The sequence below is a fragment of the Solea solea genome, chromosome 1 (assembly GCF_958295425.1).
Source record: "Solea solea chromosome 1, fSolSol10.1, whole genome shotgun sequence".
Classification (NCBI taxonomy): Eukaryota; Metazoa; Chordata; class Actinopteri; order Pleuronectiformes; family Soleidae; genus Solea; species Solea solea.
In genome coordinates this window covers 10,297,113-10,365,707 of record NC_081134.1, presented here as the reverse complement: position 1 = coordinate 10,365,707, position 68,595 = coordinate 10,297,113, and the positions used below count along the sequence as shown (strand labels likewise).

At 41.9% G+C, this 68,595-nt stretch overlaps 2 protein-coding genes, 1 long non-coding RNA gene and 1 other non-coding gene across 5 annotated transcripts; 2 read left to right on the top strand and 2 right to left on the bottom strand.

Moving 5' to 3' along the window:
- The first annotated feature begins 3,263 nt into the window (after positions 1–3,263).
- Positions 3,264–10,596, top strand: LOC131469488 (uncharacterized). The gene is made up of 3 exons (XR_009241807.1): positions 3,264–3,385; positions 7,493–7,562; positions 10,107–10,596. It is a non-coding gene; the product is annotated as an uncharacterized LOC131469488 (long non-coding RNA).
- trnaw-cca (transfer RNA tryptophan (anticodon CCA)) lies at positions 6,075–6,146 on the bottom strand. The gene has a single exon. It is a non-coding gene; the product is annotated as a tRNA-Trp (tRNA).
- Positions 10,597–15,408: 4,812 nt separating the features above from the next.
- LOC131463498 (leucine-rich repeat and immunoglobulin-like domain-containing nogo receptor-interacting protein 3) lies at positions 15,409–47,598 on the top strand. Its single transcript, XM_058635243.1, has 5 exons — positions 15,409–15,461; positions 16,363–16,959; positions 38,510–39,119; positions 39,263–40,006; positions 40,098–47,598. Exons 3-5 carry the CDS (start codon positions 38,565–38,567, stop codon positions 40,665–40,667), a joined length of 1,869 nt encoding a protein of 622 aa, XP_058491226.1. The 5' UTR covers positions 15,409–15,461; positions 16,363–16,959; positions 38,510–38,564; the 3' UTR covers positions 40,668–47,598.
- Positions 47,599–53,150: 5,552 nt separating this feature from the next.
- Positions 53,151–62,292, bottom strand: onecut3b (one cut homeobox 3b). Of its 2 annotated transcripts, XM_058614577.1 has the most exons (3): positions 61,196–62,292; positions 56,775–56,868; positions 53,497–53,562 (listed from the first exon to the last, which is right to left on the bottom strand). In XM_058614577.1, exons 1-3 carry the CDS (start codon positions 62,283–62,285, stop codon positions 53,556–53,558), a joined length of 1,191 nt encoding a protein of 396 aa, XP_058470560.1. In that variant the 5' UTR covers positions 62,286–62,292; the 3' UTR covers positions 53,497–53,555. The 2 variants fall into 2 exon arrangements, with proteins under 2 accessions (XP_058470473.1, XP_058470560.1); XM_058614490.1 differs by lacking the exon at positions 56,775–56,868 and having other exon boundaries at positions 53,151–53,562.
- Between the last annotated feature and the right edge of the window lie 6,303 nt (positions 62,293–68,595).

The window sequence follows — 68,595 nt, the reverse complement described above, 5'->3', positions numbered from 1 at the left end:
CGTGCACTCACACAAACACAGACACTGACAAATGGGCAAGCTTTTTGTTTATCTCACTGCTGCAGCCTCTCGGACAAACCCCTCTGATTTCACATATGTGACTGTTTTGCCCACTGACTGTTTGCTGGCATTTGACAACAGATTCCTTATGACCTGTTTGTTTGGTGTGTGTTCAAATTGTACTTGTGCCTGTCAACTGACTCAAAAAAACAGTTTTTTTTGGGCTGCAATAAGGACGCTTTCATCCACATTTTATTTCCAGTTTGCTGAGAGGAGAAGGTTTTTGCTGTCACTGCCTTTTATTCCACACCCCTGGGCTTTTTGCATAATTTTGACCCCATAATGCAGATCATTTTGATATTTTAGTAATTACTCATGTTTTTCTCTCGTTTTTAATTTGCCCTGGAGTAACATTACAGGAATCCAGTGCGTTAGATTTATAGCCCAATTCAAAACAGAGCAGCAATGAAAAATAACAATCAATACCCAGATCAATATGGTGGTGTGTAAATGTGTGCTTGTGTACTTTATGTTTACGAAATGTTGGCTCGATTGTGTATTTGTGTGCCTGTTTTTAGCTTGTGATAATTGTTCTTCATAAAAACTGTCAAAGGGCGTTCATTTAATATGCACAGTCCCAAGCCAGGTGTCAGAAAATAAGATTACCGTTTATTTTTCAGTGCAGTAATTTATGAAACCTAACCTGTGTGCATGAAAAGGCACAAGACTTGGCCAAATGCTTGTTAATTTGTTAATATATCACAAGATAATTGGTGCCTCCTGTGAATGCAAGCAGTGCTTAGAAAAACCTCACTGCAAATGTAAAAACCACAGTGCATTTTTTTTCTAGCCATCATTTTTGCCCAGACCTTTGCCAAGGCAATAATTCACTATGTATGAGCTTTCTATAATTATGAGGTCTATATAAGAAATGGCTTTGCTGTGCTGCACTGGCCTTGGTCCCAGGTGTTAGATGGTTGTGCCAGGCAAAGAGCAGTCCATCCTGCATCAGCACACATTATCTATCCTCCTCAGTCTCATACTCTGCTGGGAGATAAAGCTCTCATCACTCACTGCTCTCCATCAGCCCCAGTGATTGGCTTATTATCAGATGTCCTGCTCAGAGGAAGATGGGCTATACATCACTGCACAGTTCGCCGCGTCCACACATACACACTCACAAATCACCTGTATGCACATGCACCGACTACACAAACATGATGGAAAACTAAAATGATGTTGTAAGAGCCTGGTGGTACTCATACATGCACTTCAGTGGGAATATACACTGAAACACACTGACAGTGATACCTTCTCTGGCACTTTTACCGTAAAAACCTTCATGTCATTATGAATACACAACACTGTGACCATAAAGGCTATAGTCGTAAGCTTGAACTGCAAAGTAAAACTGGCATGTCCTTTGCTCCCCTGATGGAAGCTTTGTCATATCTGGGAAAATTACACATATTATTACAAAATAATATTTGGGATTATCACACTGGTGCCTCGTTCCATCAGTGGGAAGCAAAGTCAAATCATTTGTCTCGTGTTCTAATGAACCTGAATGTGACTTCAGCAGGCTATTTAAAGAACATATATGATGCCACATTACATCATGTCACTGAGTTCATAGTGCAGTCGGATGCACATAGTGACAGCTGTTAGGACCTGTCTATGTTTATGGAAAGCTATGTTAGCTTCAGGCTTGATGAGTCTTTACTTGGCCAAAGAGCCCCAGCCGTCGAGGATTAGTCTATTTCAAAGTCTTTCCATACAATCATTACCAAAAAGCAATAGTGGTCATCCTCTTCACTGCCTGACGTGTCTGCCGCAGAGCGTGGCTGTGGTGTAATAAACTGCACTGTGCTGGAATAATCGCTGCGTTTCAGGCCTGATTTCACTTGAGCTATATAGAACAAGGACAGAGAGAAACAAAGACAGGGAGAGAAAGAGTGGTGGAATGAGTCGAAAGGTCATAGGATCAGCATCTTTCCTCATGTGCATAACAGTTTATACAAAACAGAGCGAGACGTGGGTGTGTAACTTTGCCTATAGCAGAAGATGTATTTTTCAGTCTGGGGTGAACAGAGGTAACTGTCAAAGCACTCAACCCTCTCTCACCGTCCTTCTCCTGTATCCTCTATGCACAATCCTTTCACTTTGTGGCCTCCCCACCATCACGGCTCCAAATGCACACTAATTCTGCGACCAATTTGACACTGTATATCTGCCAAAGCCCACACATTCCCTTCATTTCCACCCACTCGCTTGTCAATCACTCTCTAGCTCAAGGCTTTATTTGTTCACATTTAGACCAGTCCCTCTGCAGTGCTAGCTCCCATTTCTTTCCAGGATCTTTTTTACCCCTCTTTCTCAGTTCCACCTCTCCATGCCCTTCTCTCCGTCCTCATCCAACCTGGCTGTAAGCTTTCCTTCTCCTAAGGCAGCCTGTAAGATACCCCGAGTGCTTAAACAGCATTGAGCCGCACTGCTTTTCTGAGGGCTTGGAGAGCTTAAGGGTGCAGCTTCAGTATCTTCAGTGTGCATGTGTGGGTGAGTGCACTGTAAAAGATGATCCTCCCATTTAGTTATGTGAAATAAAGTCTTATCTCTCACAATTTTTGGACATTTAACACAAGTGGTTAAGTTCTTTTTTATTAAACTTACAGTTTTCCGTTGTTTTGACTAACTGTGAATTTTGTCCAAGTTGTGTTTGCTAAACAGCAAGTTATCATAACCTTCAATCCTGAAACAATATGTATTGTCAAGATGAGTTTACTCACATTTGTTAGGCAGCAGATGCACTTTTGTTTTTCTATATTCAGTCACCTTGAAATGGGTTACTGTGTGTGTGTGTGTGTGTGTTCTTGTATTTGTGGCTTTTTGAGGACAAAAAAAACACAAACATGTATCAACCATACAGAGTGAGGACATTTTAGCTTGTCTTCATGTCTTTAAAGGGCTTTTTGGAAGGTTAAGACCTGGTTTTAGGCTTAGGGTTAGAATTGGGTTTAGGTTAGGTTTAGGCATTTAATTAAGGGGTGAGGGAATGCATTATGTCTATGAGGGTCCTCACGCTGAATGAAGCACAAACGTGTGTGTGTTCCAGGTGTAAATTATAAAATTTTCATGTGGAGACATGTGAGATTAGAATGAGGTTAGGTTCAGGTTATAGGGTTAGGGTTAGGCCAGTTGAAGTCATGGGTAAGGTTAGACTAAGTCTCCAGGAGGTGAATATAAGTCACTGTAATGTCCTCTGAAGTCATGGAAACCAAACTGTCTGCGGACTTATATATTAGTGTTGGTGATTAATGTGCTTTCTCATCTTCCCTCACACAGATTGAACCCCGTCAGAAGGGAACAAACAGTGTAAGGACAGGAGGTGAGGCACCGGTAAAGAGAAAGTCACTTTATGAAGGAATTTTGTTTCATGCTTCTGATCATTTTTTTTAATGTGCCAATTTGTCCATGTTACATTTAAGGCCAATCATGTGCTCCCAGGGCTAGGATTAGTTGGGTGGTTAAAGTGACAGTAAGCCTGTTTATTTGAAGTATTCTACTTTGTTCTTCCTGACTTGTGTACATTTCCGGTGAAGGAACCTACTAAACTCATTAAATATTAGGTCACCAGGGTGTGGGTGGTGAAAAAGCATCAGATGCAACACATATATTCACCACACCATTCTCCATACTGTTACCTCCCATCTACTCCATACAGTGTCGGACTACTTTCTACAATCGAACAAAGCACTGGCAGTAAATGACATGGATAATTTTACGTGGAGGTACGTCATTTCTTAATAAATAGGATTTGATCCAAAATATATTTTGCGGTTCATTGCCTTACATACAGTAAGTTTATTGGATTCTTTGGAAAGAAGCCACAGATTGACCCTCAAAACCTATAGCTGAATCATCATTGTAATGATTAACTGGGCCCTTTATTAATAATCCCCTGAAAATGCTCGGTTCACAAGAATTAATGTTATTTTCTTCTCGTCACAATACCCACATTTTGTCATCTCAGCAAAAATGGCACAAAAAAAAAACACATTTACAGGATTGGATGAGCATATTCTGCCATCTAGTTTAAATAATGAACACTAATTCAGGAACCTGAATGTAGACAACTTGTAATTTAGGACGTTCATTACTTCAGCTGTGTTGGCCTAAATGGACACAATGCCACAATGGATAATTTTTGCTTTGTGGTAATTTTTTGTGGAATTAAATTTAAGCTGTGGGGCAGATATAAAAGACTATTCCTGCTCAGCCCATCGTTTCTGGATGAATTCTTTAAAAAGAGAGAACTTGGGTTGATGGATGTGGCCATGAGGTGTGATAAGGGCTTTGAAAAATAATTGCAATTCTCCCATGGAGACTTGGGCTTGACTGGAGGTTACATTTTGTTCAGTGAAACTATAGGGCAGGTGAATGAGGCTGATACAGACATAGAAATTAATTAAAACACTGTCTCTCCTCTGCTTCTCCTTTTATGCACACACAGCCACTCGTTGTTAATGACCACAGGGTGGAAAGGTGCAAAACAGGGAGATGAAATCAGAGAATGAAAGGTTATATGCTAAAACAGAGGGAGGTAGAGGAGTGATGATGGTGAAAGATTAATAACTGATGACAACATCACAAGCAGCTTAACACATGTCTCGGTCATACACACAGCTGTAACTGTGTGTATTTACTGTGTATTTATTTAAATGTCAAAGAAAAAGCTTTATTCACATTTACATCCATATGTTTGATCAGGGGGTAAAACTATCCTCAGTCTTAACCCTGAAAAGGCCATTTAAAACTTGAGGACCAGCCAATATGTCCTCACTAACACTCACACATAGAGCTGAAACAATTAATCGATTATTAATCAATTACTAAATTACTTGACAACTATTTTGATAATCAATTAATCGGTTTGAAGCTTTTTTCATGATTAAAACAAGATTTACGATTGTTTAAGCTTCTTAAATGTGAATTCTTTCTTCATTTCTTTGCTCTGGATAACAAAGAAATCATTAAAAGTTAGTCATTTTGGTTTGTGGACAAAAAAAAAACTTTTGGGAACATCATCATTTCCAGGTTTGACGAACACCAATCAACATTTTTTAAGGTTTTCTGACATTTTATGGACCAAACAATTAATTGATTAATTGAGAAAATAATGGACAGATGAAGTGATTATGAACATAATCGGTAGTTGCAGCTCTACACACACACACACACACACACAGCTATCCTTTAAAGGACTTGCACTGACATTGATTCATTTGCATAGTCTCACCTAAGCCTATCCTTAACCCAACCCCAATTCAAATCTTAACCAGTTTATCAAAAAATTTGGTTCTGCCTCATTAGGACCAGGTTTTAGTCTCCATAAAATACCATCCTAAAAATTATTGGACAGCTCTACACATACAGTCATGTCGCTCCCAGTTGAACCAGCAGCTCATTGGCAACCAAACCTGCCAGCATTGAAACTGACTCCTGCGGCTGTCTGTGAACTCAGTTTGTGTTCTAGTAAACCTAGTGTGCCTGTCTATCACCCACTGTGTTATAGTCCTACTGTAGCTCATCACAATTTGAATGTTGCAATGTTTTCTACATGTTGCTGTGAATACATTTATTTAGATGTTGTTGCTATATGTGTGTGTTTTGTTTTTTTACATATTCTTCTTCATTGTGTTGACTGCATTCTTCTCCTTTCCCTTCCTCTGTCAGTTCTTCATTGTTTCACTCGTAAGTTTTAGGGTGCTCTGAAAAACAAGGAAAAAACAATATCAGTCCCTGCTAACACAAAATAAAAATGTTTGTGTGTTTGAATCAAACATTTGTTCTCACAGCCTACTAGAATTAGAATTAGTCTTTTTTGCACACGCAGTAATTAGTGATAGTGAATGTATCCTCTTTATCCTCTAACCCATCCTTATTACACACCAGTAGAATACACACCCATTGCACCAATGGGTACCAGGGGCATCTCAAACCTCAGCCCATGCCACGATTGAGCCAGTGATCTTCTAGTTATGGGTTCAATTCCTTTCCTCCGCCACATAAAATCTTGACCCTGACGTGATTTGAACACGCAACCTTCTGATCTGGAGTCAGACGCACTACCGTTGCGCCACAAGGTCTTACAATGCATCTACATTGCTGGAAGGATATTTTTAACTTATTGGTAAAATGTTGCATTGTTATATTTCCAGTCTTTATTACCTCCACCAATGAGGCTATGAAGCTCTAGCATAAGTTCAGTCAGGAAGATTACTCTGTTGCAAGCTTATACATTCATTCTCACACTTCCTGCTTTCATCCCTGTCATGCACACACTCTTCACTTCCTAGCTGTCATATCCTGGGGCGTGATCAGCTGTTCATCAGCTGCTCTCATCTGCCCTGATAACACTGCAAGACGCCTTTTTAAATATGTAGTCTCTTTCTGTCATGCACACCTTCCCCATCATTATCAAGGCTTCACTGTCTCATCTGGTCCATCATTCTTCATCCATCATAAGGACACCAAACATCCCCGCCATCACATTGTTCTGTTCAATCTATGATAATTCAATAATTGATTCACTTGTTTCTCCTCTATGAAATGTGTTGTCTGTATGTGTCTGTCTGTGAGCAGAATAATCCAAAAGTAAAGGATGGATTTTTATAAAACCTTTTCTATGTAGGTTATGGCCTGAAAATAAATGATTGGATTTTGGTGGTGATTCAGATACAGATCACCAGTAAGTGTATACTGACACTGTGGGAAAACGGAGGAGTCTTGGCAGAGTTTTCATTCTGAGTTCTCTAGTTTATGTTTATCATGCAAATCATATGAAAAGAAAACTCTACAAGCAAGTGCGCTAAAGTTCTCCAATATAAACCAAAAAAAAAAAGATTGCATAAAATAATTTAGTTCACTGAGGTCATAGTATTATTGTTAAGGTGTGACTAGGTTTAAGTGCAAATGTAACGTTTATGGAAACATAGTGACTGAAAATAGCAGTGAAAGTCAAATATTGGGGTATATACTGCGCGGTGTGTGTTCTATGAGTCTTTCCTTTTGAACACCACCACCCTTTAAAAAGCAGATAATAATGCGGTGTGGTCCAAATCAGATCGATGGCCTGGGCAAGAAAATGAAATGCCACACTAACAGGAAGGTGAGAGGAGCCTCAGGTATGAGATGAGTCTTGTCACATCGAGGAAAAAAAAAAAAAAAGAAAAAAGAAACGGAATCTAATATCAGGAGCAATCAATGGGATTCCGTGTTTTGTCCTCTGGCTTTCCACATGCCACAAACAATTCTCCAAGATCACTGGATGGACAAACACATCACCACAATAACTGTGTTTTTGTGTTTGCTCATCTGCAGTGAAAATATGTGATCCTCACACTTCAAACCACATGTCACAAGACATTATTCCTGTTGCTTCCCATTAATATACTCATCTCTTTTCAATTTTTTTCCCCCATTTCCTCTCTAGCCAGCATGTACAAGAACTCCTCCAGGCTCTGCTCTGCTGGTCTATTGGAGACATTACAACAAGTAACAGGGTAAGGAAGGCAATGAAGATGAATGTGCGTATAAACAATTGTGTCTCACGTGTCTTAATACGATTAGTTTACATAAACATATATACAGTGTATATATATATATATATATGTGTATATATATATACTAATATATATATATACACATATCAGCAGGTGATGGTGGTCTACTGTTTTGTCTTTCTAATATGATAATATTAATAAATACAATTCGGCTCCTACTTCATAGCGGCTTTGCACACCTGGACACCCACACAGTGTCACACAGCACAATAAAACCTATTATGAAATGGGCAAAAAAACACAAAAAAGAGTGATAATTGATCGTAATTAAACAGAAGAGTAAAAAAAATGCACTGGAAAAAAGAAATTATGTACCAAAAAAAGAGTTTGTTTTTATAGGCACATATAACCATACAATTGTTATCTTCAGTTGTGCTCTCTTTACATGCATGCATTTTATTTAATTCAGTTTAATTCAGAACACTTTATTTGCAATTAAAGGATACAAAGAGCACAACATAGGACCGGGACATGAGACATCTAAACAAGTGTAAACATGTAAATACTGTCCACAGTGACCGACCACAACTAAAGTGCTTAAGGCAAGATAAAGTGCCATGTGCAGTTAAGTCATAGAGGAAGTGTTTGTGGGGAAACAAGCAAAGAGAGGTTGCGATGCAGGAGTAGGGAAAGGTCAGAGTTCAGATGTTGGACTGCATCTGAACTCTGCTGGACTGCTGTGAGGACACGGCTCCTCCAACATAAATCCAGTGCGACATAAACCAATGTAGAGAGTGGAAGAATGGAGAATTCTAAAAGTTACATGTTGAATAGGTTGAACCCAAAAAATGCCATTGTTTAATAAAGCAAAGCAGAGATGTCCAAAAACAAGAATACTGGTTTGCTTGATTTAAAGGACAAAGACAATCTGGCAGAGAACATTAGTGAAGGACACCTGTGAGGGGAGACAATTCGACACAGGTGGAACACATTTGGACAGATGTACATAATCAAAGGGACGGGAAACAGAATAGGACAAGAAGTGAATGAAACATGTGAATTTCAAAATAAAACAGGAAATGACCAAAAAGAGGGATGTGACCTTAATTATGGAAACTTGTTTGGACAGACATGACACACACAAATGCTGCGTCAGTCCCTAATAGTACTGCTTGACAGAGACCGTTTTCAGACAGAGATACTAATGTTATATTGTTTCTGTTCACAAAGACCAAACAGACGCAGAATAACAACATCTACAACAGCACAATTAACCAAAAGCTACAGAGTGCAGATTTAACATAGTCCTGCGGGAAACCCTCAGTTCCATCATTCCCATCATTGCAATCCAGGCACAGAAAAAACGACATACTGCAATCAAATGCTTGGTTAAATACTCAGAATTGTTCTATAATCCATATGGCCAAGAATAATTATGTGATGGAATGTTACATAAGCGAATGCGACAGATGTCCTGTTATCCTCTGAATAAAAATGTGTTGCTTCACATAGATGATGCTTTATACATTTTATTTATATATTCCTGACACATTTTTGAAAACAATGCTGTATCAGCAGGTGGTGGTGAGGCGGTAGCTGAACACAGCCACCGCCTCACCTCATCTAATTCACATTCAGTGGAGTGCTTCATCTTTAGAGCATAGAATAAGAACAATGTGATGGGTGAGAAGACCTCCACCTGATTTAACCTTTTTTTTGGGCTCCACATGTGTTTGATAGCTGTTCTGCTGCTGTCCTCTCTGCAGTGCCCCTGAGTGAGATTTTTGATTCAATAGTAAAGTTTTAATTGTTGTATAAAAGGCCTCAGTGGGTCTGCCAGCTGACTCCACGCTCAAACTGCTATTTCACTCTGAGAGCCCGCAGCTTCCCACAGGACTCCTGACCATTAGAGGCGACATTAAGAAGCAGCCAGACCTTTCTTCTTTCCTCTGAATGAAGCATAACCTCTAAATCTGTGCTGTGTGAAAGACAAAATGACCAGCGCCAAAGCCATTCCAATCATTCTTCCCTTAGGTGTACTGGAAAGACAAGACAGGGAACAGCAAGAGATTATACTTCAGTGCTGGTGTATGAAACTATTTAGTGTTTGATAGTTGGTGATGTCACACAAAGCTGTAGCACATAACATTTAAATGTAAACAAATGTCCACTGAGGTCAAACCATTGTCAAATAAGTTCACACAATGCTAAGTTAGTATCAGCTCCACACAAATACGTCTTTCTCAGTTTTGTGATATTTTGTCTTTGTATTGCCTGGCGACATTCCTGATAATTGGTCTTTGTTATTCTGAAATCTATTCAAAGCCCTGCACCACAACAACAACAACAACATTACCACTATAGGTTTATGCCGTGGTTTGTGCCTTGACAACAATTTTATGGACTATCATGATTATTTTTTAGGCACATTCATTTTTTTTTACTTTTGTGATCATCACCCTCAGCTATAAGCTACTTTGTCTTTGTGTTGATTAGAAAATGTTAGTATGCTATTGTTTCTGTTTTTCCATGTGTCTGCTACAGGCTTTGGTTTGACACACTGTGAATCTCTCGTACTGCAAAGTCTTCAGGACAAACACTCGAGGAAAAGGCCAAGTGATCGATAATCTGGCTGAGAGTCTGGTGGTTTATGGGGGAAAGACTGAAGACAGGTGGGGCACCTGGCATTTAGGTCACCTAAAGTCAAGTTTAGCCATTTGTGGGTTCAAAACAGATGTAAATGAGCTTTTAAGCTCTGGTTCGAGAAACAGCATTCTCTGGAGCTACCTCATTTATCCCCCATCATCCCCGTTAAGCTGGAGCTTCAGACAGCAGTGAGTTTGCAGAGAGGGGGGTAATTTTGGACAGTGACCCAGATTCCCCAGTCTTCTGTCCATAATGCCCCGGTTTGTGGCCTGAAATGTGCTTGTGTTGGGGAACTCACGCCTGTCACCGTCTCGGCTCCTGTCAGGAATCTGTCTGACTAAGAGGCCGGTGGTCTGCAGAGGCATGATAGGCAATAATAACTCTTCGCTTTGAGACTGCAAGCCCCTCTCTCCTCCACCTCCATGATGAAAAAAAAAAAAATGACACCAGGCATGTGTTATTAAAGATGGATTCTTTCTGTGATTGCACTGTCACACCTGTTTTGTCTCTATATGTGAAGGCAGAGCATGTTGGATTACAGTTACCATGGTTTCTTCTGTTTTGATCATTCTTATATAATGTTATTGGTGGCTGCTTGCTGTAAAAATTAACTCTCTCGCTCTCTCTCCTTCAGTTTGTGTCAGTAAATGTTACTAACCACCCCCACATCCTTGTCCTTCCTTGAAGAGAGCAGCCTGAGGACAAACAACAGCTCTTCTCACATCATTTTGCTCTCTCTCATATTTATCACACCCTCTCTTTCTCTCCATCTCTTTCTCTCTCCCCCATGTGTCCCTTCCCTCTGCCTTCTTTGCCCTTCTGTCAGCTTCATTGTCATGGTTCTCTCTCTCTCTCTCTCGCTCACACCCCTTCTAAGGACTTTCATTGACTTCCATCCATTTGGACATCCTAACCAAAACTTTATCTCTAACCTTAACCATAATCATAATTCAAATCTTAGCCCTAAAATGAACAAGTCCCTCAGAAATGAGGTTCTTGACAGGTCCTGATGTTTATCCCACAAAAGGTGCTTAAGAGGTAACAAACACATACCATCTCTCCCAGCATCTTTCTTTCATTTTGTTATCCACAGATTTCTCTGAGAGACCGACACACTCTCTGTCTTTCTTTCCTTCCCAGATATGATTATTCTTAATGTCTTTTTTTTCTGTATTATCATAATTCCCTTTACACAGGATAGAAAATATATCGTATCATAACCCTCACACGCTCCAACAGTCTAAGGTGAGGGAGGGATGCCGAGCCTAAAGTGTAGAATAGAAAATAAAAGCATGGATGTAGATCCTTTAAAGACAAGCAGGATCCCAGTGTGCTAATATAACAATTAATATAGTATAAGAATTTTAAAAAGACAAGTGCTCTCTGCCTACAGACAGGATAAATTATATATATTTTTATTATTCATTTATTATTCAAAGAAATATCAGATGCTTCACAGCAGACGGGAGCCATTTTGGACATTGCTTCAGAATTCCACACATGAAATCATCAGGGTCTCAGCCATTGTTGTGTACCCACATACTGAAAATAATGCACCGCATAGTGTAGCCTTTGGGCCAAATTATAGCCACATGACAACATTCTGGATAAGAGCCAAAAAAAAAGACAAGATGGTGGAAACTGCCTACACTCGAGGCATCTGCACAGATTATGAGTCGATCAAAAACCTCATTTCACAAGCCTATCTCTCCTCATCTGCCCATGCAGGCCTCCTTATCACTGTTAAGACATCTTTTCCAACTCCAACCATGCTGTTCCCATCTCTCACCCCCCCCCCCCCCATGTCAGAAACACTTTCCACCCAGATCACGTCTCATGCGCACCCCGTTTCCCTCCCACTCTTCCACTGTTTAGTCTTTTATCTGTCAGCTCTCCTTGTTCAATGCATTATCCCTTTTTGATTCCCTCCATGAGTCCTCCGTCCATCTCCTCGTCTCAGCTTGCTTCCAGTCTCCTTGGAAGCAAGCAGAGCCATCAATTTCAGTGTTACTTTTCCACCACATCCCTCCTTTACACCCCCTCCCACCTCCACATCCTCCTCCTGCTTGCCACCCTTCTCACGTCCAGGTCTGTTTCCACTGATAAGACTCCCGCTAACACCCACATCCTTACACACGTGCACATACAAATGCGGGGAACTGCATGTGTGTGTGTGTGTGTGTGCATAACTACATTGCGTCGCAAACATAGTTAGCATCACAGCTAACCTCTCATCCTTTCATTCATTGTAAATGACTGTGTCATCAGTAATATTTCTCTCCGAGCCACATTCGAGCAGTGAATAGACGGGGAAGAAAAGTCGAGAAGGCGCAAGAACAAGAGAGAGCAAACAAAAATAGTTTATTTGTTGTGAGCTGCACAGAAAACAAAGTTATTACCTGACATGTCAAGGCCCGGCTCAGGTAGCGGTGAATAAGCTGCCACAGGTTGAGCTGGAGGGCAGACACTTTATTAGGGTGCAGACACCGATAAACACTTTCGGTCTGACCTCCAGAGACCAATTAACACAAGTGCAAATCATTATTAACTTTATCTGATATGTTGTGGCTTCTCTGGGGCAGAAAATCTAATTGCATTAAAAAAAACTATTTAAATAACCAACTTTAAGTTTTGATTCTTAACAAGAGGCCTGTCGCATAGTGTGAGTGGAAAACGTCATCTTTCAGTATGAAAACCACACCAATGCGTCAGATTATCTAATGCTGCAGTCTTATGACACACATTTTAATATGAACCTTATTATTTCCTCATTTCTGTCAACTCTGCTGTGTGGCAGCTGTGATTTTGTGATGTAACCTCTATATTTACTCTGACATTGACAGTTGATGTCTTTCTTTTGCGCCTCCAGTGTAGGATATAGGACTCTAGTGCATCCAGATCTGGACGGATCCTCTTGACAATATGGGCACTAAATGGGCATTTGAGTACTGAGCATTACAACGTGTGCATTTTGCACAGCTTTATGATTTGGACTTTGAGAATGTGGCATCCTCAGTATAGAGTTACTTGATAGGAAATAGCCTGGGTCACAAGAGAGGTATGTGGTATTTTTGAGTGTGGCCACATCAAAGTCATGTAATTCCACTTGGCACTTGACTGTCTCTGTTTTGAACAGGCTGAAATGCAGAGAAGTTGCATTTCAGCCTTAGTTTCATGACAGAGCAGCTAAACCGTAAGTATGTTACTGGGTTTGAAGGTGATCAGATATTTATAAAGACTTTATTTCTTTAAATTTGCCTCCATAATGAATGAACTAGAATTTAAAGTTTTAGTTGTCCCTCTCTAAGAGCACGACTTGTTTTCAGATCTTTTGTATTTCATCCAATCCATCTGATGCATTTTTCTCTGACCCCCGGCTCACATATACTCACAACTCAAATGTCATTCTATTCTGTCTTAAATGTCAGTGCAAATGAATGTCCTCCCAAAAAAAAACGCGACTTGGAGATGGGAGATTGTCCCTTGGCTGCCACTGGGTTAAAAAAAAAAAGGCAGGGATTTGCAGCCAATATCTTCACACTCAGCTCCCGCTGTGAAGACATTTTGTACATGCGATTATTACGACAAGGATATATTTGCTATATTGTTAGAGAAAGAGACCAATTGTTAGTCAACCTGATGTATGGAAAGGATTTCATGACCTCAAAGCACAAGGTCTGGTTACAGAGAGCTGTGGTTTCTGCAGTCAGTATGCCTGTACAGTATGTGTGGGTATATACAGATGTAATATTGAAGTAGTGTATTTTATTAAAATCAATGTATTTTATAAGGAAACACCAATTTATTTTGACCTTTGCATACGCTGTCCATGGAGCACACATCAGTGAAGAAACATAATGTATGCTTCGCTGTTGACTCCAGAGCAATATTTATCTCAGTTTGTAAAATAGCCTCACTAGCAAACTTCTCTATAAGTTGAACAAAAGCATGAGCAGCCACGGACAAAGAGAAACCCTGAAATATGGTCACTGCTGCAGTGAATTTGTACATTGATTAAAGAGGAATCCGTTCATGTGGCTCATGTGTTCAGTTCAGCACCTGGAAGAGAGAAGAGGCAAGAAAACTCACAATTTCACGTTCTATGCTGTATCTCCTGAATAGGTCATGAAATCATATATATATGTATGTGTATATATATATATGTATATATGTTTATATATATGTATAAACACATGTCTGTTGAACTCAAACCACTGTCAAATGCTGATTAAACCTATCATCTCCACACAACTCTCTCTCTCTCTGTGTTTCTCAATATAGCGGCGTTAAGATCTCATGTTGCCTGGAGACATTCCCTCGCTGCACACAGGAAGGGATTTGTTTTATGTCAAAACAGACTGAGTTGATAGCAAATAATGTTACGTTATTTCTGTTCGTGGCGATAAACAGAGACAGAATAATAAAAGTCACATAAGGTTACACGCTGCTGCTTTGAACCATGACATGTTTTTGTTCCCGCTGTTCATGAGCTTAATACATAGATTTACAGATTTATTAATTGAGTTTAGCTGAGAGATGAAATGTCACCTTTATTATTATTAGTATTATTGTCATTATTATTAATAATAATATTAATACTAATAATCCTTCTGATATTACTTATTAACTCACCTACAACTATATGCATTATTGACACTTGTCCGCGTGCACAGACTGCCACGAAACATTTGTACTTCCAAGCTGTAGCAGTACTTGTTTTTTTGGGGAATTATTTATTTAATTCCACATGAAGTTCAGAGATTGGAGTGCTTGCTGGGTTCTTGCTCCACCGAGTATCGTGACATGCCTGACCGTCACTGACCCCTGGCCTCAGAGTCACAGGTCAGACGTCTTTCCTCCCACCTGTGATGAGCAGCTTATTGACCTATGGTGCACTCAGTTGAGCACCAAGAGTGTGTTTCTCTGTGTATTTCGTCCCCCCCTCTGTGTGTTTGTGATCTGATTTACCCTGACAAGGCAACAGCACCAAACAATACTTCTTTTTTTGGAGCAGTTTGCTGCAGAATAAAAAAACAAGCCCCAACAGATGCATTTAAAGATGTAATGCGTAACTTTTAAACATAAACACTCTTCACACATGTGAGGGAAGGCAGGAGTGTAACAGCTATCTAGCAAAGCGAGACAGCATTGAACGGTTGGAATACTGGGTCATTTCAGAAAACTCTGCAGGCTCACCTGGGAAAGTCTGATGTCACTGCAGGCAACCTCTGCCTCTATACGCCGTCTTTTCAAGTAAGAGCAAAGTCACTGCATACAATGGGTAAACATTACATTTAGAAAACAGCATGAAAGTGTGTGAATGTTTTGTTGAGGCCAGTCAAAGAAAAAAGTTCTGTCACCTTTTGGGACGGACGATGAAGCTTATTGAAACCATAACTTTTAACTTCAAAAGTGGAAAGTCGATCTTTGCTAGTGTCTCTCCAAAGACTGCATTTTCTTGATTTGTATAGTGGCTATTATATTGATAGCAAATAATGTTACATTATTTCTGTTGATGACGATAAACATCGTCCAACATCCTGCTGTAATTATTAGTTTTTTTCTGTTATTGTTTCTGTGTTATTATTGTTATTATTATCATTATCATTATGTATTTAGTTACTTATTTATAGTGTGTGTAATGTTTCATCCCCCATATCAGTCACAGAGCTAAGCATCTGTTTTTGGAAAACACTTACCAGCTGTCAAAGACAAGATACATGACTGCATGAAAGATATACCAATTTCTTTTAACTGCATTTTCCTGGTTAAAAGAAACAAAACATAAATCTGTCTGTTGATTCCTGGAGCACAAATAGGACAAGGATATTTAAAAAGGTAATTGAAAGGAAGGAAAGTGTTCACCTTCACCTCCAATGACAAGATATTGTCCTGCAAACACCTAATATGTCAGCGAAAGATGCATATTACCCCTAACATTTAATGCATTTGCTCTTTATTAGAACAATTGTTACCACAACAGTGAAATTTACACATCTATATTCCTCATTCCTATCCATCCCTATACTTATTGCTATCCTTTAGATATCATTAGGGCTCAAAGTGCAGTTCTGTTCCTCTCTCCTGTGTCACCATCTTATAATCTCTGCTCTCACTCTTTACGTTTTTCTTTTTTTCCTCCCTGGCCGTTTAGAGAGACTCCCTAAACCCAACACCCGGCAGCTCACTGAAGTCCAAACAGCAAGAGCACAGTCACATTGATAGTGAGTGAGAAAAGGGATAGAGTGGTGGTAGTGGGGAAGCGAGAGAGAGAGGGAGAGAGAGAGCGGCAACAGCACACTGCTTTCCCTTCCTCCCTCTTCTCTCTTATCATCCCACATCCATGCTGGGGGAGATGGAAGGTGCCCTGACCGGCTGAGAGGCGCTGTCTGAAGGAGAAGAAAATCTCGGGAAAAAAACATCATTTTTGCTCCTGTGAATGCCTGGATCCTTTTTGGGAAGGGGGGGGGACCATAACTAACGGGGAGTGAAAGGAGGTGTGTAGATACAAGCCTGCTAGATCCAGAAAGGAGGGAGGAGGATAAAGAGGAGGGGGAAGAGTGGCAGGTTTTGTACAGCTGCTGATGCCAGAGTCTCAGAGTGAGACAGACTGAGGGGGATCTGAGGAGTGGAGAGCTGGCACGTGCGGAGCTGTGTCTGCAAGTTGTGGGCAAAGAGCAGAGAAAACAGGTTCACAGTCGCACACAGCAGGACAGATGAGGGGACATCAAGGACCACGCTTCAGTCCTGGGTACGTTGGCTTAACACTACACTCACACACAGACATGAAGGCTACGTGTTGTCCTCAGTGGTTGCTGTGTTTTTTTTACCAATAGAGCACAGACACGCTCGAATGCAACAGTGCATGTTTGCAGATCTTCAGGCTTGATGACTACACAGCCTGACAAGTCTCTTTACTTGCCCTCAGAGATTTGCAGCAAAGGAAGGTGGACAAAGAGGAGAAATCATTTGTGCCTGTGTTTTCCTGTCAATGCAACCATCTTTTAACCATCTTGAGACTACATTTGTGTGCATGAGAGGCATTTTCATGGTGGGTTTCAGAGGGATGATGCATGTAAATAAATGGTGGAAGGTTGCCATGTTTTATGGCTGTGGTGTAGGGACAAATTCAACAAACACCCGTCTCACTTTTTGTGACTACATCACTTTCATTACATGAACTTTTATAGGCTAAATATTTACCCTGCACACAGCCTTCAGTCATAAATTGTGCATGATGAATACAATGTGATAGGTTCACTTGTGTGGCTGCTGGAAATAAGCAAAGACTTGTGTTCGTAGTTTGTGGTCTGAGACATGCGTAGCTGTGTTTACTTGTGCCACACTGCAGGATGCAGGATCAGTGGTAACATGGCATGTGTGGCCATGTGTTATGTGTCACGTTGTGGCACAGTGCATATGGCTTATGACAGCAGGTTTGCATGAGGTGCATCACCTCCACCCTACCCCCCCCCCCCCCCCCCCCCCCCATTGTTTTTCACCCTCTTCCTTCTCTCCATTTCCAATTACAGGCTGTCACATCTCCCCCTTTTCATCCTGAGCCTATCTCTGTTTCATTCTCTTGCTAAGCAATTACCTTTACTTGACTCTGCCTGTTTACCTTTTCAACAATCACAATGAGGGATGGCGGGTGATTGCATGACCATTTTCTTACGGTCACCTGAACATGAGCAGAGGGCGTGACCTCAATGAATCCTCAGCAGAACAGCCACTTCATGTTATCGCTGCTGCTGTAGATCCAGATTATGTGAACATGAAATAGCTGTGTTTGAGGAAAGGCGGGTCATGCCTTTAATCATGCAATCAGCTCATTGTTTCTTTTTCCTAATGAACTTGTTTGGGTTCCCGAACTTTATTTCTGTTTTGTCTTCCTGAAAACAAAACAGGGCTGACAGGCAGTTTACACCCAGCGTACACTTGCTGTTGAAGAGGGAAAGATTTGCCAGAGCACCCTGAATCACAAACTCTCTTCCTACTGACTCCTTGCACTTCTTTTCAACCTTTCGCTGTCCTCCTTTTTACGCCTATGCCAAGGATCCCGACTAATGACGTTGTTACAACAGACTGCCACAGAAACAGTCACATTTACATAAAAACAGGCACACGCCGGTGTGAGAAGTGTGACAGCTACCTGAAGTGGAACATCACTGTCTTCTCTGCTGCTGAGCTGGTAAACCAGTGTAAAAGACACACAGGAGAGACAAGCCCGGGGCTGGAAACAAGACATAATATAACTGAGGAGAAGGACAAGAGGAGGAGGATGTATAAAGACTGAGGCGATAATAGAACAATCTGAGGAGGAGGATGTACAGACAGGCCAGAAAGAGTTTGGAGGGTGCAAATTGGGAGACAGTGGGTGAAAATGTTTAGTATCTGTGTTGACAGGTGCTGATTGCCTAGTCTTTGTCCACTGTGTAGACACCAGAAGAAAATGAAGGAACACCTGCAGGGGAAGGAAGTGAACAAAAAGAGGCAGATAAGCAGGGAGCCACGGGAAGGCGTAGGTTGTGTGGATCATTTATGAATATATTCATTTGCATCCTCTAAAAGAAAGAAAATACAAACTTACTTTCCCAACTTTGCAATTGCTTTGGTGTCACATGCACTTATTTCGGTCTTATTTGTCTGATGGATTCTTAGTGGATGTAAAGGCAAATTGTGCTCACTGTGCCCTCTGCTGGACCAAGCAGGGATTTCTTCAGACAGCGTGATGCACTTTGTGGTTGTATATGTCAAACTTCAAAAACGTCCAACCTTTAAGTTTGGAGTTGGAACCTCTCCCCCCCAAACAGTGACAATCTTAGCCTGGATGTGAATACATGTCCATGCTTAATACTGCAATCATTTCACATTACACCGTATGTGCGTCATCAATTTACAGTAGTTCAAGGAGGGTGTTTTAACCAAACCCAAACACATCAAGGAACTACACGGCATTAGCTTATCAAAAAGGATGTCATTCATCAGAGTCTTCAGGCTTCAAGCTTGCCTTAAATACATACAGTATTAAAGGCTTATTTTAAAGCTATGGAAACCAAAGGAATTATATGACGTAATAATTATATGCCTATATGCAAACATACGTATTGGTAGTTTATTCATTGTCTGCCAATAAACCCTTTATTAGACTTTTAACTGAACTCTGATTAAAGCCTAAATAATTTAAGATCCAACAGCATTAAGCATTTGAAACAGTTTTATATAGATAGTATATTACGCATGCTTCTTGTTTCTTTGCCTGTGTCACTTGGTGTTGGCAGTGGCACCATGTTCCCAGATTTCAGCAACAACCTTGCTGAGTGTTACCATAACTGATAGCAATGGTGGCCAGCACAGTGGAAATAAGACGCAGGTTGTGTGAAAGCTTCTCTAACACAGAGGGTTACGGCTTCGCAGGGAGAGACGTGTGATGAGGGAAGGAGATGTGTGAAAGGAGAACAGGATGATTGGACGCATCATGAGGGGAGGGCTTGATTGGGGGACTGCGGCTATATAGGGGCTATGAAGGAGCCTTTGATCTATGTGTGTGTGTGTGTGTGTGTGAGAGAGAGAGAGTTGATGGGTGACCTTGAGAAAAGGGTCTTAAGGATGTCCTACATGAAGAACTGCTGCTATTAGATTGCTATGTGGTGATTGTGTGGACAAGGGCAAAGGCAAAGACACATTTACAACGCCCACAGCTGCCCACACACACACAAACACACACACAAAACACCAGTTAAAGTGTGGAATTACAGCATAGAGTCCCTGCATGCATCAGAGGCCGCTCTAACAATTGAATTTAATGGTCTTGCTTCCTCATTCAGCAAAACAGTGTAATAATACCACTGCGTGCACGTCACTGCATGCATGTACATGAATGTGTGTGTGTCCACAGTGGTCGTTTGGCTCACGGCACTTGCTGCTGTTTTTTGTCTCGCCCACAAGTGAGAAGTACAGGGCCTGATCCCAGTCAATAATGAACAAGCAGGGTTCTGCCTGAGGGCAAATAACCAGCAGGTGGGAACTAAACCTCCACTGCAGTTGCTGCCTTCCTCACTCCTCTTTTATAACCACCTGACCTTCTTCTGACACTGCTGTTCCTCTTTCTTACACTTCCTCCCTCACGATGTTTCTGTTTTCCTCATGCTGCCCTTTCACTTTCCATTTCGCTTACCTTAATTTATTTACTGGCTGCGTTTTTCCCAGACGAGACCCTGGGCCTTTTGATTCTGTTGTTCAGTCTCCCGCTCACAGACCTGATTGCTGTCTGTCTGTTTCCTCCACTCGCTCCCTGACTTAAGTCTCACCGCTGCCTTGTTCTGATTGGAAAGCTGTAAGGTCACTCGGTGTCTCTCGGCTAACACTCGAAAGGAATTAGCATTTAGCTTTGCTTCATTATTCAGTCTGACACGGCTGTCCCTCAAGTCATTCCTAATCCCTTTAAAATAAACTGTCAAAATGAATTTTGAGATGACTGAATCTCTCCATGAAATTACAAAAAAAATCTCACCCTCTAAGTGATTTCAAGCCCTTGATGGTTTGTCCATTCCATTTCCCTGTGATCAGTGAGCTACAGATTCATTTAAAAGACTCAGATTTGATTTCATTTATCAGAGTCTCAATGTTATAGGTTTTCTCTGTCACAAACCAATACATGTACGCTCACTGGTCACTTTATTATGTACAGATGACACCTGATAAACTGGCAGGAGTGGCACCCAATGTGTTCTTCTGCTGATATGGCCCATCTGCTTCAGATGTTGTGTTATGAGATGGTCTTCTTAAAGGTTTGGTTGTAATGAGCGGCTGTTTGAGTTACACTTCTGTCATCTTTGTGATTTACATTTCAATCACTGACTGAAATCACCTTTCTTCCTCATTCTGATCATCAGCTTGGACTTCAGGACGTCGTCTTGATTATGTCTACGTGACTTTTTGGCTTTTTTGAAATCTTTGCATTATCAAACAGATGAACAGATATATTTAATAAGGCGAGTGTACATTTTTAGACACATTTAATGTACATTTAATGTATTCTCCTTCTATCGGCCACTTGTTAGACACAAACAAACTTTTGTCACAGCATCACATAGCCACAGATAATTTGACACATTCTGTCAAGAAAACCTTTGTGATGAGGCTGTTCTTACAAGGCAAAGTAAAATGAGTCATGAACAAACACTAGCTCGGTGATGCTTCTTCCAACTGACACATTAAAGAAATCAAATGATTTACCCTCAAGTCAAGCCTTGAATAGACACTGCTATGTTGTTGCATATGTTGACCTCTAATGAGTTGTGGCACTGGTTAAATATCAATATTAAAATGTAACGTCTTTTCCTTGCCTGGATTTAGAGCTCTAAAATCTGTATCTCAGTTTTAAAACTCAATAAAGTCTGCCAATCAGTAGCAAATAAGAAACATATTGTAAATGTCATTGTCCTATATGTCTAGTTTTTAAGGTGATTCACAAAAATAACATGCTTCATTGATTAAAGTAACTAAAATGAACTATAACAATCAGTTAGCATAACTTCAGAGTTGGGTTGGACCCATTTATTTCTTACCCACCATGACTGCCAATACAACTGAATTAATGATGAGGAACAAAGTGACTCAATCCAGTCCAGTATCCATATCAAAGACCCTTCAAGACATCATTCTTAATCTAAGGAACTGTAATAATTTGACAAAACTATCTTAGCTCAGAACATAGGTGTCATCATGTTATCCCTATAGAAATGAAGTCATGTGACTGTAAAAGAGACAGCTCTCATGACTCCTTTAATGGATGCTGTCAGATGTGAATGCCTTCATCCGTCCTGGTGAATGGCAGTGACCTCTTCGGTGTGTGTTCATAGTTGAAAGATCTGAAAACCCTATGACCTGAATTACCTGACTTTTAATCCTATGTGTAATATATGTGATAATTGGTGTTGGCACAGTGGTCAGGATGAATTTTAATTTTAATAGAAAAGGTGACGTTTGATGAGGATCTTTCCCTCGCATCGCTGCTTCCTGCCCTGGCTGAATGAAGGAGTCATATTTCTTCATTAAATGTTGATGTGGGTCACAAAGTTTGTGGCTCTGCTCACCTGAGGTTCCCACCTCTGTTCAGAAGTTAATGCAGGTCAATGAGATTACCCTTTGAGAGTGTGTGTGTGTGTGTGTGTGTGTGCATGCATGTGTGGAACAGGAGCTCCACTTTCTTCATTACCTATTTCACTTGTTCTCTTTAGTTTGCCCTACTGGTGTGTGTGTGTGTGTGTGTGTGTGTGTACACAACCTTTACTAGACTGTAAGGACACATTGTGGGTCAGACCCATTGTGTGAGAACTTTTTGAGGCCATGAGGACATTTTAGCAGGTCCACACCTTTAAAGTTTTGTTTTTTTTAAATGGTTAATACTGGGTTTTATGGTCAGGGTTAGAATTGGTTTTAGGTTAGGGTTTGGCATTTAGTTGTGATGGTTAAGGTTACGGTAAAGGGGTTAGGAAATGCATTAAGGCTAAGTATGTCCTCACAAATGGAGAGGTACAAGTGTCAAAGTGTGCGGGTGCATGTGTGTGTGTGTGTGTGCGTGTGGATGAAGGCCATCTGCAGAGCAGACCTTTGGGGCAGTGGGGGATATTATTCATTAACTCTAACCACATGACTTCTATAGCCAAGAGCACAATCGAATTGTCACTCTGTGCGTGCGTGTGTGTGTGTGTGCGTCTCTGCTTCACTTTCCTCTCCTCCCCTCTTCCCTTTATCTTGTTCACTCTCCGTCACTCTTTCCTCTGTGATTCTCCGTAGATGAATGGTTTTCTAATCAGCGAGGGCTCTGACTTAATGAATGCTGTAACGCTGTATTGCTATTGATTTTTCCTCTGATCCCTCAGTTTGTTCTGGCACAATACAAACCAGGTTTTTCTGCAATGTTGTGCAGAGGGCTTGGTTGATCGCTGTAATGGAGTTCTGTTGCCCGGTCCTGCAAATTGGATTTTAATGAGTCTTTTCTTGAACACCGTTCACTGCCCCCTACAGAAATTAAATTCCATAAAAGAGTAAATGAATAAATATTTTTGGTGTTCCAGCTAAAATATATTAAAAATGACCAATCATCTAATTATTTGTAAATAACAATCAGCAGACAATTTACTGTAATAATGTGACAAATGTCAAGGTACCAATGGTGCACAGGTTGAAAATAGGGACAATAATGCGACAATCATGTCACCCACATCTGCAAAACCTCCTTTTATCACCTCCGTAACATCTCCAAACTCCGCCCCTTCCTCTCCCTTCCAGCTGCAGAGAAACTCGTCCATGCCTTTGTCTCCTCCAGGTTGGATTACTGTAACGCACTCCTCATCGGGATCCCTGGCAGGAGCCTCAAAAAGCTCCAGTATGTTCAGAACAGCGCCGCCAGGGTCCTGATGAGGGTGCGGAAGTACGAGCACATCACCCCCATCCTCCACTCCCTTCACTGGCTCCCTATCTCCGCCCGCATTGAGTACAATGTCCTCCTGCACACCCACCACTGTCTGCACGGTGATGCCCCCACTTATCTCACTGACCTCCTCACATCACACTCGTCAGCCAGGACCCGGTCAGGCCAACAACACCGTCTGCTCGCACCCAGGACACGGCTCAAGACCATGGGGGACAGAGCTTTCGAAGCTGCCACTCCCCGTCTGTGGAATGCCCTTCCTGACCACCTCAGAGCTCCACAGACGGAGGATGCTTTTAAAAAAGAACTCAAAACCTTCCTTTTTAGAAAAGCATACAGCTAATTTATTTCTTTTATTATCTTGTTTTTAAAATGTAGCACTTTGAGATTTGTTGTTCAAATGTAAAGTGCAATACAAATAAAATCTATTATTATTAGTAGTAGTATCAAGTAGTGGTGCAATAATTAGTTATCAACAATAATTAATGGAAAAACAAATGTAATTGTTGATAATTGTCCGTTATGTCATCCACCATCGACAAAAGAACATCACTGCTGTCTTCTTACAATTAGCTCACAGGTCGTCGTTGACTGCTGCCTTATAATATCGACAATTGTAGGCTACAGGGCTGTGACATAGTCCATTAGGGAAGTTGACGGTGTGTTGCTTAGCAACTGAATGCTGTCTCAACAAATGTGTCAGATATCAGAGAGGTTTCAGAAACATTTGAAAAATGGAAAATTCAGAGAGATTTTCGCTGCAACATTCATGCAGCGATTGCCAGGACATTTATAAATGTATTTATAAAGCATGTTGTATACAACAGGTGCAGACTCATTGCACGAGAGACACAAACAAAGAAGAGAAAGCCAGAATCAAACATTGGAAAGCAAACAAAAAAAAAAAACAATAATCATCAATCAATACAAATTATATAAAACCTAACTCAGAAAAGCTTGTGCAAAAAAAACGTTTTAAGATTACTTTCAAAAGAAGACACAGTGGTATTGCATCTCACTCCATGAGGCAAAGAGAACAAGATGACTTTAATCTGATTGAGCAGTTTCTTCACATTTAGACGTCCTCCTGCTGCTGCTGCTGCTGCTGCTGCTGTGGGAATGATTCGTTTGAATGAATGTGGATGGTCAGATTTTCTGTAATGTCCACTGGCACTGAGCAGCCTCCTCTGCGCGCACGCACACACACACACACACACACACACACACACACACACACACACACACATAGCTATTCATCTTAGGGCGCTGCATTAGCTTCCATTATTTTGGACAGCCTAACCCAAAGCATTATCTCTAACCAGGTATTGCCTGACCACAATTCAAATCTTAGCCCTTAACAGTTCTTCAGAAATGAAGAACTGATTTTGGTCTCCATGGGGACTACTGGTCCTGACAGGTTCAGTATATATGCCAGAAAATGTTCTAAAGAGGTAACAAACACAAGCATACACACACACACACACACAGATTCAGACATTACTTCTGCCTCAATGCCACACAAACAGGCTTGCAGAAGCCTGAGGAATGTTTGCACATGTGTCACTTTGTCCTTTATATGTGTCACATACTGTGCACATGTATACAGTATCTGTCGAGGTTCTGGTGGAGCTAAAGGTCAGCCGCCTCTCTAAAATGAAATCATTCTTTGCTTGGCTTCTCCTCTGGTTTCTACATTATACAAGTATCTCAGATCATGCGCTCCACCGCCTGCTGACCTCTGTGTTTCTCCACAGATTTAAATTGGTCAGCGACGTGTTGCCCTTCAGCAAGGCAAGCCGGGGGGGGGGGGGATTTCTTAGCATTTGGAAAACAAACCCCAGAGATGAGAAGCACCTCCTGTTTGGCACCAAAGTAAAGCAGCAGCTGTATTTTATATGACTGAAATGCATATTAATGTGAACATCTACATTTACAGAGTTAACGAGAGAGATGAGCGGATAGACGTTGTTCATTAGTTCATGGTCTTGTGTTACTGCTGTGTCCCCTTGTTAAAGTGGCTGCTCTATGTCTATAGAGAGACTGAGAGTCTGTGGTGAGTCGCTTCTCTTTGATAGTTGTCTCTCACTCTCTTCTGTGGATTGTCTCATGCCTTGTTTCCTGCAGTAGTACAGCACTGGCCCTAAGAGAAGAGGTCCAGTTGTTTCACTCAGATACATTGAAGTCCTGTTGGATGAGTTCACTATAACTCTGAGGAGAACAGAGTCCTTAGAGGTTTAAGACGTTTTCTGCACTACATACATCAGGAGAATCACGTTGAATCCAATTTATTCCTTCATTGCAAACTATTTAAAGGTTAAAGTAGACCTGCATTTTTAAGATGTCTGAGGACTGACACAAGACTGCAGGGTCCGTTTTGGATTGAACACTGCAACAGTGACACAGAGATGTTAAATGGACAACCATTTGGTTTCCACCGGCCAGTGCTATAGTTTCTGTGATATTGCATGCATTTGAAAAAATAATGGTCCACGGTCAGTAGCATCGTGGCTGTAGCTGTCCTCTATGGTCCATTACATTTAGTTTCCCTGCACGTACGGGTCATTTTCTGCTAATTACGTTCACACTTTGGTTTATGTGGTGTGGATCTGGAGAAATGACTCGCGAGGAAACAAACTGTCGGTTCGTTTATTAATAAACTCGTAATCGGTTAGTTTTTTTAATGCCAATCAGCTGTTGAATATTGTCACCCTTACGATAGCATACAGCTGTGTTAGGGAAGTTCCGTGGGATCATAATGCCGGTTTCAAAATATTTGCCAGCCTGACAACATTGAAACTATAAACAACCCATTCTGCTTTTTTTGGTTCTGCTCTCTGCCTGCCAGCTTCTTTTTCAGCCGATCTTACGTTAACATGCTTGGTCAGCTGTGTTTTCGTGTGTGTGTGTGTGTGTGTGTGGAAGTTACAGTACTTAAACGCATTAATCTTCAACCCCTCAGCATCATTTTCCATTTGAGAGTCTTAATTCCCAATCTCCCGTTTCTCTCCCTCGGCTACTTCCCATTTAATCCATGTTTCATGCTTTGCGGCACTCCCAACCTGACCTGAGCCCCCCCCTCAACTGTCTCCCCCTCTCGCTCCCCATCCTCCGTCTATTTCCCCTTAAACATTGAGTCATGAATTTATTATGTGGAGCAAAATAGAGCAATGAGTCTTTGTCCCCTTCCCCGCATGTCATTGGTCTAAAATGAATAATTCAGCCACTGTGGTTGAAATTAGGATCAGGAGGAAAATGGGAATTATTTTGGAGCCACACTATTCAGGCTATTTTCGAACTGTGAGCTGTCAGCGTGTTTCCTGCAGCGCTCACTCTTTCTTCTTCCTCTCTTCTTGCTCCCTCTTATTCCTCCCACCAGTTTAGTCACTATACCATAGAGATTCCTCACTGTCCTTGGGAAGCAGTGCACACTAAGCAGAGATTAGAGGTGGTTTAAGTCCGTCTTTGAGTGTTTATTCCTTTGTACATAAATTCAGGTGTGCGTGCTTTCATTCACGTGTCCATGTTCCGTGTTTTCTTCATCATCCTCACATTTTCTTTGTTGATAGGCTTGTGCATGCACCAGTACCAATCCTGACACTTGTGGATGCTGCTGTGCAGATTTGTGGCACAACGTGCAGCGTTTCCCCGGCTTTCTCTCCCAGAGACAACCACTGATCTCATTATAGATTATTTGTCATTCACTCCATTTAACTAGCTTTCAATATACAGTCACAGCATGCAGAGAAAAGGTAAAATGCTTGTTATCTTGCATGATTGCGTTGCAAAATGGTGCAGCGGCTGAGCTGAGGGTGATCTGATAACGCCGAAATGGCGCAACGGAGGCCACTGTGCGGTCAACCACCTGCACGTCTATATAAGATCTTCAGACGGACAAAAACACAAACACACAGTCCTCTCTGTGTGCACATAAGGTCAATCATGCACTCGGATACACACTTATAGATGCAGACACACACTTGGATGATTCTTCTCAGTCTCCCGGGGCATCATTGAAACTTTTCAGCTGCAGCCTCACTGAGAGAGCGAGAGGGGGAGAAAGATGAGCATCGGAGGGGGAGTGGAAATAAGAGACTGAGAGAGTTCTTGAATTTTAACCGGATGCTCCCTGAGGAGAGCTCCCATCATCTCTGTGTGTCTTCAATGCCAGAGTCCCACAGCCTCCATTAGGACCCTTGCTGCTGTAATATTCTCTCAGGGAAGCTCATCTGCCATCCTTCACATTATAGCTGTTATTTCTCTTCTCCTTTTTTGCCTTTGCTGTATTAAGTAGCTAAATGTTTTTCTTATCTGTGTTTAGCACTGTAACATGATTTTACATATGATTTGCTATTTCATCCAGAGAATGAAATGAACAGAACAGCATGAACCGCACCAACGACAAACAAGGACATAAGGACATCTCGTAAATTGTCAAACAGTAAGTGGAGGGATAGTGCTAGTATAGGTTCAGATCCTTTACATGTGGTATATGTCCTGACAGCATTATGTAAAAGTGGCGGTTGAGTGGGTGAGTGATTACCTGAGCTCCTGAGGTTGTGATGTGAGCAATGGCTTCACAGTTGAGGTTAGGTGTGGGAAGACTTGTTGTCTTGGCAGCAGTGTGGGTTGTGAGCGTTTGCTTCGTTCCGTTAGTGACAGAGATCGTGTCGAAGTAACACGTGCAACACTGAAACAAAAGATGTCGGATGAGAAGTGTTTTCCTTTTCCCGCTGAATGTTTAGTTGCTTTACGTTGATTGAAATCCCTGGGTTTTGCTACAGTGCGGAACACTTTGGATTAACACCTTTAGTCAACTAGAAAATCAATGTAGATGGTCAGATTTTCTGTAATGTCCACTGGCACTGAGCAGTAGAGGTTAATTAAAAACAATGTGCATCATAATACCAAGGACTGCATCTAAAGAATGACATGTGAAGTTGCTACAGATCGAAAACTACCCTGACGTCGTTTAAATGTCGCGACGTGTCTTCCGCTGAGTCGTCCTTATACCTTTTATATATTCCACTTATTTTTATCTCATTTACTTTCCTCTCACTCCTGCCAACATTCTTCATTTGTTCCACTGCTTTTATGACCTTTTGAGAAAAAGTTCTTCCCCTCTGATCCTCCTCCTCTTCACAGTAATCTTTCTTTGCCACCATACGTATGTGTGTATGAATAACATATATATGTGTTATATGTGTGTGTGTGCGTGCGTGCGTGTGTGAGAGAGAGCGAGAGAGAGAGAGAGAGGGGGAGAGAGAGAGAGAGAGCGAGAGAGAGAGAGACTTGGTTTGTACATTCTCCCTTGAGATCTTTGGTGAGAAGAGAATCCAAGAAGTGTGATGATCACTATGTCTTGTGACGCACACACGCACACGTGCACTCGCGTGCACACACACACACACACACACACACACACACACACACACACACACACACACACACACTGTGATGCTGTTGTACAACCACAAGCAGTTTTTATCAGTGCCTGTTGCCTTTGTTTCCTCCGCACAAAGGATTCCGCTCTCTCCTCCACATCCACAGCGTTCTTTCGTTCGTATCTCCATCCTCGTCGTCACTCTGCACTTCCCCCCCCCCACATCATCCTTTCCCATTTTTTTCTCTGCCTTCACCTCTATTTTCCAGTCTTCCCTCCACCACCACTGCTCCCTCATCCCCACATCTGAGAGAGCAGTGGTGGCTCCTATTGGTTGCACGGGCAGAATCATAGAAACAGGCAGCCAATAAGCTTTTGGGCTAACAGGGTCACCATTGTCCATGAAGCAGAGCAATTATTGTGCCGTCTACATCACTGCCATGTATGCATATGCACTGCCTTCTCTTTTCCCCGCTCTGTACATTTCTACAAAGTGAACATCTTTACTGATCATATGGTTTGTTTGACACCACATATTAATAAATATCAACATATATATATAAAACTCTTCACTTTGCTCACATTTTGATGCAATCCTTTTCGTAACACACCATAATGACAAATCCCATTAGAGTCTGAGCGTAATTTGATGCACGTCTTCAGTCAGTTTATGCATTCAGGTCAAAGTGATATACATGTTCCCGGTGGATTCTGCCAGTGTGAATCAGGCATCCTGCTGGCACCACACCGTTCTTTAAAGATTGAGGGAGAGAAGCTGTCACACTCCTCCCCTCCCCCTTCTTTACCCTCCACTCATTGCTTCTCTGTTTACTTGCCATGCCGTTATATATTTGTACCACCATAGAGTCAGTCACTCACGCAGACTTTCTCATTTCCCCATGTGGACAGAAGTGACCTTTTTCCTCTGTAAAATGCCGCTGAAAACATTTTAAACGTTGAGGATGTTTGCAATGCTACATCCCATGCTTCAAACAATCTTTCATTATTGGGCAGCTTGTGGATTCCCGGGGCTTTATGTGTGGCATCTGATTGAGCACCAGACCTAATTTGCATCATTTGATTCTGTCGTCTGTGGAATAGCTTTGACCTTCCTCCATCATTAGTGACAGAGTGAGGCAGTGTCCCCCCCCTTTCCCAGCACCCCCAGCAGTTCTTTCCCTTGCCTTTCATCCATCACACTCACTTCTGTCTTGTCCTCCATGTCCATCACAGCTTCTCTTTACACTCAAATCTATCCTTTGCTCACATTGTTGTTATATTAACAATATTTTTTTTCCTTTTTTTCATGACATCTCATTGGTGTTTGAGGAAGTGTCGGCTGTCTTGATTTTAAATTCCCTGCTTGGCTTTCACCTACAGTATCTAACAAGCTGGAGAATTGAAGTAATTTCTCTTCTCAATACTAAAGGGATATAAAACACACACCCACACTGAATACACACACGCACACACATTGAATTGCATAGGGTGAAAAACAGGCTGTTGCCTTTTAGGTAAGATGTCTCCAGGGAAATGTTTTTCTTTGCAGAAATTGTGCAGCAATCATCACAATCTACAGCTGCTCTGTTGGCGCAGCACGTGATTTCACTTCCCAATGACCAACCCCTGAGATGGCCCTCTCTATTCTGTCATCTGGAAACTCATTAGCCTTTAGAGGGGAAATGACACCAGAAATGAACCTTCATATTCCATCTTGAGGCTGGTAATCAGAGCGGTGGTGACAGTGTCTTGTGTTCATGTGTTGTGAGGTTTGTCTTTTTTTTTTGTTGTTGCAACAATAAGAGGCTACATTTATCAGCGCGACCTACAAAACACTGCACTGATGGGTAAACGCCAACAGTAAATATTCTGGGGCTTTGGTGTTTTCGTTTTTTCGAACAAATATGAGGCGACACAGTCAAATACAGCAGCTGGTGGTGACCAAGATTTCTGAAAGCGTGTGTCAGATAATGAATGAGTCATTTCATTCTGCACCAGTAATAAGGCCACCAATCCTCAAAGGGTGAGACTAATTCAAGGCTGTTCAGTCACTTGTCATAGTGTCTGTCACTCAAAATGATTGGTGTCTGGCTGTGTGAGGGGTTTCTCTCTCACTCTGGGACAGGTCAAGTTTGATTAAATGATTTTATCTCCCTGCTATTCTTAACCCTTTTCTTTCCAGCATGCACTGTTGCTAATGGTGTAATAAGCTCTGCACTTGTTGGTTAATTACACCCTAGGATAAACAATGGCCTCAGTAAATGCCTTCCTTAATACACTTATAAAAGGCATCGCAAACACTGGCTTATGCACGTGCATGCAGGGGAACAATTTGTGCAGCTTTGTGAAGCGTCAGCCGTGCACAAATCAGACTTAATGAACTGTAAGTCGTCTATCTGCCAGTCTATCAGCTGGCGACCGTCCAAGCCTCTGAACGGCAGTGTGAAAAAACAAAGCGTCATGTTGCACATATGGTAATGCAATACACCGAGCAGGGCATGTGCATTTCAACATACATCTCTTGTCTGGCTTTAGTGCTGACTCTGCTAAACTCTGAACCCAGAAGCAAAAGGTGATGTTGAACATCTGTCAGCAGGGGGGGAATGGGGTCTGGTGCAGCTCACTAATGAGGCAGAGTCCCATGCTTCACAACAGAATGTGGTTAGCATCAGTGCTCAATGAATATGGTTCAAATGGGCAGGTAGGGAAAACCGCTCTATTAGAGAAACATTCATGGATCTGTTCACTTCTGAGGTGACGTGAAAGTCAAAACCTTCTCTGCCTGAAGATACAATCAGAATTTTGTGTTTACAATTCACTTTGAGGTGTGGGTAATCCTGTATAATGGCATGAGCATGTATAGCCATGTGACTCAGAGTTATATATGACATGAGAGACTGTTTCAAGTTTAAACAGATGATTTAGTGATAATGTCTGGGTGGCTGTTTTGTGGGGTGTAATCCAATCGGTTCCCCTTTTAGCATTGGCATTCCGCTAATCCCTGCATGCTTTGCTGAAATAAACACTGCGTTTATGATTTATGATGGCAACGTGACCCTTGAACCTCTCTGTCACGTGACTTCCTTGCGAGTTATAGTGGAAATTGTGGCGTCACATGGTGGAAATAGTGTGCACGGGTTCGCAACAACTATGGGTTTACTATTCCTGGGTCTACACTACATCCACACTACTCCACTTTCAACGTAAAGTTTGCTCCAGATGCACCTGCTGTCAACACGACACTGACATTTATGAAAAACAGAGTTGAAAACATCGACGTTCCTGACACTTCCTGACTGGTTTCCTCCACTTAGCTGTGATTGAGCTCCATGAACTCTTACTTTCTATAATTTCTATAATAAAAGAAACCCTGTCCGGGTGCATATTATCTTAAAATGTAGTTAAACTGGATATGTTCTGATTCTGGGAGCGTTGTCAAATCGTGTAACTCCTGAACGGAGGCCATATGGCTGCAGGCAAGGTTACCAATCTAATAAGGTATGGACTCCTGGGCTGCCCTCTGTTGTTTGTTTACTATGCTATACAGCATCTGTCTGCTTGTGTGTGTGTGTGTGTGTGTGTGCTTGTGCTTGTGCTTGTGCTTGTGCTTGTGTGTGTGTGTGTGTGCGTGTGTCAGCTCTCAGAATGTCTAGCCATGTGCTCCAGATTGAGCCAGAGAAAAGCAGGTCAAAACACTGCGGGGTGTGAGAATCATCAGAGAAGCTACAGCTAATTAAAAGAGCCGGGCCTTTGAGTCGAACAAAAGGACCCATGTTAACTAAGTGTGACGACTGACAGAAACTCTGCTCTTTGTTTATGTTTTGGATGAGTTCAGGAAGCCAGAATCAATCATTCACCAGTAAAAACTTTATAAATGAGTAGCATGTAACCACCCATTGAGAGTCAAGTGTGTATACTGAACTGTGTGTTCCATTTTATATAAAGTCTGTCAGTTCAAATGTGTTCACATCTGTCAGACAGGAGACAATATAGTGACCCAGATATGCTTTTTCAGGAGGGATTGAACAATATATAGTGAAAGGCAGTCGGTGTCAGTGTGTTTGTTCTACATGGGTCAGTAATGAAACATTGGCACAGTATAAACAACACAGCTGCAGTACGTTCACAGTTTGTTCTACTTTTGAAGAGAGCAAACAACGTCTCACTGGATACCTCTGTGTTGTTTTTGTCTTAATCCCTCTGTGTATATATATCACAACTGTTTAACACAGATGACAGACTGTGGAATCTAAGTGGGAGAAATGATACACACACACATATACGGTATATATATATATACATAGGTTCTCACAGTTAAATCTATTTTAAGTTGCACTGTCACATGAAGGTTGATATATACGACCGCTGTGAAAGCCGAGACACTGGAAACTCTTTAGCAGTTTGTTTAATGATTGGCTACATTTTCATTATTTACAAGTGATAGTTACTAATCTCAGTGACAAGACAAGATAAGCTGCAATATAACAGAAGGTGCTTGGTTTCGACAGGTGGTGAACATGAAACAGTCACGTAGTTTCTCTGTGGTGTTATTTTTCCTTCGTCTCCGCAAAGAGTTCAGGGGAAATAATTACAGAGATAAAATGGATGTACAGACACAGAGTGAAACATACCCACACCCTCTCTCTATCGCTCTTTCTATCACACACATACACACACACACACACACACACACTTCATTGATGTTTGTCAGAGATTGTGATTATCTGGACTGCACAGTACTGTTGCTCATCATCGCGAAATCAAGCGCGGAAACACAGTGGCACAAGACATCAAAGAGTGCTGAGCCATTTTTAATAGGCATGTTCTCAGTGACACAAATTTAGCGACTAAAGCGCAGCCACATCTCAACATCACCAACCAAGTGTTCATCATTTGGCAGCACGGAGAGAGGCGTTTAAAAAAAAACACAGTGAAAAGATGAACTCCTGTGTCTCATAAATCAGACACTTAATCTGTGCTTTTGCTTTGTTCACGCCAAGACTAACACATCAACAGCAGTGATGGAATTCACCTCCTTGTCAGCTCATTTTATTTCCTATTTATTGCATTTAAAGTGTTACATGTTTTTTTTTTACATATACAGAGAGCTAAAGTCTTAATAAACCTAAACCTAAAAGGGATACTTGAGTAAAAGTACAAGTATCTTACCAGAAAATTACTTTGGTAGAAGTTGAAGTCACTTTTTTATAATAATTTATAATATTTATTTTATGTATATATGTATACATATATATATATATATATATATATATATATATATATATATATATGTATATTTTTTTATGTAAGTCTTAAGGTATATGACATTTACTGAACTTAAGTATCAAAAGTGATTTTATGATATAAAATGTACTTAAGTTTTAGAAATGAGGAGTTAGAATTGAGCCATGGAAGACTGTGAGTTTAATTTCTGGCTCTGTTAGTTTGTGTCCTTGAGCAAGACACTTAACCCCATGATGCAGCATGTGAATGGGTGAATGGTAAAGCTATAGTGTAAAGCAGATCAAGACTAGAAAATGCTATATAAATACAGACCATTAGCAACTCTTCTTCTTCTGATTTTAATGGGTAGTAATGAGTAACAAAAATAGAGTAAATGTAGTGGAGTAAAAGTAAAGGTTGCCAGAAATATAAATAAACAAAGTAAAGTACAGATACATGAATGTTGTACTTAAGTAGATTAACAAAGTATATGTACTTTGTTATATCACAACACTGCAGTTAAAAAAAAGCTTCATTTGGTGTTTTGTACATCATGATGCCTCTCACTGAGGTCTCCACTGAAGTTCAAAATGTAAACATGAGACATGAAAGGTCCTTTCACGTGCCAACCCAGGCAGAGGGACTACTTACTTTATACCTAAGTGTAAGTGTTGCAATGTTAACAACAACAACAAGAGTGCAGGTTAATGGTGTGACACAGGTTCAGAAAACAATCACAGGTAGTCTCTAACAAAAAAAGTCCAAAACAAAGGTAAAGTTGACAGTAAAATCCATTCTCATTCCTAGTTGTCAGGTATTTCTCTTCAGTTTCTGTGTGTCTTTAGTTGATGTTGATACAGATTTTGAACCTATGCTCACCTTGTGCAATAGTTTTGATTACTAACTCCCTGTACTGGCAGCTTCCACTTCTCAGGAAGGATGCAGATGAACATCCGCTCAAAGAGTTCACAGGGATGTGTGAGGTATTTTGAGGATCTGCCAGTTAGAAATGGTGAAGTCAGAGATTGCATGAGTCAGAAAGCATCACTCCTTTCATTTTGTGAAGTATAATTTTCCTCATGAAGAGACAGTGAGACAGTCATCAGCTTCCCAAAAACATGAAGAGCATGCGTGTGTGTCAGCATTTTATAAGTGTAGGTGTCATTCATTCATTCATTCATTCATTCATCTTCTACCACTGTATCCTCCACATGAGGGTCGCCAGTCCATCACAGGGCAAAAGTAGGATTTTACAGCCTGTATATGATTAGAAAAGATTAATTATTTAAATTCTGTATTATTGCAGTTTCGTCTATATAGGTCAAACCAAGCAGTGCATCAGTCTATAATCAGTTCACTCTCACTGCCTCAGGGTTCTGAGGAAAGCACCAAACCTCATCCTGACGATCGGAAACACCTGCAGTGTCCTTCATGTTACACACTGCAGCGTGTTCCCCCACACACTCACCATCTACTTCTCTTTAGTCCAAGAGCCACTTGTATCTGCCTTAAAATTAATTTACTGAGCACCGATTTAATCATGGACTTAGAGCAACTTAGCAAAGGAAAGTGCAAACTGTCAGGTTTTTCCTCTGCAAATAAAAATGTCAAACCTCAGATTGTTGCCGATAGTAAAATGTAAAAGCTTTCTCTAATCTGCTGAGCCTGTGCATGAGTGTGTGTGTGTGTGTGTGTTTGTGCATGGATAGATATAGGGAGGAGTTCCACGCTCTGCTGACCCAATATAAAGACTAGCATAAAGTCAGCATGGATGACCTACTTAGTCAGACACACTGCCTCACAAACACAAATACACAACCACAGTTTTCTTGGGGAACATATTTTCGGCAACACTCAGAATAACCCAACTGTGGGCAAAACTACTGGTGCTTTAGACATCATGAGTGCATGGCCATCAGTGTTGTGATGATGTGCATGTGATTAGGCTGAGATGTTGCTCCCTACCATCTGCTCATTAGGTCAGCCACTTTAAGTTTGTTATTTTTAGCTTGTAGGCTGAGTTTCCTCCCACTCGGCAACACGGTCTGCCCTCTGGACGCTTGTGGGGTTTGCCCTGTTTCCCTTGAACATCTGCCTAATGTGCAGTGTGGGTTTTAGGACTGATTTTATGAGTGTTGGCTGGTCAGGTGTAAAAACATGCTGTAAGAAATAAAAAGCTCGTTATTTTGAAAGGATCGAAGCTGTCAGAGCCACAGAAACTGCTTTTCCGAAAAACCTCTATTCTGTTATTTGGCATAAGTTTTCTGTGACTGCTCAACACATGATGCGCAGGCTTCTGTGCTTGATAGTGAGTGCGCCTGTTTAAAGGATCCCTATCTGTCCTTGAGTCAAGCAGCATGGACCTTGTCTGTCTGAACGATGCCACCTCTCTGATTCATGCTGCGACTCTGCCACTGACCCATAGGATGACTCTCAGGAGGGGGTGTGCAGACAGGTTGAATCCATCACTCTGCTGAGGAGCCAGCCAGTTGTGCAGTGACACACACACACACACACACACACACAGAGAGAAGCCATCCCAGCAGCCTATATCCCAACAGTGCTTTGAGCTAAATGCCAACATTAGCATTCTAAAACGTTTGCAGTGACAGTGCTGGCATGTTCATTTTATACACTTCTTTCCTTGACAACACATTTTATACCAACACCGACAGTCCCACAACCTTACCACTGATAAAGCCAGAAACCACAGCAGAGGAAATATCACGTAACTCAGACACTGATTTTGTTTGATGTCATCTCATAAATAGCGTTTTAATCCAGAACATCTGTGTACTTGTGTTGTTGTTGTTGTTGTTTTTTGTTGTTTTTTTAAACGTCTCTCTCTGCGTTCCGTTCTTCAGAGAGACCCTGAGGTTTGGTTCTCTATTGTTGTTATTGGTTATTGGTGAGTTGTTGGTGGTTCCTGAGAAATGGGTCAGTTTGTGCAGCACTCTGCACAACACCACATTTCAACCAGATCTTCACATAAGTGTTTTCCAGGCCTGTTGGAAATGAGACACAATTTCCGAGGGTTTTACTGTCTTTACTATCTTCAAGTGGGAATAGTGAATAATGAGTGTTGTGCATGTGTGCCATCATTTAAATTTAGCTTAAATCCCCACTCATCCCTTTTGATCCCATTGATTCCAAAACATTGAAACAGTCGGACATGATTTGGCATCAGATGGTCTATTTCTAAATCAAACTTGCTCGAAAGAGAACTGAGATGAAGCCCACAGGACAAGAGAGAAGCTGGCGATTTTTGTTTATTCTAACTGTGTGACTCACCCGCTGCCCATTAAGCACAAACTGTCCCATATATTATTAATCTGTTTGGCTCTTTCTTCTCCCACTGCCAGCTTCAGAGTGCATCTTAACATGATTCTCCCCGGTGATGATGATAAATTCTCTCTCATTTCGACTTCATCTGAAAAACAAACATCCAAGAAAAAAAGTGTATGTATCTGGAGCAAGCAGACAAAAACGTCTCTTCATGCTTCATTATTATAGGCAACACTTTCTTGCCCTTTCCTTAAATGGTTGGACATTAAGTTTAGGTTCCAGGTGCTCCTTCACTGCATCTGAGTTGAAAACAGTGTGTGGGAGAGATGACAGGTTGCCTGAAGGAATGCTGAAGCTCCCAGTGATTCATCCAAGCAACTTTTAATTCATACCCAGCAAAATGCCACGTCCTACGCACACATTCATCACCACATACCTGATCAAACAAATAACATGACATGAGTACATGGTGATTCAAACGCCTCCCTCCTCACAGTTCATATCAACATGACGTGTGCGGTTTCAAGGCATTCTAATTATTGCCAAGGAGCTCAGTCTGTGTTTATGCATGGTGATAATAAACACATTTGTGCAGCAAGAAGAGCTGAGGAGATGCAGCATGCAAGAATTCAGCTGAGGCCAGGTGTCCCCAGTGTCCCACTTCTCTAACTGAAACCATTAATGACAACACAAATACACTTAAATATATTAAACAGAACTGTGTCCCTGTAATGGACTCTTGTCAGAAGTGTTTTTTTTATGCAGTGCCATGATATGTTCTCAAATCCCCACAGCTTTCAGCTGAACATTTCCTACACTACAGGATGCATTGATGATTTAAAGCTGTGTTGGTATCATTATAATGAGTCTGGGAGATGATGGATGATAGCCTCCATCTTTCTTTTTCACATCCTCCTAATGTTCTTCTTTTTCTTGTTCTCTTCTCCTGTGCCTTCCCTCCCTCTCATCGTGCAGGTGTATGGTGTACTGACCCTGCCTACCACAGGCAAGGAGTCAGAGGACCAGGGCCATGACTGGCTCTCCTGGCCCTGGTGGGGGTGCCTTAGTGCCATGGCCAAGGGTGTGGCAATGGGTCCTGACAGCTTCTCTGGTTGCAATGGTAACACTGATGCTACCAGGAAGTGGCCAGGCCTGTCCACCACGGTGTGAGTGCTCAGCTCAGCTGAGGTCAGTGTCATGCCAGCGACGAAGGCTCACCAACATCCCAGAAGGCATCCCCACTGAGACACAGCTCCTGGACCTCAGCAAGAACCGGCTCCGCTGGGTGCAGGCGGGTGACCTGGCACCATACCCACGACTGGAGGAAGTGGATCTCGGTGAGAACCTCATCACCACATTAGAGCCCAATGCCTTTGCCTCCCTCCCTAGTCTTAAAGTGTTAAAGCTGAGGGGAAACCAGCTGAAGTTGGTGCCCATGGGGGCTTTCGCCAAGCTGGGCAATCTGACCAGCCTGGATCTGAGTGAGAACAAGTTGGTGATTTTATTGGACTACACCTTCCAAGATCTTAGGAGTCTGAAACATCTGGAGGTGGGAGACAACGAGCTGGTTTACATATCCCATAAGGTAAGCTCTGCAGCATCTTTATAGACTTCAAATGTGACTGTTTTTCTTTTTCTGTCAACAGTGTGGTGTCAACAGAACTTCTTCCTTCACTTTGTTTGTCTTAGTATACAAACTGAACACTGATATAAAACTGTATTTCCTAGGCATTTTCAGGGTTACTGGGGCTGGAGGATCTCACAATACAGCACTGCAACCTGACATCCATCTCTGGCCAGACACTGTCCTATCTCCGCAGCCTGGTCACTCTTCGCCTCCATCACCTCAGCATTGCTGCCCTGGACGACCAGAACTTCCGCAAGCTCTCCAACCTGCGGGGTCTGGACATTGACCATTGGCCATACTTAGAGTATATCTCCCCACTCAGTTTCCAGGGTTTGGACCTTCACTGGCTCTCCATCACCAACACCAACATCACCTCTGTCCCTTCCACCTCCTTCAAGAACCTGGTGCACCTCACCCACCTCAATCTTTCCTACAATCCCATCACCACACTAGAGCCCTGGGCCTTTAAAGACCTGCTGAGGCTGAAGGAGCTCATCATGGTAAACACGGGGTTGATGACAGTAGAGCCCCATGCCCTTGGAGGCCTACGACAGATCCGGGTCCTCAATTTCTCCTCCAACGACTTGCAGACTCTCGAAGAGCGCTCCTTTCACTCTGTCAACAGCCTTGAGACCCTCAGAGTGGATGGGAACCCCCTGATGTGTGACTGCCGTCTATTGTGGATCCTGCAAAGACGCAAGACCCTCAACTTTGACGGCAGAGTGCCGGTGTGTGCAGGGCCGGTGGAGGTGCAGGGGGTCAGCCTCAGCACCTTCACCGATTCTGCACTCTTCGATCACTTTACATGCCAGAAACCTAAGATACGCAATCGCAAGATGCAGCAGGTAACGACAATTATATTTAGGTCAATTACTTTGCAAATACTTTCTTTTCTGACTCTAATGCATTTATTAATCCATGCATTCCTTTTCTCAGGTGATTGCTCGTGAGGGCCAGCCTGTGCGATTTCTGTGTCGAGCTGAAGGAGAACCTCCACCTTCAATTATATGGATTTCCCCACAACGCAGACGGATCACCACAAAGACCTTGGGGCGTATTACTGTCCTGCCTAGTGGCACCCTGGAGATTCGCTATGCCCAGCTCACTGACAGCGGAACATACATCTGCATTGCCAGTAATGCCGGGGGCAATGACACCTACTTCGCCACACTCACCGTGCGTGGCCAGCCACTGGACGCCGCCTCAGCCTTTTTTCTCAACCGCTCGCTCTATAGCAGCGAGTTCTTTAATGACACAAATCTGAATAGCACACGTGTTTTCCTCAAGTTCACCTTGGACCTGACCACCATCTTGGTCTCCACGGCAATGGGTTGCATCACATTCCTGGGAGTGGTCCTCTTCTGTTTCCTGCTGTTGTTCGTGTGGAGCCGAGGACGCGGCCAACGCAAGAACAACTTCACAGTGGAGTACTCTTTCCGGAAATCTGAACCCGCCACTGGGGGCACCTCAGGAGGGACCAGAAAGTTCAACATGAAAATGATATGAAACAACGCAGCCAGGGGTCCTTCGGGGGAGGCATGAGCACGTCCCAAAAACGTGTTTGACACACGCAAACGCACACAGCCACTGACTCGCAAAGAAGCTTGAAAGCACAATTTAGGTTCCTGTTCATGGCTCCATTCAAAATTGAGTGCCAGCATTAAAACCAGAGCCATGGCATGACTTGCATAAATTTGTGAACGACAACAAAGTGATCCTGACCTGTCTGTCTCAGTGGTTTTATTCAGCATGTGATGAAAACACGTTTGAGTGACCCTAGAGTATTGATAAACTTCATACAGCTGCTTGTCATCCATGCTTGAGGAGAAAAACAAAAAAACTAAATTTAAGCACTATAGGCAATAAGATGTGAATTGATCACTGAGCTGTGGAATATTGGTAGTCATGTCTCGCAATTAATTGCTAAAGTTTTTTTTCTTTCCATCAAAATTTCCCTTTACTGCATTCTCTGTACTAAAGGGAAATAAAGGGAAATGCGGAGACCTGGCTACCATCCATTTGTAGAATTCTTAACTATGCTCTTTAAAGTCTGCCTTGTAAAGAGTCATGCATGTGGAGTTGCAGTTGAGAGTTAAGTTGTAAATTCATACCACTGAATAAAACACATGGTTTTTAAAGAAAATTTGATTTTTTTTTTTCTGTAGAGAAATTCAGTATAACAGATAAATTTATCTACTCTGACCGCAGCTCAACAGTGAGGAGAATTATATTGGGTCAACTGTTTTATTAACATTATCACATGCCATTTGTTGAATGAACCAAAGCTTAGTGGATGTAGAATATGATCTAATCAGACAATCTGGTCAGAAGGAGTGGATATGGATCAATCATATGTCAGTAAGTCAAATAAAACTTGATCTGGCCTATGCTTTGCAAACTTTTGCGACATTAGCTGTGTGAGTTTGGGACGAGCGCACTATCCGCGAGCTGCTGTGGCTGCCCGTTGCCCGGAGGGTTTGGTTAGGAAGTCAAGTGCTTCGTACACGGGCAGCTACAGGAACCATAGCAACCAATGCAGTAGAGGGCAAGGGGGACCAGGCTGGTGGCCATGTGAGGGTCACTTGGCAGAAGGGGAGGGAAGAAAGAGGTCAACATGTTCTCTGCTTGCTCTCCCTCAGATCACAAGCCCAGGGACGACCCAGCAGCCTCCACCCTCGGTCCATGCCCTCTGCTGTGTTGGTAGACATCTGACCTTCACAGTGCTGCCAGGGGGGAGCAGCCTGGAGAGTCAGGTTATACTCAGAGACAGAGAAAGGACACACAGTGACACTATGGAGGTGTTCACATCACTGACATCGACACACTCATCCAGGTCGTAGAAACCTCGCATAACAACACGTGTATAGCACCTTTTCTCAGGAGAAGAGAATTAACGAGCCAACAGAGCAAATACAATGACACATACTCTGCTAAAATCTTACCCTTCCTAACTTAGCAATACTGAATCATAAAGCCAAAATCATTCTCCTAGAGAGAATCAACATGTGACTGAAGAAACAAAGCCATAGAATGTATGTTGTTGTTTTTTATATCCAGTAGTTGATGTGCATGATTTAATTAATGCTAGTTATTGTCACTGCCATTTTACAAGCTGTTGTGATGATGACAAGACCATCTGCTATCACAAGGCTTCATAGCGATGGTGCCTCCATTTGCACTAAAAACCACCATCAAGATTAAAGGAAGAGCAAACATCCTTCACACATGACTTAACAAACAAATTGACGATGCACCACACGAGTGAAACTGACTGATCTCTCTCTGTCTCTGAGACGGTCGGTGTGCGAATGTCTCTGCCCCCCTAGCCCAGTGCATCCCCCCTCCTCACCCCCACTCCCCACCACACACCCCCACTGGGTCCTCCTTTGGGAGGGGTCCCTGGCTGGAGACCAAGGAATTAAAATGTAAATGAAGTCGTGTCAACCCTACCCACGCCATGTGCATCGTATAGTGGAGAGTAGTACTGTGGTTTCAAAAAACAAGAAGACAAAAAAGTTTCATTTGAAGTGTTATTTTGCCTCCTGTTTGTCCTCCATTTTGTTTCACTCATTTGTTGTTTACCGTGACCTTTTGGCTATCTCCCCTTTTAGAGCTCCCTGTCCACTGTGTGGCACTGTTCTGTTCTCAAGGCTGTTCACAACGCACCCAAAACCAGGCAGAACAAAATCTTTGATCAAGAAACAGCTGTCTCCCATCTGTAGAAGTTAAATTCTAAGAGCAAAGGAAGGACTTTATGCAGTGATGCAGTCACTTCAGTATGTTTACGTGAGATTAGAATAAAAATGCATATAAACATGTAAGTCTAACTGAAACTGTACTAAATCTAATTTCTCAAAGTCAGACTAACACCCAGATTATGCAATTGGGAGTAAAACAATGCATGTATGTCTCCATTCGGACCCAAGATGGACTGCCAACAGTTCCCACCCCCGGCTTTTACCTGGAAATAATATAGGAAGAAGAATAAGACAACATTTTAAAGTTCATCAATGGCAAAAAGACTCAGGTCAGACTACACATTGTAAGCAAGTTTATAGCCAATCCAACAGATGTAGACCTGTCAACCCTGAAAATCAATAATTTTATTTCCATAGTGAAATGACGATTATTGATGTTTCTAGTAGCCTCAGGACCTCCCAACTGAAAGTTTAGCATGTTTGATTGTTCTTTTCTTCTGCCTTCTATGACAAGTTCCCTCACATCAGTGAACAATGACAGTTCAGAGCGCTCTGCAGATACAAAGGTACAGTAATACAAAATGACATAGCGAAAGATGAGTGATCCGCCAAGTGTTCTTTTTGAGGGTTGACCTTTACACTTTTCGTTACCCAATACAGTGAGTATCATGCTTTGAACGCCATTGTTTGTTTACAGTCTTCTTTCTAGGTATTGTCTAGCCCCGCCCCCATGGTCCAGCCCCTCTTCCTCTTAACATCATCATGTCTTGATGATTGATCGGGTCAGGAACCATCATGTGGTCTGCCATGTCTGACGATCATGCGATATAGTGACGATGATAACAGGCCAAAAGATCATGTAGTCTGATCTTGGCATTATTCAGTGTACATTTTGATTCCACCACAACTTTACAGAGTGTAACTACATAAGGTTTACTTCATTTAAAAGGGTCATACTTTGAAAGCATAAATTCATCACTATTTAAATAGCTTGGGTTTAACGGGTGAGCCTCAGCTCTCAAAATAAATCATGCAAATCCATTCTTGTACCTTAAGAGAAATGATGAAACCCCAACTTCTGTGTCAGGATGAATAACTGAACAGTTGTTAAAGATTCATGGGGCTGAATGAGAACAGATGAATTTATTGTCCTGGTTTTTAGATCACCATTCACAGTGTCAGCGGCCATTTTTTATTTCGCTCAGTGTTGAGAACAGTACATTGTCGTCATGGACAACTTCCCTCTCCCACTTCAGGTCCCTCTGTGTTTCCATTCCCCGGTATTTGTCAGTGGAAAGTAGGTTTAGAGGACAATGAGAATGTCTAGTGATTGTTGATGGTGTTATTGTGTAAGCATCATTCACAAATGTAAGCATAGATGATGATGGTGTGTTTCATTTTTATCTTCTTCTCTCTCTCCCTCTTTATACCGTCCTCTTCCCCCTCTTCCTGTTTCCCGTCTATTTAACATTTCCAACCCTTGTTGTCCCTGTTCACAGTATTAGGCTGGAATATGGTTGTGTGGTAGTAGACACGTGTTCTGTGTGGTCAGTGAGTCAGTGTTGTTGTGTTATGATGTGTTGCTCCTCTTAGTGACATCAAACATGGAGCAGTGACCGGATCAGTGGAGACAAAAGATGAAAGGGGTGACCCAGGTTCCTAAAAAAAAAAAAGAAGAAAATAAAACAAAAAAAGATTGAACATTGATTCCCATTTCACACCCTACTCATTCCTGGAAACAATATGTGGAACTTTCCTGCTCTGCACAGTGCCACAATGGGACCTTACTCTGGATATGAAAACTCCTGTAATGTGACTGTAATGTATGTATTTTTTCTTGTCACACTTTAACTATGAAATGTAGGAAGGGGGTGTGTGGTTGGATTGTTGTCATACTTTTTTTAACAAGAAGTTAGTTTACTCATTTGAGGGTTTGAAAATCAGCACTTTTATCTTTCCAAGCTTCAGAAATTCTTGAAAATCTAAGGGACTTTTTTCCCCAACTCATAATGAAAGCTCCCATCCAGCTGAAATCATCGAAACGCACAGCCGTCGCCTCAGTGATTTTGACAGACACAGTGTTTGTAGAAAACCAGTGGAGCTGAGCCTGATTCATCGTCTCCACCATGATTCGTTATAATGTAGGCTAAGCAATTCCCTGCTCCCATCTGCAGCTCATCCTTGCCTCGGGTTGGTGTGTCGTAGTCTAGACGCCCCATTTACAGCAGCAGAAATATTAGGGATCCCTTCCACTGGGGAACCTTTAATAGTCACAACCCAAAATAAAACAAACCTTAGGCTCCAGTCGTCATGACATCATCACCAGCCAAGACTGTATGATTCTTTATTAAGTTTACAATAGCATTTGTCTCAATTTTAAAACTGCATTTCTACAGCTTTAGTCTCCTGTCATCTGTGGCTCCAAATGAGCTCTAAATGAATCCATCTCTTGCTCCACATCATACAGCTGCTGTTCTGATTGGATTAGACTTGAGTTGAATTACCCAAGCTGAGAGGAGCGGTAATGGGATGGCGGAGATGTTAGCTTGTCTGACTGGGTGATTACTTGGCTTATTAGGCTCATTTCCATAACAGACCACTCCAGCAACAGAACACGGGTGTCATGCAAACACTGCAGGCTGGATTTATGGCGTTAATTCACCTTTTCACATCTGCTCAACAGAGATGTTACTGATGTCGATGGTTTCCTTTAATTGGCCACGATAATGCAAATGGCTACATTCATGTGTGGTTGGACATGTTGCAAAGCATTGCTGAGGGATTGTTTGAAGCACATTGGACAGATAACTGCTTCATCTCAACCTTGACTGTAAAATGCAAATAACCCCCCCCCTTGTCCCTTTCTACGTGACAATACTGACTCCCAGTGGGCAACTAGAGTAACAACAAAAATGGGACCATACCGTTTTGCTGATCTGTGGGTGTCATACTGTGAAACACTAAAGTGAGCATATTGACTGTTAGCTTCATATAGCTCAGTGCATCACTGATTTTCTTATAGCCATAGCGTGATCTCCTCTCCACTCCGTGTGTTTTGGGAAATATTTTGCATTCAGATTCCCGTGTGAGGAGAGGTTTTTATCAGAACAGGCCCCCGTTTGATCAAAAGCACCATTACAAAGGCCTGCTTTTAGATAAACTGATGGCCCCAATAAGACAAACAGTAAATCATCATCTAATATTGCAGCATAATTCTCTCTCTTTGTACGACTGTGAGCGGATCAGCAATTGATCAGCTCCGTCAGTCCAGAGGGGGGAAATTTATTTCTTGTGGTATTATAGCAGGTTGAATCTATGCATGCCTTTTGTACACACTGATTGGTCTTGCCAAACTCTCACCTACACTTGTACGTAGAGCTATGGGTGCCATTGTTGGTGGCCATGGGACTGGTTGAAAAAGAGCAAAGTGAGACTATTGATATGCTTTGAATCTGACACAAATCAAAGCCAGATGACACGGATAACACATGCATTTACAAATATTTAAAGAGAGAGATTCCCTTTGTCTATTCAGGATGATTGAACTTGGGCACACGTCTATAAATACACCAAAGTTGTGTTCAGGTGTGTAAATTATAGATAAAGTGATTGATATTCCAAGCAGGATGCAGGGAGTGATCAATGCTGTATGGGGATAGGATTATTAATGACATACTTACATTGATTTATCCTGGACCTTGTCACTGTTCCAGAATCCTTCTGGAGAAGGAGGAGGTGTGCAGAGCTCTTACAGACCTGGTTGGCACTCATTCCTAGGTTTCTACCATGCATTTTTGAAGACATTCTCAGTTTAAAAACGAGATGGTGCCATCTTCCAAATTAAGTGTCCAGGTCTGATCTCTCTCACCTTCTCCAAAGGGAACTTTCATTGGTATAGTAGCTCTGTATTTGCTGGAAAACAAGCGTGTCTCTAAAATTCGGCTGAGGTAAATCCATCCTCCCTCTGTCTCTGTGGTTTTCTCTGTCTCTTTTTCACTCTCTCTTTCTCTCTCTTTCATACACTCTCTTTCTCTTTGTCTCTCTTTCTCTCTCGCAATCAAACTGGCACTGACTCGTAAGACACATTTTTATCAATCTCTTTTGTTTTTTTTACATTCATACGTGATTGAATGTAAATCTCTTATACGGCCGTAGTTGAAGTCTGAAACCTAGGAATGAGTGCCTCAGTTAAATGCAGAGCTACTATAAAGACAACTTGTTTAATTGCATAGTGTCAACCGGTTCAAGATTGAAGCATATGACTGACTCACATTATTGACTGTTATACAGTAAGTAAGTAAATTGGAGTCTCCCCCTTCACAAACATGTGACTGTACCCTAGTCATTGCAGTTATATTTTGGACGTGTGGATCCTTGGAACTGAAGAACAGCAACTGTATATATTAGGTCAATTAGCCATATCACGTCATCTAATCTGTAGACCTCCTTGCCATGTCTGACAGAGGAAAATGACTGTTGAACTGTAAATACTGTAGGTGTAGAAATATAGGTATAGATTTAATTACTGCTTCTTTTCTCCAGGGATCGCCCACGTTTTGCTTAGTCCCATGGCTGCTCGGTCTCAAGGGGGAAAGATAAAACAATAATGTACTTGTCTAAAAAGCAAGAGTTTTTTTTTTTTTTTTATTATTATTATTATTATTTCAATATTTGTTTTATATACTGTCTGTCTTGTAAATGAACTCCTTTTCCGTCATAAAAGCATGATGTGACCTGTGTCCTGTGTCTGTCTTTGTTGTGCTACACCACACTACTTGTGCTGTTGAACACGTCACTCAAAAGCAAACCAGAAAGTATGACAAGTGTTCAATACTAATTCAGTGAGACACTATTCAATAAATAGCCATCACTACATACACACACAACAGCATTCAAAGCAGCTCCAATCGATGCGCAGCTGTTGGTCGAAGGCAGAGTAAGAGGAGAGGGAGGAAATGTGTGAGGATGCAGCGAGACAGTAGGACAAGGACATTAAGTGTAGGGAATATGACTCGTAAAGGAAGAGAGCTGGCTGATTTGACGGAGAAGTTTGCACTGAGGTACCAGACGTACAGCTAAAGTAGTGAGGGGAAACAACCAAGAAGGTGTTTGGTGTACCCCCTATCCATCTGTGGAAACTCTGTGAAACGAGGAGATACAGGAACTTATCCAAAAGAAAAATTGGCACAGGGAGATGAAGAAAGTAGGTAGGAGTACTGGGAGTCTAGACGTGCAGCAAAGAGAGAGGTGGCAAAGGAAAAGGTTTATAATGAATTGCATGAGGGACTGGACACTGAGGAGGGAGAACATGACGTGTATTGACTGGCTAGACAGAGAGACAGAGCTGGAAAGGATGTGTAGCCATTTAGAGTTATTAAGGACTGATGGAAATGTTCTCAGAACTGAGTGCAGCAGGTTCGTGCCACAGATTCAATGTTTGCTTTGAGAGTGCAGAGAAGAGAGGGAGTTGCACTGTTTCTTTGTGGATCTAGAGAACGCTTAAGATAAAGGTACCATATCTAAATATGTTCAGATTCACAGTCCTCAGGGTCATAAGGTCATTGGTTAAAATGACTGTTAGAGTGTTATGCCACCAGGTGGCATCAGAGCACCACCAATAAGAAACCATCCACCACCATCAGACAATGAAGCACCAGCCAGTCAGTCAGTTGTTTGTTGTTTTATTGTTTTAGTCAAAACACACAATTTACCCATACTGGTTTTCACTTAGTGTATTATTTGTTCCATTACTTGATTCACCCTCCAGAAACTGAACACAAACTGACAGATTATTATTATCTGGAAGATGAAGATCAGAAGAAAGGCTCTCACACTGTGTGTGTGTGTGTGTGTGGTATCTTTGTGAGGACCAAAAAAAAACGTAGGGGAGTGAGGCCATTTAGGGAAAGTGATTATATTTTATCTGGTCCTCACAAGTTTAAGGGGCTTTTTGGGGTTTAAGACTTGTTTTAAGGGTTAGGGTTTGAGTTGTTTAGGTTAAGGTAAGGGGCTATCTGATAGGAATGCATTATGTCTATGAGTTTCCTCAGAAAGAAAGCTTCATGAAAATGTCTGCGTGCATGTGTGTGTGTGTGTATGATCTAAAGTCTCATCAGTGTGTGTGTGTCTGTGTGTGCGTTTTTCATGCACTCTGTGCATATGTGTGCAGGCATTTGATCAACATCTTCGATTAGATGTCCACTTAACAAGTCAGATCCCCCACCACCACCCGGGTGCCTTGGCCCCCATGGTAAAGGTCACTCTGAAGAGGTCAAAGGTGACCACACACACACATGCACACATCCCACTGAGAGCCATCCTTCCTACTTTCTTCCCACCTCTCCTGTCCAGTCAGGATTTCTGCCCTCCATCTCTCCTTTTTTTTTCTTCCTTTCTGTTCTATTTGAAATTGATTGTCTTCTACCATCACAAAGACACTTGGTTCTGATTGATTGATTGATTGATTGGTAGGGGAAGAGGAAGAGAACATCGACACTGGGGCTTCCAGAGCTCTGAGGTCTGTCTTAAAGGTAAAAGCAAATGATGCCATTTTGATGCACTGGGAGAAATCATATTTCAGCTGCGCGGCTGTCTGTTTGTTTAGGCTTCGAAAAAACAGCCAAACGATTGAATTTTGATTATACAAACTGAAACACACAAACAAAACAGAGGAACTCACACCCACACTCACACTCACGCTTACATGATGAAACACGGGGTAAGTACACATACAAACATGGACGTGCGGAGACAATCTCCACACAAAGGGGGGTGTTTACACACACAGGTGATGAAGCTGATAACACGTACAAATACACATTTTTTTACAAATACACAAACAGCACATTAAAGACACAGAGCTAGAAAAGAACGCAAAGATCGTTTGGAAACCAAAACCCGTAGTTTCTTCCCCTGTTTCTCCCCCTCTCCTCCACCTGTAGAGGTACATTTCATCCTGCAGTTTATATACACTTATATAATATTCATGCATAAAAGAATTGCTCGCCACGCCCCTAATAACAGAGGTGCTTTGGTTGGATCTCTTTTTTTTACTGTGGGAATCACTTCAGCACACATAGGAGAATATCTTCAAACACAAAATAAGCCCCAAAAAAGTGATGCAAAACAGATGTTCTGTGTCCTTGATGTGTCCTTTTATTATCTCACTATCTGATCCATGTTTGTGTGATTTCTTCATCCCTTCTTTTATTTTGTCACATATCATGTGCCACCGTTTCCTTATACTCTTCCTCCCCGTTCCCTCCTCCTCCTCCTATTTCTCTATTCACCACAAAAAGGACACGTGCAAACTGAAAGACAGTAACTTAAAGGATCTTATACCATGAGACAACTTCTTTGTCGTACATGTACTCTCCCTTGAAGAAATACAAAGACAGAACAATCATTTTACTGTGACTTTAATGTCACTTTCATTGCTAAACATTGTCATTATTGTTTCACTACACACCCTTTACAATAAAGACTTGAGGTATATCAAGATGAATTGTCTACACATGCCTGCCTCGTTGCAACGCTACCCTGGACGGAGGGACCGCAGAGATGGTTTTGAATGGATGGGGGATGAAAAATGTAGGTTTTGGTGTTGGGATTCAAATAGGTTTGTGAGCGAGAGCACGATCAGAGGGCTTTGTAAATTGCTGTATGCACACACATGCACCTACACCCGAATTATAAATTACACAAAAATATCTCTGGTGGGAGTGTGTGTGCATGTGTGTGTCATGGAGGATGGACGTCTCACTAAGAGGAAAGTGCAAGAACAAAAAAACAAATGGTGGAAGTTAACATTCTTTGCCCCTCATTGAGTTAAAAAAAAGTGCTCTTGAACAAAAGTAGCTGCTAAATGTCATTAGGAACCTCCAGTGTTGTGTGTGTATGTGTGTGTGTGTGAGTGTGTGTATATGTGTGTGTGTTGAGAGCAGTCCAACCACTGGTTGAAGGAAAAAAGGCACTCAACTCTTCCCACATAACAAACATCCGTCAGTGTTTGCCATGCAGCACGACTGCTCTGCTCAGGTGTGTGTGTGTGTGTGTGTGTGTGTGTTAGTGTGCATAACCCTGCACCTGTCATTTGAATGTGCATGTGCGTGTGTCTGCATCTGTGTAACGTTTGATTGTGTGCACATCCCAAGTCCAGTGTGACGTGGCAGGCTCGAAGTATCTTTGGTATTGACCGCTGCGTCACAGTCCACTTTATTCTAAAGAGGTAGCCAGCCACACACACACACACACACAATTATTATAATGTGTGAACTTCAAACATCTGCAGTTTTCCCAATCTGGACTTTGGTAAAAGTTGTACATGACACCTCCAACAAGGAATCTGATATAGTGCACTAGCCGGATCCCAACCTATGGAGGTATAGTCACTTGTTTCCTCCCAGTCTGATAAAAAGCCACTCCCCCTTCTTCCATCTGTCTGCTTCTCCTCTCTAATATGATTATCTCCCGCTACAAGATGCTACACGAGTGGCTTTGCCCACAAATAAATAAATACATAAATAAAATGAGGCTGTTGTCATGGCAACCAAAAAAAAAAAACACCATCAGCAGAGGAATGCAGTGACAGTCCGAAGTTTACAGGTCAGAGAAGAGGTCCTTCACGTCCAGACGCTCCAGCTATCCCACCACACTGGTATTCACAAATATGCACTATGGTATCCCTTCATTGTCTGTGCATAGGATCAGTCTATAACATGTTGTTGATTCTTCTTTTGCTTTTGCTTTTTTCTCAATCTTTACATCTCGTCGACAAGGTGCTTCTTTACATAAAGTTTCAGCACAACATAGCACAATATGTCTATGGTACTAATATTACCCGCATCAATAGTAAGGAGGGAAAAACTATAAAGGAAAGACACAACAAGAGGTGAGTAGATAAATAGAGGATAGATAAAACAGAGAGATGAACTTAAAGATTATTTACAGTCATTGTCTCTGTGTATCATGTCAATCACATCAATGTTTTTGGTTTTTTTCTGAGGTATGGAATAGGCTACACGCCTGATAGTGCTCCCAGTTTGAAGGTTGTAATGACACCATATGAGGCCATACACAGCCGGGTGGCCGACGGGGCAGGCTGCACCTGTTCTCTGATTATCAAAAAGAGGCAAACATCATTGGCACTCAGGATCCTATATTGTGACGTTTGAACCTCTGTGTTTGGCCACTAGAAAGGTGCAGACCCCGTCGCCACCACCCCGACCGCCCTTCACTCCATACACCGAGGGACAACCCCTTGAACACGGGGAGTGTCGTCCCCGTTTGATTGTTCTCCTCTTAACCTGAAAATATCCTCTCATGAAGCTACACAGGCTACAGTCATGTAACCACACAATACGTCTTAAGAAACAATCATTCAACTATGTATAAAAGGGTGTGATTTTCATGTTTGCTCATTTGTTTATTTGATGTCTGCAGGTCAGCCTTGCACTGATGAGTGTTGTGGTATGTGTGTCCTAATACAAATCTAATTTGCAGGCTTTATTGTTTGTTTGTTTGTTTGTTTAAAAAAAGGCCTACTGGAGATATAACTACAGCATCATGTTCTCATCCTGTGCAGGTGTGGCTTGAATGGACAGCAGGTGGCACTGTTACTCTGCTGTGGAGCAGCTGGATCACTGCAGAGGAATTGCACCCTTTTAACACGCACAGCATGTGAACGTCGCACCCACACAACAACACATAAGCGCGCCGCCATGCAGAGCTGCAGGGTGGTATACGGTGAGCTTAGACCTGCTGGAAGCGTTTTACACACAAACACATCCCTTCAATCTACCACAGCGGCTGCTGTTGGAATGAGAAGTGGCTGATCGAGGCCCAGCAGACTTCTGCTCTCTGGTTTCTAACTGATTTGTGAAGACCTAAGTGTGGCTGCTCAAGGTTTCCCTGCCTTTAAGCTGTCGGCTCTTGTCATGAGTGATTATTTCGTGTGTTTACGTCAACAGGCAACTCTCCCTCCTCCTCCTCCTACTCCTCCTCCTCCTCCATTTTCAAGGCTTAAACACTGACCCTCGGTGAGGTTCAGTGTGGATGGATTTTCTTTGGTTTTCAGGTGGATTTGTCAAGAGCCACATTTGAGGGCAACTCCCCTAAAGCTACAGGATCTTTGGTTTGAGAAGTCACATAATGAAACGCACATTCGTCCCAAAGAGTCACATTCAGATTGATAACGATTAACAAGAGAGAATCTGATTCATCTGCTCAAGTCTTCAGCACAGTGAGCAGATGAATCAGAGGCTTCACACCCTTTATAGGTTCGAGTGGAAAAACGTCCCCCCCCCCCCCCTCCATCCTCCATGCATGTGTCCAATGACGCCAGCGCTAGGCTTTAGAAAACGTTGTTGCAGAGGAGGTACCAGGTTGGATCAGCGAGGCGTTGTTATTGTTGGTGCTGTGTCCGTGAGGAGTGTGTACGTTGCCGTGCGCCCCGTGCGCCCCGTGCTCCTCTGTGTCCCAGCGCTCCGGGCAGCGGCGGCGTGAGTTCATGAAGAAGTTGGAGACGGTGGAGAGCTCCAGGCCCAGCTGCTGAGAGATGGTGATCTGCATCTCTTTGGAGGGGCGGCGGTTCTCTCTGAAGATGGCTACCAAGGTGCGACGCTGCAGGTCGGTAAAGACCAGTCGCTGCTTCTTTGGCACCTGGTTCCGCTCTCGTCCTCGGTCTTCCTCCTTACGTTTACATGCTGGAGAGAGAAGGAGGGGAAGAGACACGACAGAGCAGAGTTCATTTAAAATGCAGAATTGAGAGGAATGAAGTAACAAGTCACATGGTGATTATGTCACAGGGTTTTATACTTGGACACAGTCTAAAGGGAAACTAAGCACAATTTAAAGGACTGATGGGAATGTTTGGGGAATTACTTTATATTCCATCCAAATATTATGTTATTCATTTCTTTACAAGTTCATGGTAATCATGAGTGTGTGTCATGAAAGGAATTTTGGGGGTGAAAACAATGAAGTCACGTGGACATTTATCAAGTATGAGTGGGGAGGGAAGACAGATAATGAAAAAGAGAAGAAGAACTATTTAAAAAAACGTTTTTGGTTTTTTTTTTACTGTGAAAGTCAAAAGCTGAGATATTTGATCATGGCTCCACTTTTAGAAATATTAACAGTGAGACCACCTTGCGATCATGCAAGGACTCAGATAGATTTAATTGTTGTTACGTTTCTGTTATTGTTATTATTAATAATTCGCTATGTTGAGCTATGTATTTAAAGCTCTTCCTTTATTTTTTTATGTTTTTCAAAAACATCTCTTGTCAATGTTGCTGCTATTGTGAATATTATACTAACTTATTGTCAGTAAAGAGGGAGGATTTAAAGGACGATTCAAGTCAAATTGCAAATTGCAGTGAAGTGAAGTGAAACCAGTAGCCACCTGGGGAATAAGGAATCAATTTAAAAACGCATGGAAGGCCTGTGAAATGTTCATCAGTCATATAAAGTGGCTACAGTCAGTGTAGAGTGTTGATAATGGACTGCAACCTGTTCATATGAAGCATTAACTTTGCTCTAATGGCGAAAGAGGCTACAGTGGATTAACTGTATCCACACAGTGAGCGTGGTAATAATGGGAAATGCTGACAGAGAAGTGGTCCGTGCCGTGCCGTGTCGTGCCGTGCATGCACCGGCAGTTGGCTTGGCTCTAACTGTGGAGAATGGAGGGAGTCTGTTCTGTTCTGCTGCCCTAAAAAGCTGCAATGATCGATTTTCCGCGGTTTTCTCCCGAACACGTGGTCCAGTAATCAGGGCTCCCTTCCCCACCCGATCGATCCCTATCGATCCACGAAACCAAGGTGTGTGTGTGTGTATGTGTGTGAGAGAGCGTGTGCGCGTGTGTGTTTGGGAATATAGCTCAAGAGCGCGCGTTGTGACAGACAGACAGACATAAATTGTTTATCTGTGGAAGAACAAAAGAGATGTGGCGGAAAAGAGAGGCAGTCTGAGGAGGAGGACAAAAAAACGTCTCAGACATGGCACTGGGTTTTTAAAAAAAATGTTTTAAAATTGGATTATAAAATACTGAGACATGGGGCTATTTTCGTTCATGAACGTGAAAAAGGGAATGAGATGAAGGGGGGAAACGGAGGGATGGACGGAATACATGTGAAGGTGGTGTGTATGCAAATGATTGATGATTTTACAGCGGGTTTAGACAACAGCAGTAAACGGGTTTGACTGTGAGGCGGAGATCAATAGAAATGTGCACGTGTGTGCGCGCGCGTGCGTGTGTTTGAGTTGCCATTGTTCATGCTTTGTTACTGCAAGCAAAGCATAATTACAAGACGTTCTCCCCCCAGAAGATGCATGGAGGTGGTGTGTTCTGTCCCCGTGTGCACGCGCAGAGCCTCCTCTGATACATCACTCCATCACTTCTCCACTTCTTCAACTCTTGATGTTTTTCTCAATTGTTTTAATTTGCCCTCCGATTGATAGCCCCCCCATATTGATTGATCTGCACTTCAGAACCATTTCATGGAACGTTTATTCAATTGGTCGAGGCCCAGCCAAGCCAGAATCTCCTCGCGGCTCTCTAAGTGCTGTCTCAAACTAAACTCAATACTCCCTAATGTAATGACTGAATGCTAGTGCTAATATAGTGATAATTTAATATGTAATGCTTGTTTTCCAACAACTTGTGCTACCGGCCATTTTACAATGCCAACACCACTCTGCTTCTCCTCCATCAGCTGCACACGCAACTCTGCGAGGCAACACGTCCATGCACCTCCCTATAACCAAGTGAAGGCAATTCAGCACGAGGCTGGTGTGTGGTCAGTACATATTTCTGATAATCAATACAGGTTCATATCTAATGGGACTCCTCTGGCTTCCGTGAACATCCCCTTTCCCCCACAGCAATGAATAGGAGCACCGGGGAGGAGGAGGAGAGGGAGCTGCTCATTACAGCATCCTCTCCTGAGACAAGCACCACACTGAAGGCTATCTTTAGGCGCCTCATTACCAAATGAGCTTTTCTGAAGAGACAAGTGTGGACGCTCCACAATCTCGAGTGGTGCTTGCTCGTGTCACCTCTTCCACATGGGAACAGATCAACTGCCTTATTTGAACCTCTTGTGTGTGGATCCAGCGATTGTCTGAGTGGCTGTGCAGCAACTTCACTATTTCACTGAATTAGGGCAGCATGTGTGGATGTACTAATGGCACATGATAGGATTTTTTTCTCTCACAATTTGAAACAGTATTTGCAATTATCTACCTTAAATGAAATTTTTTTTAACTTTGTTTTCTAACTAACTAATAGATGCTGTAAATATTTTGTATGTAGATTATAGAGATACATTTTAAGTGTGAAGTGACTTTAAAACGTTTTGGGTGTTTGTTTTTTTACATCAAACCAAATCGCAATTAAATATTTAATTAAGCAGCTCTAGGATTTACAAGTGAAAGCAAATCGACACAAAATCACTGCAAAAAAAATAAATTTCAGTATTTTTTTCCCTTACCCTAACCCACTTTTTATATTTCCTCATAATTTCAACAAACTCCATTTAAATATATATATATATATATATTTAATTATATATGTATATATATATAATTATATATATATATATATATATAATTATATATACATATATAATATAAATGTTTGTTATTGTTTCATGTTTGCATAGTTGAAATAAACTTATAACTCACTAAGATTAAGAATAAGCATGTAAATGTTGTATAACTTGAAGTGCATAATCTAAACTCTCTGAGTGAAACATCAGTGTGTGTGTGTGTGTGTGTGTGTGGGTGGGTGTGGGTGTGGGTGTGTGTGTGTGTGTGCGTGCGTGCGTGTGTCTGTGTGTGTGTGTGTGTGTGTGTGTGTGTGCGGTGGATGGGGGGGTGGGGGGATGTAGGGGGGTGCAGACGGTGAACTAACCGCACCGTGCTGCTGCTAGTCGACGCCTGGACGGACGGATGAGATCGGGCTTTGTGTGCGGTGAGACGGGCCCTCTCCCGCCCTGGACGGACTACTGCAGGCGAGAAACAGTTTGGCGTCAATCACACCTCTCAGATGTACGTTTATTGATTATATTGATCATATTATAGGCCTATTCATTGCTGGGAAGTAAAACGCTCGAGTGCCTTCCCCTCTTCCCTTCCTCCTCCTCCTCCACCATCATCCTCCTCCTCACAAACAGCAGCAGTGAAACCAAACCGTCCATTCACTCTTTAAAATACTCTCCATTGATTAGGATTGGATTATTTGAAAGCTTTCGTTTATTTGTCGATGTAAAGCCTGTGTTGTCTTGTCTGCAGGAGTGATCGACAGCTTTACAGCCTGTCACATATCGGTTTACAGTCTATAAAATGTCAGCTCGTCTTGTGCTACTTTAGTTTTGTTTTTTGTTTTTATTTTTTATTTCATTTTTTTTATTTCTTTATTTACTCCAAAACAAGTCAGAGCTCTCAGCTCGGTCTATATCAAATAGCTGAAGTGAATACGATGAAAATGTCGATGAAAACGAAACAAACAAAATGACAGAAAAGTAAGAAGAGGGTTTTTGACATCATTTTGCTGAGAGATATTTTTCCACAACGCTCACGAACGTGTTATAGAATGTTTTTTTTTCCCCCTTCAGACTGGTTCGGTCGATATAAAACTCTTTATAGTTTTATATTCGGCGTCTTTGCTGTGGCACACTGTTCTATTGAAGCCCTAGGAGTCTTTTAAATGTTTATGTTTTTCCTGTTATTTTTCCAAATTTTTATTTTTATCTTCCTTTCAAACACTTTTGTTCGTCTGGAACAGTAAAGAAAAACCTGTAAACTAATGTTTAAATATAACATTGAGTATCCATAATAATATGAACTTGATATCTAATAATATTACTTTTTCATTTAGGTGATTTATAGTTTTATATTTTATGTCGTTTTTCTTTTTCATAAATAACTTTTTCCTTTTTTAAAAAACCAAATAGGAAATGTGATGATCACATGTTATGGTCTGTTAAAATAAACCCTGCTATTATAAAAACGCAGCCTCTCACTCATAGTAAAATAACCTACAAAGTGTAATACTTAATCTCATCACTGTGCAATACTTTCTCCTATTGGGCACAATAAAGTTACATTTGAAAAGTTATACTTTACCCATTCCTATTCAGAAAAAATGGCACTTGTTTTTGTCTGGTGTTTTCACCTTTAACAGCCACTACTGCTGATGTGTGAACTCAGAGAAAGCTTCTGGTCTGTTCAGCACCAGGAGAAGGTTTCACTTCCAATTTAAGAGCTTGAATTATTAAATATATATAAAAAAACAACATTGCTACTTCATGTGTGTTGGATTAATGATTTCAATGACACATGGCGGCAAAATGATAAGCACATTCAACAACTGTGAGCAGCAGGTTCATATATTTCCTCCTCCTACACCTTATATAAGTCATTTTTAAAACAGATCCTATCCATAAAACATGTGGTGATTGTTACAATGAGGGCTTTATTGTTATCAGGTGCCACGCATGTCTATGTTTGTGGCACTTAATAACAACAACTATCTCATCTTACCAAATATCATTTGAAATATTTAACCCACTTTTGTTTTACAGTATGTTTGAGGGAGATCTTGTTGTAAAGTATTGACTCATATTTACTGAGTGTCACAACATTTACAGCAACCGTGGCTACATATACAAAATGTGTCCTGTCTCGTCCAAAGACAGAGAGAGATGACCAGAGAGCAGCAATGAAATCAGGGTGGAAGGTAAAGGATCTGCTTTGCTGCTGCTGGTACAGAGCCAGGAGAGACAGAGGAGGGAGGCAGGGAAGGAGGGAGGGAGAGAGAGAGAGAGAGAAAGCAGAAGAGAGGAAATCAATACCGATTCAGAACGAGTCAGATAAGCCTGAACAATGTATAGTGCAGACACACTATATAACCCAGTCACACACACATATGTGCATGTGCAAGCGCTCTCTCTCTCACACACACACACACACACACACACACACACACAGAGTGAAGTGTTTGCATGCCTCCATAAAGGCACATTACAATACCCATAAAGCATAGCAACCTTTAAAATCAAATGACATCACAACCTTGGGTTGCTTTAAGGATTCGCTGACATGAGCAGAAAGCACTCATTACTACAACTCAATAAGCTCCTGGATGCTCCGATGCTCTTTGTCTACTGTAAGATCTTTCCCATGTTTGTGTGTCAGCCTCCCCATGCCAATTTCATGGGAAATATTAAAATCCCCTAAATAAACAGTGTTTTCTTTCTTCTTAAACGTGTCCTGGTGTGAGTTTTCAGTAATGGATGTTGTATTCTTTTGCTAGGTGTTTTGCATGTAAACAGTGCTCCTCAGAACCACTAAAATGCCCCTGTGCTGTGGTGTTTAGGCAATGATACGACTGTGTGGTCCTCAAGCGTTAACCACAGATCTGACTTTGCTTACTTAGAATATGCTGTTACAAGCGCCAGCTCTCTGCCTCTCTCTTTCTTCCTCCTCTCCTGCTCCCTTATACTTATCAATTATTAAGGTCGGTATTGATCCTTTCACTACCCTGCCTCTATCTGGCTGTTCACACAAAGCCAAAACCTGCCTGCCCTCGTTCAATCAATGACATCTCCCGGCTCCTCCAGCTCCTTTTTCCACATGTCAGTTTTGCTTTTCTCGCCTTTGCACTTAAGCAGGGCCAACTGAAGTTTTGTACGTCCCAATTTGGTCCATTTGAAATCTTCAGGAAAATATGAGAAAAGGCAGACCAGATATGAATCTTTCATGGTACAAGCAAGTTTGCTGGACATTAAAGATGGAGCTGGTGAGCGAGGAAGGAGGAAGGGAGAGCATGGGAAATGGCTGTGTGCATTGTTTGATTCCATGCTCTCATTCTCTCTTCATCCTCCTCCAGTCTGTGATTCATCTTTTGTTTTGTTTTTGTTCTGTGACACAGTAGCAAAGCAACCTGGCTGCCTGTTGCCAGGTTAACAAAAGATTGGTGATATTATTTTCACATGCTGCAGAAAGAGAGAGAAAGAAAGAGAGAGAAAGAGGGAGAAAGGGGGTTGGTGAGGGGAAACAGCCATATTGATCTCCTATGTGCAAAGCCAGGCAAACACTGAAAGGACAGAGCTACACTATTAATGATACTCACAGCCTCAGCCACTCATCCCTATCTATCTGTCTATCTATCTATCTATCTATCTATCTATCTATCTATCTATCTATCTATCTATCTATCTATCCATACATACATACATACATATACAGTAGGTCTTTTTCACCAGTGTAATAAGTGTAAATCTGGCTCATTTTCCATTAATCTATGATATCACCGTGTGTGTGTGTGCGTGTGTGTCTGTGTGTGTGTGTGTGTGTTGTCAGCGTCAAAACTCAAACATTCTCTGTGTTTTTCTTGTCCCTGTTTCCAATCCCCATCCCAGCTGCAATCAATATTTCATCAGAAGTGTTCATGCAGCTTAACGTTGCTTTGAAACAGATCCAGGTATCATATTGGCTTGAGTTGCACTTGGATTTACAATAATACAGACCTCAGCTACTCCTCTTTTATTTCGTTTTTTTTTTTTTTATTTGTTTTTTAATATACAATCTGTTTTTTATTCTTATTTACAGCTATTGCATCCTGGTGTAAGCCATTTAAACTGTGATGGGTTTTTTTGTGGCCACTGCTTTGCTCACATGTGTGCACTAACAACACAGTGGATGACGTGTCTGTGCTGCGTAACAAAAAAAAGAATAACACACTAATGAGTTTGAGCGAAATACTCTGTCTAAATTTAGAGCTTTTACATCAGAGTGCTTAATGAAAAGCCGGGGGAGGCCGTGCGGTTATTGCGTCTTTCAGCCCCCGATACGAGTATTGATCCGTGTGCCACATTTAAAAGGGAGAGTGGGAACTGGCGTATTGATCAGGCAGCCTGGGGTCACCCCGCTTCCCGCGCGCAACTGGTTGGCCCTGTCGTGGCGAACACAGAGAGTGGGGGGCATCGGGGGAGGGCAACTATCTCCAGGTTCACGCAAATGTGAACAAAAGAAAACATTTATATAATTGGTTTCCAGAGATTTAAATGAACAACATTTACACCTAACATCTTCTTATGACCAGTAAATAAGTTATTTGACTCAGTTTTTCGGAAATACGCTTAGTTTCAGTGGTGGAGCCGGTGCTGGAGCTGTCCATGGTGCTGAAACTTTTAGGCCTGCGCAAGTTTGGCGTGTCTGTTTATAGTTTGAAAATTGACGGTGGGAGGGAGGGGGTGATGGCTGACAAACTAAAGGCCGATTATGTGTAATGTGAAAATAATAATGCTGAAAAGAGTAAGTAAATCTTACCCGCCAGTCGGAGAGCAGATATCCGCTGAAACTCTGGCTCCTGCAGCCACTTCCACATCCTCCTGAAGGTCTCTCGGCCTGATTTGAGCTTACTCCAGGGTTTGGGGTTCCGGAGCAAGTCAGAGAGGGTTCCCTGCGACCGGCTCAAGATCCTCTGGGCGAATATGGCCTGCGGGATGGAGTAGCGCTTTAACTCGGCAGTAATTCTCTGAGCCACTTCCTTTGTGTTGATTTCCTCCGCTTGAATGTTCGACCCTGCTACTCCATGTCCGCCGCCTGCGTGGCCGTGTCTCTCCCGCTCCCCGAGCATCACAGCGCCATTCGCCTGGGAGTGAAGGTGAGTGTGCGGATGGTGGTGCATGCCGTTGAGGTTGGAGATCATGCCGTGACCGTGACCCCCTAAACTCCTCACCAAGTGCTCCTGGTCACTTCGGGATAGCATGGATGCGTGGGACTCGAACCCTGACACCGGAGAGAGCATTTTGGCGTCGTTGGAGAGGTGCGCACTCGGACCGTACGCTGAAAGCGGCTGCTGAGAGTTGTGCAAAGAGCCCAGTCCGCTGGACAGCGGCGAGAGCGAGCCGTGGCCCATCCCGGACACAGACATCTCTTTTGGGTAGTGACTGTAGAGATTGCCCATGGACGCGAGCCCCCGGTGATCGTCCCGCATCAGCGTGAAGCTGCCGCTCACGTTCCCGGCGGAGAGTCGTTGGTGTGCGGCGGCAGCGTGATGGTGTGAGTGCGGGTGGTGAAACTTATCCGACACGGTGGATATGGGAGGTAGATGCTGCAGAGGGGTCAGGGTGGTGTACGTGTTGCTGAGGCTCATCCCGCTCTCGCACATGCTGATGGACGGGTGCAGGTGACCGGACAGTGCAGACGGGTCTGTCCGGTAGTCCCCACCGGAGCCCTCCAGCAGCGAGGCCATGCCGGTGACCATGGCTGACCGCGAGCCAGGGTCGTGTGAGACCAGATTCCGTGGAGTAGAGATGGGGGACGGAGATGGCCGCGCGTGCGGGGAGCTCATGAGGTCTCTCGCCTGAGAGTGCGCGGAGGAGACGCTGTGAATGTTCTCCATGGTGAGCTCCATGGCTGAGGCGATATGTTTCCCTCGCTGTCCCTCCCTCCCCACCCTCTCCCCTGTCTCTCCTGTCTTTCACTCTCACTCAGCGCCGTGCGCGCTCTCTCCCTCGCTCTCGCTCTCACCCTCTAACCCTGATGTAGGAGCGATAAAATTACCTTTAAACACCAATCCATTGATTCAGATCCGCGGATCAATCCAACGTGGCGTAGAAAGAAGGTTCTGTTAATCCAGAACCGGAGGACTCCGTGCTGCGTCTGGTGCGTTCATGTGCAGGACGGAGCTCTGACTCTCCAGGGCGACATCTCATCTGTGGACCAACAGCGCTTCCACTCAGAGCTGAGCTGAACTGAGCCACGTGTCAGAGACATTGGGAGCGCGCCTCTGTGTATTTAAAATGTGGCGCGGGTACGAGCAGAGGTTTAATAGTCTCCCTCACTGGGATGTAATCGCAGGTAGAGGAGATGGAAAAACTCTCACATCGAATATTTCCCAGTTTAAGTTTAAGATTTATTCAAATTTTGTTTAAAAAAATACAAAATAAAATAAAGCTACTTCAAGGGGTAGCGTTTTTATCTGAGCGCGTGTGTGACAGAAACAGACAGGTGATGATGGCGTAATGCGGATTTTGCGTAAAAAATCTCACAGTATCAGTTTGCGGACACAGGAGTTCCTTTAGAGATAAACTTTGTTTTCCCACGGACTGTATGTTTTTGCATTCATGCGCTTAGCGATAAACCTGATCGAAGTATTGACTGACAGAGATTAATGACATGGCGCATGCAGGGAGGAGGGTGGGGGGGGTCCACAAAGTAAGTTGGGATCCTAACGCTGCAGGAGAGAGAACAACACGTTTGGTTTGGTTGAAGTTCACCGAGACGAACTTCTATTTGATTTACACCAAATATAGAACACACACAGTGATATTCTGTTAATTAATGAACACAGGTATAACAAGGTGATTAGACTGCTGCCTGAATCAGATTGTCTTTTATTTAGTTTTGTCATCATATAGGTTTGGACACAATAAATTAGAAGCACAAATCTTATGAGGCAGTTTTTTTTCAAACCTAATATATTTGGACAATTGAAAATGTAATAGATAAATTAGTGAATACATAAATGTTATAACAATGATTCTATTGGCACTTACTATTATTTGAAAATACATTTTTAGTCAGTCAAAAAATGATGGACACGTTTTAAACTCACTGTCCGTGTGTGTGTGTGTGTGTGTGTGCGCGTGAATCTTTAAAACACTTGTCAATAGTCTGTTCGCCTTTTTGATTTTAACGGATCTTTAAAAGGTTCTGGACGATTTAATTTGCTGCGCAGGACAAATAAGGAGATCAATCGAAACGAAAAAATAGGCCTTTAAATAAAATTAATTCGTTCATTTAACCTTTACAAAAGCTCTTATGCTGCAGAGAAAAATGCAGATTATTTCCTTACCTCAAAGTGGACCTGACAAACAGATGAAAACAGAGTTTTGATAATAATCCGTTCAGGTCATTTATTTCTTGAACATACGACAGACATATTTTGTACATATATATAAATTGTTTTTTAAAGAATTAAATAATGATCATAACATACACAGTTTACTATCCACGCCTTCTTAAATTTAAAAGGATTAATACCAAGAAATGAACACACACACACACACACGCGTGTGTTCTGGGGCCTCTTCACATAAAATGGACCCACAACACAAAACGCAGCTTTTCCATTTTTATTTTCCAGATTTTATTCATAAATTTAATGTATTTAATAAAATAAAATAAATCCCCTGCAGTGTCACGTGGGCCTCAGATCATTTCAGTTGAGAATACACCGCCACAAATGAAAGAGGAAAAGGCCGTGTCCATATCAACTGTTGTTTCAGGATGTCATAAAGCTCCGTGATTAAGCTGTTTCCACTAAAGTTCAACATTGATCGCGCGCCTTCGATATATTGATCATCGATCACTTCATTCTCACTCGCCGCTGTTTCCTAAACAGAGGCATTTGTGTGAGATCGTTTCGCCGGTTATAGGCGTTGACCTGTAGCACGTGACTTACGGACTGACTGACGCCACAAATAAGATGAGGAAAAATAATAAATGTCATGTGTTTTGTTTTATTGTCTAAAAAGAAAAAAAATCTACTCTCTCTTCCTCCTCTTTGAAATTGGGCTAATAGTGATGTCAGTGTTTGTATTTGAGCTTCTGACGTCGATGTAGTTTATGTGCAAGGGATTCATTCGATTATAATAAAGAAAACAAAAGGATCTTCTTGTATATTATTGTATATTATATACGAAATATCTTTTTAATCTGTGCGTGTGTGACAATAATGTGTGTTTTAATACAACAATAACAAAGTCTTTAGCAGATGTCAAACATGTGGATTAGTGTTAAAGGAAAAAAAAGACAAATCTGATGTATTATTATTATTTGTAATTGTTTGTTCTTGGACAAGTCACTGCTAAAAAGTGAAAGAGTTATATTGACCACAAAACAGAGAGTTCACTCACAAGTGAAACCATGAGACAAAATAGAATTGAATATCCATGATATCCATCTCCATGCATGCTGCACTAAATCAGCTTATAATAATACTAATAATATAATTTTGGTATTTGTTTTCAACTGTGAACAAAATATGAAATAAATGTTCAATATTTATTTAACGTGAACAAAACATGAATCAAGTATGCATTACTTTTCACCAGTGAGTATTTTTTATGAATATGTATAATAATGATTGTTTTTTTTCTTTTAATCAACTAAAAATATTTTACAGCAATATGACTTATAATATAATTACTTTTTTGTCCCTGGTGGTTTTAATCTAATCTGATTAAAAATATTGAATTTAATAAGCAGCATCGGATTTTCTTATTTATTTATTTATTTATCTTATTTTACCATTTACAATGAATTGATGGGGATCTGCCTTGGGTATATAGAGAGTTAACTGGATTTACTTCATAATTATGTGGGGGAGATGACGCATAAAAAAATAGATAAAACATTCTGAATATGTAATCAATGTATCACTGGCCTTTTCTAAATGAAGTAAAACATGTTACGCCTTATTTCAGTGCAATCTAATGGTACAGGGATATTCCATCCTGACTAAAATGTTGTTTTGACTAACACAAACCCTTCATCTCTACATTTTTGAATAAAAACACCATGTGATTACACGTGCATGTCTCCACAACTATACTCTACATTTATACCGAGGATCCAGACTATGTGATGTCCCTGTCATTGATCTCCTGTGTGTGATTTTAAGTCAACAACGATGGCACTGGAGTCTGAAATGATAACAAGATAAAAGATCTGAAGACCGTGTTTTCACTCATATAGCTGCGAGTCCTTTGTTCAGCGTTTCACCACGCGCAGTACGCGAGGGTGACATTTTCACTAATCATATCTCTTTATCAACTGAAAATGCACAGTAGTACAACTTCTCCAGCATCCATATCCTCTCAGGCGCTGGTTGCTAAGTAACAGAAGGAGAGATGAATTGAGACAGAATAGTCAATCAATTTCCGGTGAGGTGCGTGTGTGTGTGTGTGTGTGTGTGTACTGTACATATCTGCAAGTGTGTTCTGAAAGCTAAATGAAGGGAATGAAAGTATAGGAAAGGACCCTTTATTTTCAACAGTGAACTCTCCCCGCAAAGTCCATTATGGTTTAAGTTGATCACAGACTCAATTGAACTCAGCTGAACCACTTCACATTGAGATATATCATCTTGAACTCATTTTATACCCACAGGTCAAAGGTCATTCCACTCCTCTTGGAGGGATTATCTGCTTTTCATCACATCATTCAGTGCATTTAAAGGCTTATAAGAGGAAACTCTTATCTTCCCCATACAGAGGCACAGCAACAGATTATAAATCAGCCAGGGCTACTGGGGGAAAAATGTGTGATGCCTGTACCCAAAAGGGATCCATTGGACTTCATTCACTCAGCCTGGATTGACACATGGAAAAGAGGGACAGTTGAGACTTCTGAACTCTGTGTGTGTGGACAGTGTTGCTCCTGAACACAACAACATTTTCCATCTCTTTTCTGAACTGTTGATTTCACTTCATATAAATATGAAAAATCACTAATGACGACAGTTTTGTGTGTGTGTGTGTGTGTGTGTGTGTACCTGGTATTACTTATGTTGTGGGGACCTAAATCAGTTTACACAGTTACATTATGGGGACTTATCAAACATAATCAAACATACATTACTAAATTTTAAGGTGAAGACATGTTTTAAAGCTAGGCTGAGTTTAGGGTTAGGTTAAGATTAGGGTCAGGGTTAGGATTAGGCCAGTAGTAATTATGGTTAGGGTTAGAGTAAATCTGCAGGAAATGAATGTCAATGCAATGTCCTCTGAAGTCATGGAAACCAGTGGGTTTGTGTGTGTGTGTGTGTGTGTGTGTGTGTGTGTGTGTGTGCGCGCGTGTGAGTATGTTCCAGATTCTCCAGCTCTGCCTTATTCTTCCTCCGCCGAGAGTAAAGGACAGATGATGTTATGGATTATACACTGATACAAACATACTTATGTATTCTAAATTTCTGCCAATAAGCCCTCCTTATTGTTACACACTGGCCCTTTAATCACAGTTATATAGTGAACATGGACAGATGAAGGTTGTCAGTCATCCGGGTCACTGTATCTTTTATGCCCCTTTCACACTAAAATAACCGGGATTTTCAAACCTGGACGAAGCCACTGAAAAGGTGATTAAGACCATTCCAATTTACAGCAGTTGATCTCTTATGTTTTTCTCACTCTTGTGTCACCAAGTCAGAAGCAAAACAAGTGGGAATTATGAATTATTCTAGATTACATACATTATTTCAGCCCTGTAGATACTGGAATGTATTTTCTTATCACATCAGCAACATCCACACAGCGCGCTCCTCTTTGTCTCGTGAAACAAAGCCGTTTCAAATGAAACAAAATCATTTCATGTATATTTTACTGGATAGATCCATCAATCTGCCGGCTCACAAAAGTGCAAATCACTAAAATCACATGGGAGGAAAAAAAACACAATAGCGCCACAGTTCTCAGTGATTGTGGTTTTGTTTACTTCAGTTGCCCTTTTAAAAAAGTTTTAAAAAGTAATGATTGCTATACAAACATTAATACTAATGGTTATCAAAAATAGAACAGACGAAGAAATAAATGAACATGTTCCCCTGGTTCTCACCCAGTCATTTGGCTCTTAAACACTTTTCCTTGTTGTTGTTTTCACCAGTGAGAATAGTGTGTCGTACAAATGGACTTGGATGAATTCAGCTGAAGATGTGTCATCTCTCATCCAAGAGGCTTGCAGTCCAGTTGCCTATACTGTATATCGATACTGATGAAGACATGGCCAGGTGTAAAAAAAAATGCTCAGACACATCACTTCTCTCGCCTTGTTTTTCCTCTCACTTTCACTCCGTGAAAATATGTGAAAGTTTCGTTTCCGAAAGCTTCACCAGCATTTCTACCACGAGCTTCCCCGTGCTTAGACTACAACCCAGAAAAACAGGCGTCCAAAAGACAAATAAAAATGCATTGTGAACTCCGCGTTTGCTTCCCCTCAGGTCTCCTCCAGCAGTAGGCAGAGAAATATGCTGGTTTCATACGCTCAATCGATTTTGCCTTCGAACAAAGACAGACAGAGAGATGGAGGCCGGGGAGCAGAGGAGTGTGGGGGGGGGGGGGGGGGGGCAGAGAGAAATGAGAGATAGATGAAGAGCACTTGCCACAATTGTAAACATTCTTGTTTCATCTGATGCACGGCTACACAGATTCCGTTTGGCAATTATTGACAACATGAAAAGAAGACATGAGAATGTGGATTGAATATCAGGAAAAGTTAAATGTTCTGTGTGTGTGTGTGTGTTTACTACAGAGAGGGGAAAACACTCATCCACCTCGCTTTGCACTCCAAATTGAGAAAAAGCTATGTTTACCCTGTGAATAAGTGTGAAACAGATCAACAGAGCGAGAGACGGAAGCAGAGAGCAACAGGGAGGAAGAAAGAGAAGGAGAGGGAGAGAGAGTTGGGCTGGTGTTAAGGTGATTAGTCTGGTGGGTTGGCGATAGAGAGAGTTGATCAATAACCTATTGATCTCCCATTGCGAGTGTCAGGGGGGTAGTGGGAAAGAGAGGGAGTGTGAGAGAAAGGATAGGGAGGGAGTCTGCGCTGGCTTGACTTTTAAAAATCCTTTACTCTGCAGATGACAAATAACCCATTAGATTGCAGGAGAGTTGGAAAATCTGGAAATCTTTTCTGCTGCACATACACACACACACACACACACA

Excerpts from the sequence above, each read along its gene's own strand:
- LOC131463498 (XM_058635243.1), top strand. The coding sequence starts at position 38,565 with ATGACTGGCTCTCCTGGCCCTGGTGGGGGTGCCTTAGTGCCATGGCCA. Across the intron at positions 39,120-39,262 it reads TGGTTTACATATCCCATAAG|GCATTTTCAGGGTTACTGGG; the intron begins GTAAGCTCTGCA and ends TGTATTTCCTAG. Across the intron at positions 40,007-40,097 it reads GCAATCGCAAGATGCAGCAG|GTGATTGCTCGTGAGGGCCA; the intron begins GTAACGACAATT and ends TCCTTTTCTCAG.
- onecut3b (XM_058614490.1), bottom strand. The coding sequence starts at position 62,285 with ATGGAGCTCACCATGGAGAACATTCACAGCGTCTCCTCCGCGCACTCT. Across the intron at positions 53,563-61,195 it reads ATCTGCTCTCCGACTGGCGG|CATGTAAACGTAAGGAGGAA; the intron begins GTAAGATTTACT and ends TTCTCTCTCCAG.